The sequence below is a fragment of the Cherax quadricarinatus genome, chromosome 66 (genome assembly GCF_038502225.1).
Source record: "Cherax quadricarinatus isolate ZL_2023a chromosome 66, ASM3850222v1, whole genome shotgun sequence".
Taxonomy (NCBI): Eukaryota; Metazoa; Arthropoda; class Malacostraca; order Decapoda; family Parastacidae; genus Cherax; species Cherax quadricarinatus.
Window position 1 is genome coordinate 13,573,282 of NC_091357.1, and position 72,089 is coordinate 13,645,370.

Below are 72,089 nucleotides of genomic sequence, written 5' to 3' on the forward strand. Positions count from 1 at the left end.
GTAAAAATAAGATATTAAAAGCAAACATAGAAAAGAGCAAGGTGATGAGGTGTAACAAAAAAGGCTAGGCAATGATAGAATAATTATCAGATTGGAAGGAGGAAGTATGGAAGAAGTGGATGTATTTAGATATTTGGGAGTGGTTATTTAAGATCAAATGAACTCTAAAATAGATGAGGGAGGGAAAGGTGTTTGCTGTGTTGAAGTTTCTAAGGAAATAAAGTTTATCTATGAAGGTAAAAAATAGAACATACTGGAAAATGGCACCAGCACTTTTAAATGGGTGTGAAGCATGGATTTTGAATGTTACAGTGAGGAGGAAGGTAAAGGCATGTTTGAGTGCAATGTGTGGTGTGAATATCATGCAGAGAATTCAGAGTATAGAAATTAAAAGGCAATGTGGGATCATTGACTTTCAGAGGTCTGATGACAGGTTGTTGCGGTGGTTTGGTATGGAGAGGGATAGGTTAATGAAGATTGTGTATAAATCTGGGGTGGAAGATAGGAGGGGTAGGATTCATCCCTGGAATGGTTGGAGGGTGGTGGTAAAAATGGCTTGGAGTCTTAGGGGCTTGAGCATCTAGCAGGCTTGTGTGAGTATGTTAGCTAGGATGGAGACAAAGAGTGTTTAATGGACATAAGTCCTGGAGGTAGGGGGGAGGGAATTGCAGGGAGTAATTTGATTGTGATGTCAGCACAGTTTTAGAACAACAGCAGTTGAGTGAATGTTTTTTGTTCTCTGGGTCAACCTGCCTCAGCGTGAGATGGCTGTTGAGTTAAATAATAATAATAACAATATTACTACAGCTATGATTCTTCTATAGTGTCTGCCTAATTTAAGTAAGTCTTGCCACCAAACACTTCTTGTGATATCCTTATATTTTTATTGACTTTCATATTTAGTTTGTCCAGCAGTTCTTAAAGTAATAAAGTGATCTTTGATAGTGATGGCGGTGGTGATAGTAGTGGCCATACCTGGAGGGGGTTTTGGGGGGTCAACACCCCCATAGCCCAGTCTGTGCCAGGCCTCATGGTGGATCAGGGCCTGATCAACAAGGCTGTTAATGCTGGCCGTATGTAAACTGACATACAAGCCACAGCCCGGCTGGTCAGGTACTGACTTTGGGTGCCTGTCCAGCTCCTTGACACACAAGCACAGTCATGAATATAAAAGCGTGCACAAGTATGGATCCTTACAAATATACATACATTCAAACATACCAATACATACATACACATACATATGCCCTAGTATATATATAAATGTAAACATTTACACATGCCCATACATGCTGCAGCACACAGGCGCCTGGTAAATCTAAGTTTAGTTTAATATGTTTATTATGCACCCCATACCCATCCTGTGGGCGGTAGTCAAAAGATTACAGAGGTACATAATGGGTCCAGGGACTGGGCTCCAAAGTTTTGATGGCTGAACTAGGTACAAGGTAATGAACTCACAAGTTACAAAGGTAATGAATCCTGTAAGAATGGTTACTTACGTTTATACATGGCTACAATCATGAACAAATTATAGTGTAATGAGCAATTCACACTTCCACACCCGGTCACAACTGTAGTGAGTTATTGGTGCAAATGTTGATTGTTGAGACACACACACACACACACACACACACACACACACACACACACACACACACACACACACACACACACACACACACACACACACACACACACACATACATACACACACACACACACACACATAAACACACACACACACACACACACACACACACACACACACACACACACACATACACAAACTCATACACACGCACACACACTCATACACACACACACACACACTGGTAAATCTAAGAGCAGCGTTTCAACACATGAATAAGGAGTCATTCAAGACTGTACACGGTATACGTCAGGCTCATATTGGAGTATGTAGCACCGGTATGGAACCCACACCTGGTCAAGCACGTGTCAGCCACGTTCTGTTAGACTGCCCACTTTATCAACGAGCACGCAGAATTTACCTCCGACGCCGTCTTCGCTCCGCTGCTCTCTCTTTATCTTCCCTTCTCGCTGATGGACCCACCTTTCATCCGGACTCTCTCATTGACTTTTTGACAACAACTGACTTACTTCACAAACTCTGATACCTTCAGCCCTTTCTACCTCAATCTCTTGCTACCCTCTACCCCCGTACTATCCCCTGCCCCGCTGTTTTCTGTAACCTACTGATCATCCCTCCTCCCTCTGCCGACCAATACCCTCGGTTCCCTACCCTGCAGCGCTGTATAGCCCTTGTGGCTTAGCGCTTCTTTTTTATTATAATAATAATAATGGTCAAGCACGTCAAGAAATTAGAGAAAGTGCAAAGGTTTGCAACAGGACTAGTCCAGAGCTAAGGGGCATGTCCTACAAGGAGGGGTTAAAAGAACTCAACCTGATGACACTAGAGAACAGAAGGGATAAAGGGGGGGGGGGAGACATGATAACGACATAAAATACTGAGGGAAATTGACAAGGTGGTTAGGGACAGAATGTTTCAGAGATGGAACACGACAACAAGGGGTCACAACTGGAGTTGAAAACTCAGATGAGTCACAGGGATGTTAGGAAGTATTCATACAGTCGTAGAGTTGTCAGGAAGTGGAACAATATGGATAGTGATGTAGTAGAGGCAGGATCCATACATAGCTTTAAGAAGAGATACTATGATTCTCGTGGAGCAGGAAGACTGTACCTAGTAGCAAGCAGCGAAGAGGTAGGGCCAGGAGCTGTGAATCGACCCCCGCAACCCCAAATAGGTGAGTACATATATGCATAAATTCTCTCTCATACACATTATATATACATTACATATATATACATATATATATATATATATATATATATATATATATATATATATATATATATATATATATATATATATATATATATATATATATATCGTGCCGAATAGGCAGAACTTGCGATCTTGGCTTAAATAACAACGCTCATCTTGCCATGTAAGACAAGTGAAAATTTGTGTATGCAATAATTTCGCCAAAATCATTCTGAACCTAACGAAAAAAATATATTTCACTGTGTTTGTTTAGTATTAAATTACTGTAAACAAATCTAAAATATATTTAGTTAAGTTAAGCTAAAATAAATTGTTCTTGTTATAATAAGGTTAGGTAAGTTTTCTAAGATTCTTTTGGTGCAAAATTATAAATTTTTACATCAACATTAATGAAAAAAATATATCTTTAAACGTATAAGAGAAAATTTCAGAAAGGACTTAATTTTAAATGAGTTCTTGCTAATTGACCAGTTTTACATATTCGGCACGACATATATATATATATATATATATATATATATATATATATATATATATATATATATATATATATATATATATATATATATATATACGTAAGTAGAAGTACGTGTACTTATACACACATGCATACATTTGTACACGTACTTGTATGCATGATTATATATCTGTATGTTCATACGCATAAAAATTACATATGTAAATACATAAATAAATGCATATATACACACAAATACACCGGAGCCAGAAGCTGTGACTCAACCCCTGCAACCACATACAGGTATACATACATATATTTTGCCGCGCAGGAATTTTGTGACCACCCTCCACTGTACCCTTTGCATGCACTGCCTCTCAAGGTTCCTTGACGCTGGTGAGGGGCTCTTGATCTAGGGAATTGGATCTGTGCTCTGGTTCCCTGAATTGAGCCTGAATACCTTCCATCCCTCCCCCCCCCCGCATGCGCTGTATAATCCTATGGGTTTAACGCTCCCCCGTGATAATTTCCATGCACTGAGGTAGAGGAGGCTGGGCTTGTGGTGTACCGGGATACCACCTTTATGGAAGTGCCATAACCATGGGCATTCTACATGAAGTATGAAGTGTCATCCATTTCTGTACAATGTATCATGTGGGAATAAAGTCTGAACTAGAGTTTAATGTTTAATACTGGAGGAAGTGTCCCCCTAAAGAGAGGTTCCTTGGCGCTGCTGAGGGGCTCTTGATCTAGGGAATTGGATCTGTGCTCCAATTCCCTGAATTAAGCCTGAATGTCTTCCATCACCCCACAGGCACTGGATAATCCCTACGGGTTTAGCTCTCCCACATAATAAAACTAGAAGTGTGTGGTAAGGCCTGGAGATGGCGCTGAGGTGGAGGCTGCCAGCGCAGACTACGCTGCTCTACACACTTCCACTTCTCTCGTATTTACTCCACTAATATCGCTTCCAGGGGAACATTGCGTAGTCTGGACGGAAAGACACAATTGTAAGGTAATTGTCTAGTTGGTTTGTATATGTCATGAGCTCACCCTTGATGAAATAATTGGTAGAATTGTGGTAGATGTCGGGATTGTCAGTTTCAATCGATATCAGAGTTCTAGGTTGTTACTGTATTATGTGTAGGCTTATGTGTGCTGTGATGTAGGCTGAGTTTTGTCGTGTTAAGAGTACCTTTAGTATTGCAGATGTGTTAGTTTTTACTAGTTTATTTTGCCTTTGATATGGTAATAAAAATCCATAATAATGACAGATGCGCTGTTTATAATTTACGAATTTACCCTCTTAGGTTATTACTGAATCATGAGACATTCCGTGTAAATTAATAATTATCATAAGCAGCTAGACAGTGATGTCAGCCTACAAGTGGTAATACAGACACTAATCACGATTAAACTTTATTGTATGTTTGGCCTAGGGTGGAAAGCCTCGCTTTGTTAGGCACTGGAGAAAGATTTCCCATTGTTTATCACATTTAATGACTCGTTAATTAGCGGCGAACATGTTGGTGATATAATAATGTGCTGTGTATGTCAACTGAACAGTAGAAAATGGTGATCCTCACACTGTGGTCTGACAATTGGCATCCCAAGTGAACCCGTCCAAATCTACGTTCAACTCAGGATACATTCAAAAGGACGCTCTAAATCCGTCGGAGTCATAAAGTGCCTGGGAACTAGGAGGTTAACAGGTTTGATCCAAGGAAGAGGATATTGTGGGTTGGGGTTCGTAACAGGGTGTGATTGGAGAAATACGCAATTGCTCTGCTAGGTGTTTATTAGGTATAAAAGGTCTTGTCGTCTGCCAGCGTATCTTAGCAGCTCTGTGTCCAGCCCAAGACAGTTCAACAAAGACAGCCACCCTGACTTATTTTCATTAATGTCATTTACTAAGTGCATGCTACAACCAGTCGATTAATATTAACCCATATACCTATTTACCGCTAGATGAATAGAGGCAGCAGTGTTAGGATTCTTCTGGCTTGATTCTGGACAAGGCATGACCTATGAACACCATACATCTGCTGGCAGCAGATTAAGCAAGTTTATTTAGGTACAGGTACACATAACTACAGTTACATAAATTATCATACATAGCATATGTGTAGATTACCTAGGATAACCCAAGAAAGTCAGACGAAGTGACTTATTTCCATTGGGGTCCTTGTGAAATGTGATAAATATTATTTGTTTATATGTATAAAGAAATGTTCATATGCAGATTGCCGCCCCTGTTCACTTAATAGTAAATAGGTTCCCAAGTGTTAGACTACTTGCTGATCACAGCATAAAGACCCTAGTGGAAATAAACATTATAGGGCTCTATTAGATTATTCTAGGTTAAAATCTCTTAAGTGTATGAAAGCATACTGCTGCGCAGAAGTATGCTACCCACTAGTAAGAAGGGGCTATAATAGTCTTAACAAAACTGTATACAGCAGCAATGTGCTGTGGCCATATCCTATATAATAGTTGTATAGCGGGAACAAAATCCTGCTATATTTCCATCATACAGGTTGGAATATCATAGTATTGAAATATGTCAGTCTGAGCCGGGAGACGCCATTAGGACAATTAGGATATCGTCAAATATTCCATTACTGTTAGCTACTGTTATCTGGAAAACAATTCTTCACAGGCTCCCACAAGAAGACGTTTAAATGGGTGATATCAGGGAAACCTGGAGATCCATTTAATGGGGTCATCGCGCCCAGTTTATATGACAAGGAAGTTAAGAGACCTAATCATAAATAATCAACTCAACAAGTATCACTTAATAATTACTGAAGACTTTCAACATCAGTCTCATCTAGACAGAAGACCCACAAATATCTAGCTTCCTAAACCGTATGTATAATTGCCTTTGTTGCGCTCGTTAACCAATTTCACTTGAATTACTGGGGCGTCTGCATCTTCTCTTGACCACATTCAGACAAACGTACAGTTCCTCTAAAAGCTGGCATAATCGCTGATAACGCAACTGATCATTACCCAATCTTTCTAGCTACCAGCATAACCAAATCACAGATTGACACTCGAAATATCCCGTAGGCTTCACGATGAAGCTTCAGCGCACTCGGCTCCCACACTGAGTTTCTGTGATTCGATTCCCGGTAAGGGTGGAAACGTTGGTCATGTTTCTTCACACCTGTTGCCCCTGTTCACCTAGCAGTAAATAGGTACCTGAGTGTTAAGACGACTAGCCAGCCTACCCAGAAGAACTGTTAAAGATCTGTTAAACACTAACAACTAAATACTTTTAGTAGTTATAGACTAGCTAGTTATGAGAGTTGTAAAGTGTTGTAAATGACCATCACCATGAAAATCTGTGTAGTCTGCAGAAAGGGTAACAAACAAAGTCATGCCTGGATTGCATGCAATCTCTGTGGTAAATGGTCCAATGGGTCATGCAGGAGTTTACCTGGAGAGGGTTTCGGGGGTCAACGCCCCCGCGGCCCAATCTGAGACCAGGCCTCATGGTGGATCAGGGTCCGATCAACTAGGCTGTTACTGCTGGCCGCACGCAAGCTGACGTACGAACCACAGCCCGCTTGGTCAGGTACTGACTTTAGGTGCCTGTCCAGTGCCTTCCTGAAGACAGCCAGGGGTCTATTGGTAATCCCCCTTATGTATGCTGGGAGGCAGTTGAACAGTCTTGGGCCCCGGACACTTCTTATGTTGTCTCTCAGTGTACTCGTGGCGCCCCTGCTTTTCATCGGGGGAATGTTGCATCTCCTGCCGAGTCTTTTGCTTTCATAGGGAGTGATTTTCGTAAGCAGGTTTGGTACCAATCCCTCCAGGACCTTCCAAGTGTATATTATCATGTGTCTCTCTCGCCTGCGTTCGAAGTAATACAGATCAAGGACCTTCAACCGTTCCCAGTAGTTTAGGTGCCTTATCGTACTTATGTGTGCCGTGAAAGTTCTTTGTACACTCTCCAGGTCTTCAATGTCGCCAGCTTTGAAGGGGGCCGCTAGTGTACAAGAGTATTCAAGCCTAGAGAGCACAGGCGATTTGAAGAGAATCATCATGGGCTTGGCGTCCTTAGTTTTGAACGTTCTCATTATCCATCCTATCATTTTCCTAACGGATGAGGTAGATACATTGTTGTTTGTGCAAGACAGGTATACAATACCGACAAGATGAAAGTTAAGACACTTGTGCAACATCTGGTTATCTTTATTGTAAACGTTTCGCCATCCAGTGGCTTTATCAATACAAATTCTTGGACATAATTAGAAAACAGAAGAACTATATACAGTAAAAGATGAGGTAATCAGTCCCTCAGCCTTGGAGGTGGTGTTTACAACACCGTGGTTGTAGAGATTCTGAAGCACAGGTAAGGAGACTGGCGCTTATATAGGCGTCAGTGAAGAGAGACGTGTAGCAGACGAGGGCATAGTCACTGGTAGGCGGGATTCCCCAGTGGAAGTAGGTCCTTCCCAAATTGATGGGCTAGTTGTAGAAGTTGTACAAGATCTACAAGACCTTCTTCACGACTTCTACAACTAGCCCATCAATTTGGGAAGGACCTACTTCCACTGGGGAATCCCGCCTACCAGTGACTATGCCCTCGTCTGCTACACGTCTCTCTTCACTGACGCCTATATAAGCGCCAGTCTCCTTACCTGTGCTTCAGAATCTCTACAACCACGGTGTTGTAAACACCACCTCCAAGGCTGAGGGACTGATTACCTCATCTTTTACTGTATATAGTTCTTCTGTTTTCTAATTATGTCCAAGAATTTGTATTGATAAAGCCACTGGATGGCGAAACGTTTACAATAAAGATAACCAGATGTTGCACAAGTGCCTTAACTTTCACATTGTTTACCTGGAGAGAGTTCCGGGGGTCAACGCCCCCGCGGCCCGGTCTGTGGCCAGGCCTCCTGGTGGATCAGAGCCTGATCAACCAGGCTATTACTGCTGGCTGCACGCAAACCAACGTACGAGCCACAGCCCGGCTGGTCAGGAACCGACTTTAGGTGCTTGTCCAGTGCCAGCTTGAAGACTGCCAGGGGTCTGTTGGTAATCCCCCTTATGTATGCTGGGAGGCAGTTGAACAGTCTCGGGCCCCTGACACTTATTGTATGGTCTCTTAACGTGCTAGTGACACCCCTGCTTTTCATTGGGGGGATGTTGCATCGTCTGCCAAGTCTTTTGCTTTCGTATTGAGTGATTTTCGTGTGCAAGTTCGGTACTAGTCCCTCTAGGATTTTCCAGGTGTATATAATCATGTATCTCTCCCGCCTGCATTCCAGGGAATACAGGTTCAGGAACCTCAAGCGCTCCCAGTAATTGAGGTGTTTTATCTCCGTTATGCGCGCCGTGAAGGTTCTCTGTACATTTTCTAGGTCAGCAATTTCACCTGCCTTGATTATTATTATAATCAAGGGGGAAGCGCTAAACCCGTAGGATTATACAGCGCCCAGGGGAGGGGGGATGTGGAAGGCATTCAGGCTTAATTCGGGGAACTGGAGCACAGATCCAATTCCCTAAATCAAGAGCCCCTCACCAACATCAAGGAACCTTCCATGAGGGGTCACCTGCCTTGAAAGGTGCTGTTAGTGTGCAGCAATATTCCAGCCTAGATAGAACAAGTGACCTAAAGAGTGTCATCATGGGCTTGGCATCCCTAGTTTTGAAGGTTCTCATCCATCCTGTCATTTTTCTAACAGATGCGATTGATACAATGTTATGGTCCTTGAAGGTGAGATCCTCCGACATGATCACTCCCAGGTCTTTGACGTTGGTGTTTCGCTCTATTTTGTGGCCAGAATTTGTTTTGTACTCTGATGAAGATTTAATTTCCTCTTGTTTACCATATCTGAGTAATTGAAATTTCTCATCGTTGAACTTCATATTGTTTTCTGCAGCCCACTGAAAGATTTGGTTGATGTCCGCCTGGAGCCTTGCAGTGTCTGCAATGGAAGACACTGTCATGCAGATTCGGGTGTCATCTGCAAAGGAAGACACGTGCTGTGGCTGACATCCTTGTCTATGTCAGGCGAGATCCTCTGACATTATCACTCCCAGGTCCTTCACATTACTTTTCCGCTCTATTGTATGGTTAGAATTTGTTGTATACCCTGACACATTTTAATTTATTCAAGTTTCTCATATCTGAGTAGTTGAAATTTCTCCTCGTTGAACTTCATATTGTTTTGAGTGGCCCATTTGAAGATTTGGTTGATGTCCGCTTAGAGTCTCGCGGTGTCTTCATTGGAGGTCACTGTCATGGAAATCCGGGTGTCATCCGCAAAGGAAGACACGGAGCTATGGCTTACATTTCTATGTCAGAAATGAGGATGAGGAATAGAATGGGAGCGAGTACTGTGCCTTGTGGAACACCTTTTTACCGTTTCTGCCTGGGACTTTGCTCTGTTTACTATTACTCTTTGTGTCCTTTATCACGCATTTTGTGTGCTATTACACCATGGTCACATTTGTCGAAAGCTTTTGAAAATGTCTGTGTATACTACATCTGTATTTCGTTTATCCTCTACAGCATCCAGGACCTTGTCATAGTGGTCCAGTAACTGGGACAGGCAGGAGCGACCTGCTCTAAACCCATGTTGCCCTGGGTTGTGTAATTGATGGGTATCTAGGTGGTTGGCTATCTTGCTTCTTAGAACCCTCTCAAAGATTTTTATGATATGGGATGTTAATCTGTAGTTCTTTGCCACCTTTTGTGGAGTGGGGCCTTTAAACCAGCTACAACTTTTTATATAAAGCTAGAGAAATGTTCTTGGGTCTGCCCAAACGAGACACACCTATATGAGGAAATTACAATATATTAAGACAAGAACACCAATAAAATATCCTTAAAAGACATGTCAGCCTGGTACGACAGCTGGGGATATCAGATCTGGTCGAGTTGGCTCATCCCTTGCCCTCACTTGTGTGGCTTCTTTCATGTGTTAGGTCATGAAATTTCCCAATGGAAATCGTGGATAAGTCAGTGTGTTTAGTGGAGGAGCAGCCAGTAGCACATTCGTTGCCTGTCTCTGTTGCTGTTACCTCTGCAGCAGACGCAGCAACAGCATCATTGTGCTTTTGTTGTTTAACAGCAGCAGCTGCTTATTTTACATAATGGGGATTCATTTCTTTCTCTATTATTAGGTGTCACACTCTTGCAATTTTAACACAAATTGGACAAGATTATATTTCTCATTAAGTCGTATTTCTAAATTTTCCCTGATGTTAGGCGGTAGCATGTCACAGCTGGAGACCTGAGCCCAACTCATAATTAATTGTTTTGTGGAGTGAGGTTGGGTGTGCGACTTATCAAATCTTTTTCCTCCCAGGATGAAACCCACAACAGTCGACTAACACTCAGGTATCCACGTATTCATAGGGAAACAGTGGCAGGAACAAGGGAATTTGGTCAACGTTTCACCGGTGCCAGGGAGCTATTACCTGACACTCGTTGTGTGAGCTGAAGCGGTTATCAACTGAGACACAAGCACCGCATTGAGCAGTTTAACTTTCTGGGGTTAGCCTGGGTTACTAACCCTCCAGGTAAATATTTCAAATAGTCTTCTTGTAAAAATATTCTCAAGTAAGGCATGCCCTGTATCTTATTATGTATTATAATTTCCTGGTGTAATATTTAACCAAACTTGGTAAATGAATTATGTTAATCTTTGTGTACCATGTATACACTCAGTGGCCACTTTATTAGTACACCTGCTCGTTAATCAGATATTTAATCAGGCAATCACGTGGCAGCCCCTCAATGCATAAAATCATGCAGACATGGTCAAGAAGTTTAGTTGCTGTTGAGCCCGAACATCAGAATGGGAAAGAAATGTAATCTGAGTGACTCTGACCGTGGAATAATTGTTGGTGCCAGACAGAGTGGTTTTGAGTATCTCAGAAACTGCTGATCTGGGATTTTCACGCATGAGTCGCTAGCATAAATTTACAGAGAATGGTGTGAAAAACACAAAACACCCAGTGAGCGGCAGTTCTGTGGTCGAAAACGCCTTGTTGTGTGAGAGGTCAGAGGAGAATGATGGTCAGACTGGTTCAAGCTGACAAGAAGACGACAGTAACTCGAATAAAAACGCGTTGCAACTTGAAATTGATGGGATATTGCAGCAGAAGACCACACCAGATTCAATTCCTGGACATAGGTTCACCAAAACTGGATCGAGTTACGATCAAGGAATTCAGCATATATCATATAGAAGTGATTGAAAAAACGTCACCTGGTCTGACGAATCGCGATTTCTACTGCGACATGCAGATAGTAGCGTCAGAATTTGGCGTAAACGTTTAGAATGTGGCTGTTCTGGAGTCAAAGGGGAGGCCCTACCCAGTACTAGAAGGGTATAGTTAATAAAGTGGCCGCTGAATGGTATTAGCGATAACATGACATTTATATATAATCATATATTGTTTATAAATTCACCAAAGAGACTCATATTACTTTTTTTTTTCTTGGCTGAGACTATGAGGGCGAGTGTGTTGGTTGTAGTGGTGTGGGTGTGCACGGTGGGGGGCTTGGTAGTGAAAGAGGATGAGATACCCCAGGAAGCTGCTACGCCCCAACCCCTACTCAACACACCCACCACCCACACCCCAACGCCCATGTCCAGCAAGGTCCCACCCCGTGACGCCCGCAGGCTGTACCAGCTCACTACCACCGTCAGTGTGGGTGAGTAACTCGTGTTGCTTTATTCGTCAGGGAAGGGTGCCCTGACATGCGTTTTGGTCATACATCATAGACCATTACAGCTTGAGTGTGCTCCTTTAGAGTTTTAGGGCAACTTCTGAGCTGCTGACGATTACTCGCACACTAAGTTAATTTATACACAAATTACTATATAAGAGTATTGTAAATATTTGAAGTTATGCAAGAACCCTAACTAAACATTTAAACTGATGTTTGCGTCCATCAATCATTGGTGCAGCTGGTAGTGTCGTTGATGGGGACACGACCATAATTCCTGCCAAAAAATTGAGGGCCCTTATAAATAATTGAACTTCAACCCGTCGAATTGAAGGCTTTAATTACCTACTGTTTCTCTGAGCAACTCAGTCATTAGTTTACATTTTATAATGCATAAAACCTGCTGTATGTACTCCACGGAATACTACTTTATTATTTCTGTAAATTGTTATTTTGGGAATAGTAAATTTATTCTAGTTGTTTAGCACGTCTGAGCCAGTCATTGGTTAGTATCATGCGTTTGTTCGAATGTAAAGAAGAAACGCGTCTGGGAATGGGAGGTAATCGTGTATATGTATATATATGTATATGAATATGATTATCAGAGGGAGGTAGAGGTAGGTTCGCCAGGACGGGTCCTGGCCCGGGTCTTTTGTGTGGTGACCCGGCACCTACACGGGAGGGCTAGGATTTTTAACCCCGGAGGGTTAGCCACCCAGGATAACCCAAGAAAGTCAGTGCGTCATCGAGGACTGTCTTATTTCCATTGGGGTCCTTAATCTTGTCCCCCAGGATGCGACCCACACCAGTCGAATAACACCCAGGTACCTATTTACTGCTAGGTGAACAGGACAACAGGTGTAAGGAAACGTGTCGAACTGTTTCCACCCGCCGGGAATCGAACTCGGGCCCTCCGTGTGTGAAGCGGGAGCTTAAGCCACCAGGCCACCAAGTCAACTCCAAGTCTCCAATTACTTGAGTCAAGAGCTCTTTGCTACCATCATGGCAACCCTCACCCCATGAAGGCATATTGCACGTTGCACCTAGATGTGTCTAATCATGGCCCCTTAATGTTAGTGATTCTGTAATTCATAATTGATGCTTGTCAAGATCTTGATCAGAGGAACTGGACCTATCCTCCCCTTCATTGTTTCGAACCTTATTAAAAACGCCTATAATATTTATAACATACTGACATGAGTAAAGCAAAGTTTGTTTTCCATGGTTGAAGTCTTGGACCAGGGTTGTTGTGCCAAGAGCGCACTTGTTTTATTGTTTAACTTACTGTGGACTTCACTAAGTGCCACTCTTATGTAGGAATGTGTGTTTTTATAACTTAATGTACCCGGAAAGAGTCATAATTAATTGATTGTGAGCACTCCCGGAGAATAGCATGGTTGGGCCTCACTGGCATATCATTGAGGGTTTAGTCGATATCAGAACATTACCGCCTTTCCTAGGTTAATGTGATTCTTAAACCCAACAAAAACAATAGATGTATCTGGTATACAGGTTTATTACGCCAGTCATGGTGGCATGTCTCGCTCTGGTCTGAGCACTGGTGACAAATCTCCCCAGTTTTCTCAGCGATGCTTAGTCTGCCCTCTGGGCACATGTTAGTCGCCTCTGTATTCGCTAAATAACCCACTGGTAGGCAAAACGTTTATCTTGATTCCAAGCCTTCTTACATTTGGTGGAGATTCGTGCATGTTCAACAGAGTAATGTCAGTTGTTATCACACAGGTGAACCTGATGATGGCTCCACCAACAAGGACACACCAACGGTTACCTCTACGCCCACCATTAAGAAACCTCAACACCCATCCCGCCCACTGCCCACTCCAGTGCCACCATCTGCACCACCCACACTCCCACCCTTCCCAGTGCCAGTGCTCCCACCTGTAAGTTTTAAATTTATTTAGGATTGTTCTAGCTTAAGTGACAAGTTTTCGCTGATGGAGCAGTGGCACTTGGGATACTTAGTTTTATTTATTTGTTGCCATCCAAATCTTATATAGGAAGAACCTGTAAATTACAGAAAGTGCTACTTACAACTATAATGCTTCAATATCGAAATGTTCAAATTTCATTGTTTCAAATACTCAATTGTACTTCATATTGTAAATTGTTTACTGTAATTTTTAACACTGAACCTTTCATTACTTGTTAATTTTAAGTTAATTTTAAGCCTGCCCATAATGCTCTGCATACAAGGGGCTTTTGGCATGTACACCCAACTAATATAATTCCTTGTACAACTATGTATCATGTCCAAATAAACTAGTATATTAAAAGAGACCAGAAAAATTTCTTCACAGATAGAGCACTAATACTATATTTTTAAGCGCAAAACCCATATGAGTCATACAGGGCTATGAAGTGCAGTAGATAGCTGGACAGAGCTCCAGGAGGTAGTGTGTGCTGTAACCACTACACTTGAAATTCTTTGACAGTAAATATTGAGGATAGAACACAGGTCACATAGCTCTGATCCTGTATCATACAAGGCTAAACAAAAAATATGAGAAATCCAAAATTTGAAAGAATAAAAAATAACAACATAAGGAACCAAATGAAGGGATGGACTCCACATTAGAGAAACAAAATGAGCAGTAAGAACTTTAAAGGTACTGTATTTTAATATCTTGTCAGTTTTTGGGAGGTTCCAGAATTTAGAATGCCAGATTTTTAGTTTTATTATAATTTAGTGAAATACAGAACCGCTTATTCGCTCTTAGCATCCTTAAGGGATGCATTCCACAATAAGTTTGTAAATGATAACTTTGTGGATATGGAAGGAAAAGAGGGAATACAAATGCATAAATTCAAGGATTTTTGGATTAAAATAAGGGTGGGATGCAAAAAGTGGGTCATACTAAGTGTTTATTCACCCAGGGAAGAGAGGAGTATAGAGGAGATAGGGAGAGATTTGGTGAGATATTAGCTGTATTACCCTTATGGGTTTAGCACTTGGTTTTGATTAGATTATGGGGAGTGCTAAACCCGTAGGGATTATACAGTGTCTGTGAGGGGGATGGAAGGCATTCAGGCTCATTCAGGGAATGGGAGCACAGATCCAATTCCCTAGATCAAGGGCCCCTCACCATCATCAAGGAACCTCCCTTGAGAGGTAATATATATACAAGGTGATCTGTTCTTGTTAATTGTGGTTCCAAGAGCCATTCTTGCAGATAGCAGCACATACACCACATGTAAGCTGTGGATTTGTGAATCTAACTGAGAAGGATAAGCAGTGGTGTGAGACTTATTGTCATGTTAGTAAATTCACTGATGAGCAAATGTGTATACTGAGGAATATATTACAGGTACACTGTTGCATTTTGCATCTTTTGTGCAATACAAAAGGGAAAACAGTAAAGAAGGCTATTTTCTGCTAGGTTTCAGTTTGGATAATTGTTTTTTAATGGATATGTAATGTAAATAATTCAGCTGTGCTTATTTGTTAAATCTAAATACAGTACTACATAATTTTATGTTGCTTGTATTTAATATACTTCTCCATTTTCTGTTTCCAGAAATATGATTTAACATTGGAGGTGATTGATGTTCACAATAATGAAACATTCCTTGTATGGGAACGTGAGCGTGATATGCAGGCAACCCACTCCATAACAGCTGAGAAACTTAATGTATCATGCATGTTCAATACACAGACAGCAGAGGGCTACTTAGTAGAGGGTAAGTAGCATGGTGGCTGACATGGGATACTTGGGGAATAGCAGATCAATTACCTTTCTCAAGGATTAGCTAATAATACAATATTGCAAGTTCCAGCATTAGTATGATCATTTCTGATGCAGGTGTGAAGTGTGTTCGTTACAGCGTTCTACCCCAAAGATGTTTCTGTACTTCCCACTTCTGTCGGCCATATGTAGCTGTGGGCACGCTTCTCAATTATCTTCGTACTGAAAATGCAAGTTCCACCCAGGTGAGACGCCAGTGTGTATTTGCAAATTATTTCTTATCAGCCGAATATGTTTATCATTTTCACTGGGGATCTCCTGTTACTTGGAGAGTTCCGGGGTCAACGCCCCTGCTGCCCGGTCTATGACCAGGCCTCATGGTGGATCAGGGCCTGATCAACCAGGCTGTTACTGCTGGCTGCACACAGTCCAATGTACGAACCACAGCCCGGCTGGTCAGGTACTGACTTTAGGTGCCTGTTAAGTGCCTGCTTGAAGATAGCCAGGGGTCTATTGGTAATCCCCCTTATGTATGCTGGGAGGCAGTTGAACAGTCTTGGATCCCTGACACTTATTGTGTTGTCTCTTATCGTGCTAGTGGCACCCCTGCTTTTCATTGGGGGGATGTTGCATCGTCTCCTGAGTCTTTTGCTTTCATATGGAGTGATTTTCATGTGCAAGTTAAAGTTTTGCCTTGACTGGCTCATAAAGACATCATACATATTTTTATATCCTTACATTGAGTGGTAATCATACTTTGCAACATTAGAATACAGTATACCATATTTTCCGGCATATAAGTCGAGTTCCCCCCCCCCCCCCCCCCCCCAAAAAAAAAAAAAGTCTTGGAAAAATCACCCTGCACATTGAACATATAATGTTCAATGTCAGGTCAAGGGTAGGCTCTTGGTTACACTTTAGTAGTTATTTACTAATGTTACATTACAACTACTTTGAAACATAATGCCAGCAAGCAGCTGACACTTGTGCACCTTATATGCTGGAAAATATTTTAATGTGCATAATTATAAGCATGAATAATGTGTAATTCTTATGTACCTCTTGGATAATAAATTTGTTTTTTATTTATGCATTAGAATACTATTTGCTATATAGCACTGCAATATCATTTGTCTAATATATAATGATCATCTGTGGGTAATTATTCAACAGGCATAGCATCAGATAACACACACTAATTTGTTTACCAGCAGGAAAGAGTTGGTGGTGCAGGTGGAGTGGAGGTGGCTGTGTGGCATGCAGGAGATCACGACATGGTTGTAGAAGCAGTCTATACTCGTACTGCTGTCGGTCAACTGACACCTCTCTCCTTCACTGTTAGAGGAGCTGGTAAGAAGGAAGGGCAGTAGTGTAGTTGCTTGCCATTATGTGGAAGGAGGATGACTGATGTATATAGACTGTAATGTTCATTATTAAAAAGCAACATGTGTAATACTTCATTTTTTTAGATTAAGCTTGTTTTATTTTGTTTATAGAATTATTTTTATAACAAAAAATAATTAAAGTACTTGAGAATGTGTAATAATAATACCTTATTTCCAAGAAGTGTTCAGTTTTATGGGAATCTCATAGTATTTACTTAAAATAAGACCTAAACAACTGAATTCTTAAAAAAAATATTGTATACCAGTAGATGCAAAGCTAATTATGTCTTATGAGTAAAGCAAAAGATTGGTAATATACTTTAGGAACATGGTAAAGAATATTGTAATAACCCAGTACTTTTTCACTAGAGCATAGGTAATATGGAAATGCTGAGCTGATGCTTTGGGAATACAATAGACGAGAAAACTACGTAATATAATTTGAGTGTTGTGTGTAAGTATGGCCTTGGGGCTCATGGTATGCATAACATTTAAGTTTTCCAATTTTGATCTCAAAGAGAACAAGACAGTTATAAATATCACAATGAGAGAGAAGTAGTGAAGCTTGCTAAAATTTACTTAATTTATTGTTTTATCACAGAGTAATAGGCAGCAGTTTACCAATGCATTCTTGTGAAAATTTGTCACTCTCTGATGATGACTTTCCTCATAAGGTCGGGTATTCAAGCTACATGGCGGACCATTTTGGTTACAATATCGGGTCAAGTCGTGGGCTTTAGATACCGACTCAGTATATGATCTGGTAGCTACAGCTCCTGGAGTCTTCTGTCCTGGTTATGTGAGGAAGTTCCTCCCAAAGCTTGCTAATCAGTTTTCACTTACAATGGAGACTGTAATAGAGGTAAATACTCTGTTTTTTTCAGTTATTCTGCACTAACATTATTACTATGACTGAAAATGCATGAAGGCTTTAGGCTTATATTAATAAGATGCTTATATTAAAGAATAAGCTGCTCTTTGCATTTTCTTATGAGAATATCACATTTCTTTTTGTGAAAAGCATAACACCATATGTATTAAGAAGCCTCCCATATTCTAAATAAAGGTGCACAACCAGCAGCTTGCAGCCCTTGGGTAGCACACTTGTGGCTCTCAGTGTCACTGGCTTTTCTAAGTTTATAAAATAAACTGCATAGTTTTTTCAGTAATTAATATTTATTAAAAAGGTTATGCATTCCTGTTCTAAATAATAAATAGGTGTCACTGGGACAGTGTAAGTGGCCTTATCTCGTGTATTTTATTCAGTGCCATGTACCAATAATATTTATTTACCACAGCAACCATTTTCCCCCAAGTTAGGGTGATCTAAATTCAAATTCAAATTCAAAGTTTATTCTCTATAAGGATTACAATGCTGAGTTTACAGAATTTGGTTATTGTGTGGTTTACATGTAGTAAAATAATAATTACAGAGTGTACCACTAGAACACCTAGCATGGCTAAGCATTTCGGGCAGACTTAGATTAAATCTTAAGTTTAAAATATTACAAAATTATGAGGTAAGTTGGTATTATGGCTAAGTGACTAAATACTAGTTTGTGAGTTTAGCAATGTCAATGCTTTTATTTTGGCACTATACATAGTTTCAGTATTGGAGTATCACAGTCCAACTTATGACTAGTTAAGATTCATTATTTTGACATTGAGATTGATATTTCTGTTTATGGTCAAATGGGTGAGTGAGTGTAAGTGTGAACCACCAGGTGGTATTCGTATAATTAGTTGACAGGGTGTATCGGGAGATAAGATGTTTTCTGATGGTAGTTTTGAAGGTGATGAATGTGTCTGCAGTTTTAGAATTTTCAGGTAGGGTGTTCCAGATTTTAGGGCCTTTGACATACATTGAATTTTTGTAAAGGTTTAGTTGGACACGGGGAATGTCATAGAGATGTTTGTGTCTGGTGTTGCGCCTGTGGGTTCTGTCACAACCATCAAGAAAGCGTTTTAGGTCAAGGTTAATATTGGAATTTAAGGTCCTGTAGATGTAGATTGCACAGTAGTAAGTGTGGATGTACTGAACAGGGAGTAAGTTTAGATCTATGAAGAGTGGGGGGGTATGTTGCCAGGGATGGGATTTAGTGATTATTCTTACTGCGGCTTTTTATTGGGTTATTATTGGCTTTAGGTGTGTTGCTGCAGTTGAACCCCAAGCACAGATAGCATAGGTGAGGTATGGATATATAAGTGAATGGTATAGTGTGAGAAGGGCATTTTGCAGCACGTAGTAACGTATCTTGGAGATGATCCCAACCGTTTTGGATACTTTTTTGGTTATGTGTTGGCTATGGGTGCTGAAGTTCAGGTTGTCGAGGTATAGGCCTAGGAATTTACCCTCATTATGCCTGGCAATTAGAGTGTTGTTGATCTTAATGTTAATTTGCGCATCTCCTGCTCTGCTACCAAACATAATGTAGTAGGTTTTGTCAGCGTTAAGCGTAAGTTTATTGGCTGTCATCCAAGTCGATATTTTGATCAGCTCCTCATTAACAATGGTGTTGAGGGTGGCAAGATTAGGGTGAGCGATGACATAAGTTGTGTCGTCAGCAAAGAGAATGGGGTTCAGGTGTTGAGATACGTTTGGAAGATCATTGATGTATATGAGGAAGAGCAGGGGACCAAGGACACTTCCCTGCGGAACTCCAGTATCAAGTGGCTGTGTTGTTGATGCTGTGTCTTTAATGGTGACATACTGATACCTATTAGTAAGGTAAGATTTGAAATAAGCAAGCACATGGCCTCTTATACCATAATGGTCAAGTTTGTGGAGTAGGATGTCGTGGTCTACTGTGTCAAAAGCTTTTCTTAGGTCAATAAAAATTCCTAGTGGATATTCCTTATTTTCCAATGCTGTGTAAAGCAGATCTAGCATTTTTATGATTGCATCGTTAGTGCTTTTATTTTTCCTGAATCCAAATTGGCAGGGGTTGAGTATGTTTTGTGCCGTTATAAATGAATATAGTCTCCTGTGCACAAGTTTCTCAAAGATTTTGGATAGCAATGGTAAGTTTGATATTGGCCTATAGTTATTTAAATCTGTAGGGTCACCACCTTTATGTATTGGTGTAACCCTTGCCGTCTTGAGTAGTTTCGGGAAGGTGCTAGTTTCTAGTGACTTGTTAAAAAGTAATGAGATAGTATGCGAGAGGACATGGGCCGCTCTCTTGTACAATAATGGTGGGACATGAGACAGATTCCCTGAGTTATTTTTAAGTGACTTCATAATCTCGGTGACTTCCATGGGCTCAGTTGGAGCAAGATAGAAGGAATTTGGGAAATTCCCATCTAGGTAGTCCCCGGCATGGGCATTGGTACGTGGGATTTTATTGGCGAGATTAGAACCTATGGTTGAGAAGAAGTCGTTTATCTTGTTAGCTGTGTCAGTGGGTTGCAGTGGTGTTTCATTAGGTTTAGTTAGGACAATATTCTTGTTTTTTTTCAGTTTGTGGGTCCCTAGAATCTGAGAGAGTGTTTTCCAGGTCTTTTTTATATCTCCTCTTGTGTCAGTGAATCTACTGTAGTAGTATAGTTGTTTGGCTTTCTTTATTACTTTGGTGAGGACTGATGAATAGTGTTTAAGAATATCTTTGTGTATTAAGCCCTGTCTATATTGCTTTTCATATTGGTGTTTCTTATCAATGGATTTCAGAATGGTGCTGGTTAGTCATGGGCAACCAAGCCGTTTGTTTGTGATCTGTTTCGTTTTTATAGGACAATGTTTGTTGTATAGTCTAAGTAGTTTGTTAAGAAAAATGTCTGTCCAGTCATCAATACCATTGGCCTTGGAAGAAGAAAGTATTCACTATGTACCAAAAACCACACTTTTTACATACTCATTGAAGATATGTACATACTACTTTTAAACTTCATTTTTTATCTGCATAACCTTCCTGCTTGCATCAGCTTTTTGCCAAATCATAAGATATATAATTTAATTAATCTTTTGTGATGCATTCCATAAAATAATTAATTGTGCTCATTTTTTATATTTTGTCATACTGTATTGCCTTTGTCTTTTAGAATTTGGGAACCATCGCCTATGAGTCACAGCACTATGAGTCAGAGGAGAAGCTGGTATCGTTCACCTACCTGCCACATTTGCATGCTGATGGCATGTTCCTCCTCAGTATTCCAGGGCTCACAGATATGGCTATTGAGACTTACAGGGTTATCCACGACTTCAAGACTGGTCAGTTGATAATGCCGGATGTAGCTTTGTTCTGCTTAAGAATAAGGGAGATGAGAATGATTGGAGATATTGAAATTAATCTTGTTATGCTCAGGGAAAGTGTTAAATCTGCAAGGGTCATAACAGTGCATGGGAATGGGAGGAAATCAGATATGATCTAAGGAAAAAAAAAACCAAACCATACCACGGGCGGGGATAGAACCCGCAATCAGAGAGTCTCAAAACTCCAGACCGTCGCGTTAGCCACTGGTATGGTTTGTTTGCAATCGTGTTATTACGATTTCGTGAGTCATGATCTAAGGAAAGGGGGAATCGTTTAAATTTTTTGGATCAAGTTCTTCATTAGTATCAAGGGACATACAGTGGACCCCCGGTTAACGATATTTTTTCACTCCAGAAGTATGTTCAGGTGCCAGTACTGACCGAATTTGTTCCCATAAGAAATATTGTGAAGTAGATTAGTCCATTTCAGACCCCCAAACATACACGTACAAACGCATTTACATAAATACACTTACATAATTGGTCGCATTCGGAGGTAATCGTTATGCGGGGGTCCACTGTATATGATCTTCCTTGTGGCTTAACATTTAAACAAATGAAAAAAGTTTTAGACAAAAAATCAAAACAGGTAAAAGAACTCTGTAAAGTATATTTTTACTGCAGTCAGACTTCATCAGACCAAAACCAAAATATACAGACCTCTCTGTGCTTGCTTTTTTGTCCGAGTAGTTTTTTCACTTTTCATTGATCCTTGTTTATGATGCTTTACCCTTCCATAAGAAGCAATGCTCCCCTTCCTTGGATCAAGCCTGATTACTTTTTATCCCCTGGACACTGACTCCTAGGGATTTACACATTTCTACATGAATCTTATAGAAGTAATTATGACACTTTAATCTAGACATGTAAAAATATCTAACAACATTTTTTTTTGGCTGTTTGCTGGTGGTACTTTAGGTATACAATATATGATCAATGAGAAGACAAGTAACTGCACCATCCAGGGCATCCCAGTGTCTGCCTTGGATGCTGCCCCAACAGACAACCAGCACATTCGCCTCCGTCATGCCTCCGAGCTCATCTTTATGGATCCCAACGCATTTATTTATAAAGGCACAGTTAGTTTCTATTTTATTGCTGTCTTCTCAACTTTGATATAGTTTGTTGACTATATTTTGTAACTTTTTTATATCTGTGAAATTTTCATGTGTCAGTAAATGTGCATTTACTGGGCATAAGTCATAAAAATAATCTTCCTCCATTCACATAAACTAAGACACTCACATGTTCCTGTTGGATGTTCAAATTCCTAACACTAAACCATCTTAACCTCCTCCCTACAACCCTTCCTGGGATGGGTTAGCTAATTTCAAGCCATACTTTATTAATTTCAGAAGAGTCATTGTAGTATGTACCTAATTAAATATACAACAATTAAAACTGACATTAATTTGAAATTTAAATTCTCAGTGACACTGGTGGTCCTGCCTGTCTGCTACCCAGTGATAAGCATCTTGCAGCCCAGTTATGACCATCTCTTTGAGGAACCTGGTTTATAGAAATTAATTTCATGGTAAAGAATGTGTGAAAATATACTAAAAAGGATAGAGATGTGTCATTATTTTTTCAGAAATTTCCTTTAATGTTAGCTTTCAATAAGCAAGTTTTTGTTCTTTGCTGTACAACACAGTCAATGAATATGTCTATCTCATCGTATTTACAGAGGCGAGTAAGGGGAATTCTGTGTGATGTGTGGGTGTTGGAACGAGGAATCAGAAAAGGCCAGTATTCTACTGTGGAGATCTACTTTTCCCATGAGAACTGGACTGTAGAAGTGGAAGTCTTCAACAAGGTTCGCCAAGTGCCTATTGGCATCTCCTCCTATATTGCTGATAATGTAAGTTTACAAGATGTCTGTAGTTTTTTCTTAGCTGAATTTATTTCTTTAATATCAGTCATTTTTCATCAAGGCATGGTAGAACAAAGAAGAAAGATCATTCACCACCATTGCCTCCCTAGCCATCATTTTTAGATGGACACATACATCACATTTGTAGGTAGTAGGCTGGTAGACAGCAACTGCCCAGGGAGGTACTTGCGTCCTTCCAAGTGAGTGTAAAACGGAAACCTGTAATTGTTTTACATGATGGTAGGATTGCTGGTGTCCTGTTTTCTGTCTCATAAACATGCAAGATTTCAGGTACGTCTTGCTACTTCTACTTACACTTGAGTCACACTACGCATACATGTACAAGCATATATATACACACCCTTCTGGGTTTTCTGCTATTTTCTTTCTAGTTCTTGTTCATTTCGTCTTATCTCCACGGGGAAGTGGAACAGAATTCTTCCTCCGTAAGCCATGCGTGTTGTAAGAGGCGACTAAAATGCCGGAGGCAAGGGGCTAGTAACCCCTTCTCTTGTATAAATTACTAAATTTAAAAAGAGAAGCTTTCGTTTTTCTTTTTGGGCCACCCTGCCTTGGTGGGATACGGCCGATTTGTTGAAAAAAGAAAAATACATCACATTGCAGTGGGTACTCGTGGCTCAGATGATAGCATCCTCAGCTCACACACTGAGGGACCAGGATCAGTTCCAGTATGGGTGAAACATTTGACATACTTCTGTACACCTGCTGTCCTTGTTCACCTAGAATTAAGTTGGTACCTGGGTGTTAGTTGACTGCTATGGGTCACATCCTAGGAAAGGAAATTAAAGGACCCCAGTGGAAATATGAACGACAGTCCTCGGTGATGAACGAATTTTGAGTTATCCTATATGGCTAGCCTTCCAGATTAAAAATCATAATAAAATCTTATCTGAACTGCAACAACCAATTCAACACTTTCAATATTTCATTTTAATCTTAAAATCATTGTTGCACTTCCCACTTTCATCCACATAATTGCATCATCTTTCATACTCATTTTTGACTCTTCCTTCATTCTTATAAATATCATTCTTCATAAGAAATTTCTGCCTTTTATTCATCATATATATATTTAACATACAAGGGGAAGCATTGAACCTGTAATCATATACCTCATACATCATTGATCAGCCTCTGTAATCCTGTGCATTATGTATACTACTTAGTACTTATGCATAATCAAGAGATTTGCTTTTTTTTTTTTTTTTTTTTTTTTTCCTCAGGATAACCCAAGCCTTTGGACATCTGTGGTTCACACTTTCTTCTATGAGTACAGAGATGGTCACCCTTCATGGCGTCAGTTTGACATTTCTCCCTGCCTTAACCGCATCAACCGTCTCTTCCTGAAATTTACCCTAGAAGTATCCTACTCTGAGCTCATACACTACAATTTGGAAGGTGCTAAGAACTCCATTAGAAGATGTGTGGCTGGCATTGCAGGTGTCTCACCTCTGAGGATCACTGATCTCTTTGTAAGTAAATTGCATATGAGTAAGTAAACCATATTTTAGTTTAGCATTTTTGAATGTGTTAGGCTTAGTAATCTTTCCATATTTACAGAAGATGCATTTCCAGAAAATACAGAAACTACAAATACTGATGACATTTTTATGCATCGTGGAATACTATGCATTAAAGTGAACCTTTAATGTACAGTACATGTTATATGCTGCATGTATAATACTTACACTTGATGTGTATGACAATTTAATGAAAATTATATGATGCTGATGTTGGGGGGGAAAATAATCATGACTTCTTTGTGGGATTATCCAAGGATACCTTCGGAGATCATGTCTGTAATGACAAGCTGTAGTGATTAGTAGTGTCTGTGTTGGCTCTGATTTATATAAAAAAAAGTTATGATTGGGCTGCTGTATGCTGAAGGTGTCAGTGGAGTTCTTATCTATCAGTTAATCCTCCACAATAAATGTATTCAGAAAGTCTGCTAGATTCTGCCTTACAATTGGAAAAAGAAGTTCAGATTTAATCATTTAACTCAATTATCCTCATTTTCACTGTCATTTGATGTTATCATTATTTATATTTTTTTTTACTCAGCTATCTCCTGCCAAGACATGGTGACCCAAAGAAGAAAGCATGTTCACCATTGTTTATCCAAATGCTGTCTTTCCAGAAGTGTGCCGACATCACAATCATATTACCCTCCTTACTTCCCCAGAGAGTATTCACTGTCCTTCTTACCTCCAGGACTCGAGTCCAGCTAACTGGTTTTCCTTGAATTCCTTCGTAAAAGTTACCTTGCTCACGCTGCAACAGCATATCCATTAAAAACCACTTGTCTCCTGTCACTCCTAGCTAACATGCTCATACAAGCCTGCCGGATGCTCAGGCTCCTAACCCTCTTGTAGTGCCTCCCTCTAACCGTTCCTGTGATAACCCTCCCCCCTCTACTCCTAGATTTATATACTACCATAAGATAAGAGATAAGATTTCGTTCGGATTTTTAACCCCGGAAGGTTAGCCACCCAGGATAACCCAAGAAAGTCAGTGCATCATCGAGGACTGTCTAACTCATTTCCATTGGAGTCCTCAATCTTGTCCCCCAGGATGCAACCCACACCAGTCGACTAACACCCAGGTACCTATTTGCGGCTAGGTGAACAGGACGACAGGTGTAAGGAAATGTTTCCACCCGCCGGGAATCGAACCCGGGCCCTCCGAGTGTGAAGTGGGAGCTTTAGCCACCGGGCCACCCACCCACCATCTTCATCAGTCTGTCTCTCTCCATGTCCAAAACACCTCAACAACTCCACAACCCTCTGAATTACACCTTCAGTGATCCCACAGAAATGCTAAAAGCAAGTGAAGATATAGTGTTGAAGTGGTTGATGTCTTTTTTTAATACAATGGAACCTCGGTATGCGACCTTAATTCATTCCAGAAGGCTGTTCGAGTGCTGCTCCATTTGAGTGCTGAATAAGTTCTTCCCAACCAATTTTCTGTTATCACTAATCTTTGTAGGCCCCATGGTGACTTATTTATACAAATAATACAAAAAACATCAAAAAATGCGAAGAAACACAAAATAGTTTGCAGTGAAGTTCTGGCAGGTTATACTTGTTTTGTCGAATGCGGAGCTTTGTTCGAGTAGGGAGCTGGTCGTATACTGAGGTTCTGCTGTATATGCATGAAAGAAGGGAAGGCACCAAAAGATTGACAAAGAGCATGAAAAGGTCCCTTGTTTAAGGGTGAAGGGGACAGGAGAGAATGTGTGTTCTTTTAACATGGCTGTTTCCCACCAAGGTAGGGTGACCCAAAAAGAAAGAAAAAAACTTTCATCATTCAACATCACTCATACATAATCACTGTCTTTGCAGAGAGAATGTATTATACAGTACTCAAAAGGTACTAAACTCAAATGGGCAATACAAAGTATTTTATGTCATCACAGGGTTTTTTGTAAATGTGATTCAAAAAGTACATCCAAAATTGAATAGTGCATGAAAAGACCTTTAATAATAATCATAATACTGCCAGTTGCATTGTCACACTGGCACTGAATGTAGATGACTTTTATTTTTAAGACCAGTAACATTTAATATCATTACATTGTGTGACATTCTTAACAGCTGAGCAGTCGTCAGGCCAGAGGGGAAGTTGATACCTGGTTTGTGTTGCTTGAGAAACCTGATGTGACTGGCCCTGTATTGACTCCCCGTCCACAACTCATGATGGCTGATGCTTACAAGATTCTACACAACATCATCCAGAAGAATAATATGACAGTAAAATTGGATCTTTCACCCAAGAAGAAACTTGTAAGTATCAGTAGTCTTGTTAGTGACTTTTTATTTAAATTTTTTACCACTGGCCATTTTTCACTAAGGTAGGATGACCCAAAGGATATACAGTCACAATCACTGTTTTACTCTACACCCCTTGGAAGTGCACAGACATCACAATTCAAATGACTGTCCAACCTCATCATTCCCACTAATCCTTTAGAGTGCATGCAAAAGTACTGGGGCAAGACTAAGGAACAGAGGCCACCGACAAATACAGTATGTCATCCATGCAACAGAGAAAGAGATAAAGAAGCTTTTGATGTACCTGGGTACATCATTAGTAATGGGACCTGACAACATGGCTTCTGTGAGAGGGTGCAGCTTTGATCTACAATAAGTCAATGGATACAGGACAGTTACCAGAGATCTAGAAGATGGCAAATGTAGTCCCTATAATTAAGACAGATGGACAGGTGGTATTAAATAACAGACCAGTTCCTAAGACATTCATACTTTGCAAGATAATGGGAGAAACATATCAGAGAGAGTAGTAGTTTCATAAACATTAACTGACCAAAATCACCTCTGTTTAATTAATATGTCTTCCATTCTATTGTTGCCAAGAAACGGTCAATAAAATCATAAAAACCACTTTATATTAAAACAAAAACACAGGGTAAGAGGTTTGCATTTCCCATCATGCCCTGCATGGAGCAGAATATTTTTTTTTTCTACTATGCACTCATTGCATAGACCTATTCATGTCTAGACTAAAATTTACCACATACAATATGTTTGAGGGAGCTGTGCTTAAAACATAGATCTACACGGGTGAAACTGGTCAGTGACATAAATCTACATGAGAGTGTTAAAGGGTTAGCCCTGCAACATTTACTCTCCAACCTAGGGGGCCCAGTCTGAGATTATGCTACGAGGAAGATTAACCTCCAGAACCACTAACCGATGACATATGAGTGGTTAAAAAACATGCATTGTTGATTTATGCACTTATTGGTGATATGTAGACATCTGTCTGAGTATCAGTGATACTTTTCCCATTCTCTCCCATGTCCTCATATTCTACCTGCTCTGCTCATTTGTCAGGGCATCATTCATTCATAACCTTCAGTTTTACAACTGTGGGGGGGTTGGGTAAGCTTGGCATTGACTAGGGTAGAGCACTTAAGTCATTATTATTATAATCAAAAGAAGTGCTAAACCTTGCGCTTAGTCATTGGTAGGATGTGGGCATCTGTATCTGCTCAGGTTTGGGTTTGAAGTCCACTTTACCTAACTGAGAACACTTTTTTTTTTTTTGCGAGTTTCCGTGGGGAACTTGTTTCTTTCTACCATAATTGCTGTTCTGGTTGGGGTAATAGTTTTTGCTTGGGATAAATTCCTGTCAATTTAATTTCAAGTTCAAAAGAACCCCAACTGATATGATGCAAATACTAGACAATCTGTGCATCACTTGAAAATATGAAGATCTCTGTTCTCTTAATGATATGTGCAGTTTACTAAGAGGTTTCTTCTAGCGATTACACAAGTTGTATGTTGTCACTCTTGTTTGTTCCAGGATATATGCTGTCACTACTGGGCATTTGCTCAAGTCTTGTATAAAAAAAAAATATTCTTTTGAAAACTCACCTATGTATCGGTAACCCCTTTCTTCACTATAAACTAGTCAATTTATAGTTCTTCTATGATGTCTATGATATTATAACTTTTGGAAATGACAATTTTGCTAAATATGACTTTAGGGGAAGAAAAACACATTTTGTATAGTACAATACACTGTAATGACAGCACAATGTTTAAACATAAAAGATCTTTGCCCACTTTGTTAGAGGCACATTTACTATACAAAGCAATTTGCGATACCTATATATAACATTCACCCATTCTCCTGTTTTTCAGTTTGTGAATATTAAGCGTGGCTCACTTGAGACAACAACAGAGGCATTGCACCCTCACATGAGGCACAAGTCTATGCGGTACCTGAAGGCTGGTTATACTGCAGGCAGCATGGCAGGTTTAGGTTTCTCTATGGCCATCCTGGGAACCTGCGTAGGGATATTTGTTGGATTCCTACTTTGGAAGCGTCATTCATCTGTGCCCTATCAAGTGACAGACTGACGGCGAGGATACGTCGACCTAGATGGGCCCAGCATCCTTACATGAATGGTTGACAGCAGAACATAGTGACAGCAAAGTGAGTAATATATTCAATTTTAATCAAGCTTTGGTTGAAAGCTAAATGCACAAAAACAAGTACCATCTCTGCTCATGGCAAAAGTACTTTAAGATGAGTTTCATTTCTTTAGTGATGGCAAAACTCTGAAGTACTGGATGCATGCTTTAAGATGAGTACTATCTATTTCGTGATAATGTGACTCTCAAATCCCAGGTACTGTGTATACCTTAAGGTGATGGCATCTCTCTCAGGTACCAGATGCATATCTTAAGGTGAGTGCCATCTTTGTGCTGATGGTGTATCTCATGTACTAGGCAATACCTTAGGATGAGTGCCATCTCTTTGTTGATGACTTATCAAGTATCTTGTTACTACTATATTCAGGGGAAGCACTAAACCCAAAGGGGTCATTCAGTGCCTGGGGAATGAGACAGTCACATTCGATCCAAGGAAGGGGAGACTGGTCCAATTCCTTGGATCAAGGAATCTCCTTTGAGAGGTGGGTATGTACCCTAAGATAGCTCAAGTGAGTGGTGTAATAACTGGTTTCCCCTGGTCCTCAACATATAGATTATAAGTTTGATACAGTGAGTAGATGGTTTTAGGATCATTTCATCACTTAGAAGTGTTTTCCTCTACATATATTATTATTCAGATATCTTGATTTTATGTCTAGTAAGGACAAACTAAAGTATGCGAAAATACCCTCCAGAAATGGGAAAATGGTTGGCAAAGGTAGTGAGAATCACCAAGGATTCATCATACGTATCAGTAAATAAATGATATATGTATATCAGTAGGTAGGTGAGCAAGAAACTTGCAACAGTTGTGAAGTTTCAGCAGGGATACCCCTGTTTAGCAAGATTTAGTTCTTCAGTCAAATACAGAAGTGACAAATATTGGAGACATCAGGAGCAGTGGAGAGGTGATAAGTTTCTCACCCTTGAACACCTCCAAATTACTTTACTGCAAGGCTGAGGAATTTATTTTTCTCATAGTTACCTCTCCAACACTTTTGCCGTCTCTAATATTTAAGTCACAAGAAGCCTGCTGCACAGTCAGAACTTTTCGAAAATAGTTGCCCAAATGTTAGACATGTCTTGCCTGATCTATCAAGCCAGAAAGAAATATAAAACAATGAAAATTGTTTTGCAAAACGATTTGTTTATTCTGGCCTGATGATGGACCTGTAACTATTCTGGAAAGTATTGCCCATTTAACCATTTCTGGAGGGTGTATCTACATTAAATTTTCAATTTTTTTTTTTAAACTATAGTATATGTAATGCATATTGGTTTACCAATATATCATATTGATATTAATCATCCTCAGATAAATTGTAGCTTAAGTTTCTTTAGATGAGCATTTGACTTAAAAGAATTCCAATATTACTTGTCCCCATATTTTATTTGTTTTGCAGTTGTACTTCAGTAGTATTGTCTTGTATAATAATGCTGACACTTCTAGAAATTTATTTTTATGGTAATAGCCACATTTCACATTAATCTGCCATCTGTAGGAAACATTCTGTATTCTTTTAAAAGATGAAGAATCTCTTTGTATATATTTTTTTTGTAATAAATTAGGCCCCTTTCTCAAGGCATTTCATACAAGACTTCTGTTAACAATGGATCTATAAAAACAAGTCAACAGTATGAGACTAATGCAAATGTTTTTAATCTAGCTAAAGACCCTCTTTGCCTTGAGGATTTCTTATCTTGACCAAAAATATTTATTATTCTCACAGATTTCCCCTAGGGTCAGTGTATATATAGTTCCTTCAGTAATATGCATATACAATAAGGTTTAATGCTCCATAGTGCTCAATAATATTCCAATATAGTAAAATATATTTAAGGGGAAGCATTAAACCCATAGGGGTCATACAGCACCTGGGAAATGGGAGATAGTCAGGCTTTATCCAAGGGAAGGACATGTTCAATTCCTTGAATCAAGAGCCCCTCACCAGCATCAATTATTATGGTCTAAGTACACTCAGCCTGTATAGGTCACAAAAGGCCAAAGAGCTGAGAGAATAAGTGCAACAGATGAAGAATCAGTAAGGAAAGCTAGAGTTGGTAAAATAAGTGTCAATGAAAACAAAATCAGTGTCTACTGAATGTAGGGGTTTCCAAAAGAGCAGGCAATGTGAGTACCCAGGTGCTTAAAAATTGAATCCTACAGGTTCCTTGGTAAATGGAACAATTAAGCAAAAGATGTTCAGCTGTTAGTGAAACTTGACAAGTTACATAGAGAGAGGTGCCTCTCTTATCTCCCTTGTGGGGTCCAACATATTAAAGCTTAAGAGCATCATGGGGCTAACCACTGCTCACGGATTGAGTTAAATTTGTTACATGAGTCACTGCTTGGAAAGTAGAGATTATAATATTCATTAGGTAATAAGTTAGTTGCATTGTTAAATATATGCCAATATGCACATAGACCACCAATGTCATTTTTCTGTCCAGTTGGTCAAAGGTTATACACACATTTTTATATTGTGTTCATATTTTACTACTCATTTATGTTATTAGTGTCTCAGTAGGAATTTAATTTAATGTAATGCATTTTAATTACAGTGATCCTAGGCCATATTAATTAAGTCAGCTTTCATGATAATTTTTTGACAAGATACTTAGCCAGTGTAGTATTGTAAAAGTAATAGTTCAAATATGATTGATTGGTGTAAATAAGATGGACAGTGCAGGTTGTGGAATTTTATTTTGAAGATGTTTCAGCCACCAGGGACTATCTATTCAAACAGAAAAAGAAATGTGTATTTGTAGGTCCTGAGGTCAAAGAATGAAGTCGCACGCCAATAGCCCGTTGAGTGAGGTTAGGCGATTACAGTATCAGATATGTTGGAAAAATAAGCTTCGCTAAAACCTGTCAGTGATCCTGAGTTTTGATTAATATGGGTTACAGCCAGTTCTAACTCTTTACCTGTATGATGTATACCTGGAGTGTGTTTTGGGGGTCAACGCCTCCCCTTCCCCAGCAGCCTGATGGTGGATCAGGGCCTGTTCAACCAGGCCACACGTAATCCATTGTACGAACCACAACCCGGCTGGTCAGGTAACTGTCCAGTTCCTGCTCGAGAACAGCCAGGGGTCTATTGGTAATCCCCCTGATGTACGCTGGGAGGCAGTTGAACAGTCTTGGGACCCCTGACACGTTTTGTGTTGTCTCTTAGGCTCTATTATTTGTCCTGCTCCTCCTGACATTTTAGACAGAACACCACCGTAAGTTTCTCTGGCGCAGGATACTCGTGCGTTGTTCCAACCATGGTAATTTTGACTTCTTAAGTCTATTTCTGTATGTAGAAAAAAATAAAATTGTATGAAAACCTACTGATTTTATGGAGTTAATCAGTGAAAAAATTGCTCAAAGTGGTATTAATATTTTCTCATTCATTTGTACAATACTTATTATAATCAAAGAGGTGCTAAGCCTACAAGGGTCATATAGCATATGCAGTATTATAATTTTACTAATTTTTTTTGTTTTCTATGACTATGTAAGTCAAAGGCAGGGCTGTCTGGAAGATAAGTACAATCGCTTTGGTATACGAACTTTGACACAGCCCTTTCTTGTAATCCCCTCTCCACCTAACTGTTTACAGCCCCAGCAGCGCTGCACGACTTGTTAGTTTAGCACTTTCTTTGATTATAATATGACTGTGTACATTAGTTTCATATTAATGCTTTTCAAGGTTAGTACTCAAATTATGGAGATATAAAATTTTTAATAAAAATGAAGTGCTAAACCTACAAGGGTCATACAGTGGGGGTAGATACAAAGCCTGACATATCCCCATACAAAATAAATATAAATTGGTAAAAGTACAATTATTTCTTATGTCTTTGAGTACTTTTGTTAAATACTATACATAATTGTAATACATGTACATATAAGATTTCTCTGAGTCATGTGATATCCCTAGAAACTTGGAAGTTATAATATGACTTGTTTTATCCTGGGTCAAAAATATACTGGTACATACTTTGTAATGTATTTTTTATGCACCCATAATATGTCTCCCTCAAGACTATATAAAGAAATTTTATATTACAACTTATCCGTTTCCAAGATATCACATCCTGAATAAGTCATTGTTTAACTTTCCTGAGTAAAATATTATGCATACTTTTTATGTAGTCATACCGTGTGCTTTCAAGACCCTTGTAAAAAATAGTGTGTTCTATGTCCACAACCCTAAATAAAAATTTGCACTAATGCAGAGTGGCATATGACATGTCTTTCTGAGTCATTATTACCCACAATGCATTATGTGGATCCACTTAGTTCTACAATTTCTTTTTTAAGGCCTGACTAAATGGTAGGGCACTCAAGCTGAGGTATAAAATGTTGGCTGGCATCAAATTTGAAGGCATAAATTTATGGGAGACAGTTGAAGGACTAAACATTATTTTGCAGCAGTCACATACCTTGATGTATGACTGCTGCAGCAGATTATTTACAATACACACTTTTTTTTTTCCACAGCACTTTTTCTCTGGGTTTTCCACAGTAATGGCCACATTATTATTACATTCATGGGAGGAATGCAAAGTTCATAAGGGGTCATAGAGTGCCTGGGGAATGGAAGGCAGTCCGGCTTAATTCAAGGAATTGGGAGCATAGGTCCTATTCCTTGGATTAGGAGTCCCTCACCAGCATCAAGGAATCTACCAATACAATTAATCAAAACTCAGAATCATTCACAATCTCCAGAGTTTTAGCAAAGCTTATTCTCTCGAGACCTGATACTGCAATCGCCTAACTTTACTTCATCGGTTGACTACCTGTATGAGACTTCATTTTTTGCTTTTATCTGAGGACCTCTCTCCAACCCCTGTAAATACCCATCTTATTCTCTGAAGTTCCTGGTGGACAAAACTTCACAATAAAATGCCATAACCTGCACTGTGTCTCATTTACATACTGTTGGTATACTCTACCGCTGTATTACCATAGTTGATTCTTTAAGAACTAGAAGTTTGATACAATCGAGGTATGAAGTGAATGCACATGAAGGCAGAACTGACAAAAGGGCAGAGTTGAATTTTTCTCTTCTGCATTTATGAAAACTTATCAGCCATATGACATGCAGAGACCAATTAGCATTTAATACATTACCATAACACTTTTATGATAAACATGCCATTCTTAGAAATGTAGTTTAATTTCATTTGAGCAACCATTTTACAGTCAGTACATCATACGTATATAGTGTTAGCCATGGAGATTCTGTGTACTTTAAGACACAAACTAAAATGAATTTCCTGGGACTTCAGTGCAAATTTTTTTGGGCAGTATTAATAATAGCTTGTTTAGAAAGCCTGCTTAAAGAGCAGTGTCATTCTGCACTTGTATTGTACCATCCAACAATCTACCCTGGGACCACAATAATCTGAGCAGGAATTTTTTGTGCATTGGGTTGATATTATATGGATGAACTTGAAAACTCAAATCCTATCATCTATTCACCATCTTAGTTTATCAAAAACATTACAATTATCAAAATTCATGCAAAGGAAATGCCCATTGCAGCACCAGCTTTGAGACATTTTCCTTTAGGTAGAGCTTTATCAAGAGTAAAACAACAAAAGCTTGTCTTGCAATGTTTATCTTTTTTTCACTTGTCAATAGTTTGCCATCTGAATCCATCAAAAATTCACATTATTGTTTCCCCCATGTTAATTTCATTTGTAAATTGCAGAGTGCCTGCACTCTGAAGGAGGGGCGGGGATGTTGCAGTTCAGAGTCATTTTAAATGTGATGTCTGTGCACTTCTGGCAAGACAGCTATTGAATGAATGATGGTGAGTGTATTCTTTCTTTCAGGTCACCCTGCCTCGGTGGGAGACAAGCACTATGTTAAAATTGTTGGTCATTTTCTTTTGGAGTTAAAAAGCTGTAGCCAAGAGATATGTTTGTTGAGTCAGTGTAGCTTATAATGGCTCCTTTATAAATAAAAATACAGGCTTATCTGTTATAGGTTTCATTTATATAGTGTAGATTACAGTTTCAAGGCTTATGCACCCTTTTTTCATTTATATATAGTACATATATGTACTTCATAAATGACCCTCCTCTTGCAAAGTTTTACAGTCATTTTTTTTATTAATGGTATCCATTTTCTTGTTACTCTTCAGTTACGTGTCTTGCTTTCTCTGTGATTTAAAAGCAACTTAGCCTACGGCCAGGATACAAGGGAAAAACCATTGAGTGAGCACACTATCATTTTGTCACTGCAATTTTTCAACCAGTAATTTAAAGCTTAATTTTTTTACTTTTGGGAAGCCACCTAATCACTGACTTGTATTAAATTAATTTTCCAAAGCTTTTTCAGTTTACATTGTAATACTTTGGCAGACTGCACATTCTTCTAAAGCTATTCATTCAGTACATCTTTAATGTGTAAACTAAATTCCTTTTATTGTTATACTATAATTTCATTTAGGTAAAAAGCAATGCATGTTATTTTTTTTAACCATTATAATATTGTTAAATTTGCTTACTGAAATTGTGTGTTGCAATTAATTAATGATTCAACAAATTTTCATGTATGACAGTCCAAGGAAAAAATATCCATAAGTGGACAATTAATCAACACTATACACTATATAGAACTCTGTTACAGTACTAATAATTGACATGTGTTATATAGTATATTCCTCCATTATTGGTTCTGTCTAGTAAGAATCTGTAACAATTTGATTTTTAATATTTGTAAACTTATTTTTTATGCTATCCCAAAAGATATTAACATGTAATATTTCCTGCCTCGGTGGGAGACGGCCGACTTGTTGAAAAAAAAAAAAAATACATAAATTGGTAAAACAGCTCAAAGGATTAAACAAGATAATGTTACATTGTAGTTTCAAACTTTTAAATACTATTAATCTTTAGTGGAGTCTGGCACATGTGCAGTATGTGTGTGTTTAGGTTCTGATGAACCATGTAGGAAAGTAAAATATGAAAAAAATTGAATGCTGTACCTTTTATTTCATTAGTTTAAGGGTCTCCTTACTGCTTCTCACTCAGCTTGCCTCTTTGTCATCCAGTGAGGTTACTTTTTGAGATACTAGGTTTAGAGTGGTCTGGGATACCAGGTCAGACAAGGCTGAAAAAGATGAACATTCTTATAAGATAAAGGACGATAGAAAGGAGGAGAATAGAGTAAGAATGTGGTTGGGAGGTCCTTGTACTGCTAAGAAAGTAGGTAATCAGACAGGTTGTATTCTGCTACTCTATAAAGAAGTTTATCATGCCTCAAAGCATGGAAAGTAACTTATATACTAGTATAAGAACTTTTATACCAGATAAAAGTACTTTTTTATACTAAATACTTGTGAAATAAATTCTTCCATCTTTAGATAAGTACAAATTTCATGCAGCTGTAAATTCAATAGAGATCATAGCTTCAAATCATCTTTGCATTGGTATACCGTACTCAAATTTCAACCTAAGCAAGAAATAGAAAGAGCAGAAATTTACATTTTGCAGTGTGCATTACTTACAGGATACAGGATTTTCTGATGAATACAGGTTCCTATAAAAATATTTCATACTGCAAATTTTCAATATGAAATATTTTTTGCACATTGTGCAGCAACCTATGGCCTAAGCCAACAGAGCCATAGCTCAAATGATGTTAAATACTACATGTCAAAGTGTAGTATGTATTATTATTAACTATAGTGATAGGTGTGGCAATTATTATTATTATAATCAAGGGGGAAGCGCTAAACCCGGAGGATTATACAGCGCCTGGGGGGGGGATGTGAAAGGCCTTCAGGCTTAATTCGGGGAACTGGAGCACAGATCCAATTCCCTAAATCAAGAGCCCCTCACCAACATCAAGGAACCTTCATAGGTGTGGCAAGCCATCCGCTCGCAGACATGGGCTCAGGCCCCTAGGCAGAACAAGGTTATTATAATCAAGGAGGAGAGCTAAACCCGTAGGATTATGCAGCATAGAACAAGGTTGCCAACCCCTGGTGTAGCAGAACTTTTAGGAATATATGAGAAGCACAGATTCTGTTTTGAATTTGGTATTGTATAATAATAACTACAGTAATTTTATTATTTATATCCAGCTTTGTTTTTCTTGTAGTTGTGTATTAGCAAATTTTCTACGATATTTTGTAACTGCATATACTGTGTATGTATGACAATTTATGTAAATAACAAAAAATGAATACTGTACATAAAAAAAAATTTAAAAATAAGATATGGCCACGTACCATCAGTCATTCAGTTGCTTAGGTGCACGAGGTGTGCCGACATTACAATTGGTTTACCACAGCTGCAGCATCTCTCTTCTACCCCATCCCCCTTTTTACAATAGGAACAGAACTTGCGATGTGAGGATATTTTAGAACTTTGCAAGAATTTTTTTCTTAAATTAAATGATAAAACTATTTCATCATAAAACACACATGAACATTCCCACTAGTTTAAGTATTCTTTTACCTGCAGCTTAAAAGACATGCAGGATTTCTGGATGTTTTGGTCCCTGGAATGCATTTTTTTTTTTTGGCATATAAGCAGTGTAGAAAATCACAAATTATATACAGTAGACGATCACCTTTTGTGCCTCCACGCACTGCAGTCCTGTCTGTTTGCGATTCATTTTTTGTACATTTCCTTTCGAGTGAGAGGTTTCCCGCATTTCGCGGCAGCTCTACCCATTTCCACCTTGTACTTCAGCTTGGCCAGCCATTGCAGCAGTGCAAGTGGCCCAATTTCCCTCCTACTTCCTCAAGCTTCTTTTGTTTCATGGTAGACCTAACTTTGTTTGCATGTACTTCCCTCTCCATTCACCCATGCCACCACCAGCTGCCTCATAGATGCATATCATAAGATTACTCTCCTGCATTATCATTCTATTTCCAATCATTTTATTGTCCCTTGTCATTTGTGGATGTTAATTATTGTATGAAAAAGGAAATCAGGTGTAGGCGAAGGTGCCAAGTAGTTTAACCCTTAAACTGTCCAAATGTAGATCTATGTTCACTCGCGCAGCGCTCCAGATATTTTGAAAAAAAAAAAAAATATAGATGGCAATTTTGTGTGTGTTATAAGACATAAAAAAAAATTTAGGCCCAGTACTTACTGAGACATAAGACCGCGGAGTTGGGGCTGGATGCTTGCCTAACGGCAACTTGGAGTCCTGCTGCTTGCAGAAGTGTTGCCGTTATACCTTTTTTTCTCGTTTTTATTTTAATTTATATGTTCTGATAATTACAACTTATAATAGTTCTTGTGATTTCATAGCCAATCTTTGTTCTGACACTAATATTAGGTACTCAAATAATCACAATCACACCGACAGGTGAATATTTTCACCTGTCTTGGTCATTACTATTGTCTAGAAATATATACAAAGTACTTGTAGGTCTCAGCAATGTTTTAGACATGCTGGACTATACAGTGGACCCTGGACATTCGATACTAATCCGTTCCTGAGAGCTATCGAAAGTCGAATTAATTTTCCCCATAAGAAATAATGGAAATCAAATTAATTCATGCAAGACACCCAAAAATATGAAAAAAAACAAAAATTTTACCACATGAAATATTAAGATTAATGCAATAGAATAATTGACACTTACCTTTAATGAAGATCTGGTGATGATTGATGGGATGGGAGGAGGGGAGGTAGCAAGGTAGCAAGAGGTAGCAAGTCCTTTTCTGGGGTTACTTCCCTTCTTTTAATGCCACTAGGACCAGCTTGAGAGTCACTGGACCTCTGTCGCCGTTCCTTTAACCCTTTGACTGTTTCAGGGCCCTCTCTGAAACTGTCATTCTATGTCGCCAAATATTCGAAAAAAAAAAAATTATTTTTTCTTATGAAAATGTTAGGAATATTTTTACTAGTGTTTTAAGCCTAAAAAATTTTTTTTGCCATCAGTACTTACCGAGATATAGAGCCGCAAAGTTTGCAGAAATTGACGTGCGTACGGCAACAGCGGCGACTGCCGCCCACCCGGTATTCTTTTATTTACTCTAATTCAAAGGTTTCTTGCATTTTTCAATATTTTTCTTTTCCAGGTAACTTATGTGGCCTGTGAGACCAATGTAAGGTGCATTGTTCAAATATACACTCATTATTTACAACACAATAACAGAACAAACTTTATCACTATTAGTTTGTGTATACACTTTGTTTACACAAACAAACAATACAAAACAATGTTTATTACTAGTGTTCCATAATATATATACATATGTACAGTCACTAACCACGTTCCTAGAACTGCTGCAGCTTGTGGAACTCTTTGAAACATGGGTATATGCAGAGGGGCACTTCACACTCCTCACACATAAAACGAGTGTCTCTGCGTGTTTGTGGGCGTTTTGTGGTATGCATACATACATAACACCTCTTCTGAGCATTTTTCTTGGCAGTAGTAGGAGGCAGTTGTATGGGGTAGTGATCACCAGGCCTCAAACGAGATGACGTCTGTGGGCGCTGGTCTATTGCAGGAGTTGCTCCTTTGTACTTTGCAATTATTTGTCTGATTACTGACAGGCAAAATTCACCATATTTTGGTGTTTTGTTGGTCTTCAACTTGTATATGTTATAAGCATTTAGCATAGAGATATCAACAAGATGGAAAAAAAGTTTGATATACCACTTATAACTCTTGCGTACACAGTCTGCAAACCCAATCTGCATGTCACATTTGTCCACTAAGCGCATATTGAGGTTGTAGTCCATGACAGCTGCAGGCTTTAGAATGGGTTCATTGGTCTCTCTATTGTCCCTGCCACTGGGTACCATTTCGTTTGTGTGAACTGATGTCAACAATGTGACATCACGTTTGTCATGCCACCGAAATGCCATGATGTCATTGGCAGCAAAGGCTTGCACCTCACCTCTGCGAGTGCCAGCGTCGAACCTTGGCATATGTTTGCGATTACCACGCACTGTGCCACACACGTCTGTCAAGTTCACTCGCAAGAAATCACTGAGTAAGGGGCTTGTGTACCAGTTATCAGTAAATAACATATGCCCCTTACCAAGATATGGTTCCATCATTGTTCGAACCACATCACCAGAGATACCCAATAACTTCATGGTATCTCTCAAAGTATTACTGCCAGTGTACACAATAATATCTAAAACAAGACCACTTCTGCAATCACACAGTACAAATAGCTTTATACCAAAGCGTTTCCTCTTGCTTGGTATATATTGCTTGAATGAGAGTCTTCCTTTGAATAAAATCAAGGACTCATTAATAACAAGCTTCCTGAAGGGATAAAAATACATGCAGCACTTTTGTTTCAGGTACATAAACACATTTCTTATCTTATATAACCTGTCGCTTCTGTCAGGCCTGGTTTTGTCTGAAAAGTGTAACATACGCAACAGTATCAGGAAACGATTGACACCTATAATGTCACTAAAACCTGGAGTTGAAATCAGGCGATCTGTTGTCCAGTATGTGGTGACAGTGTGCTTATACACATGTGGCATAAGCATTATTGTGGCAAAAAACAGGTACATCTCTGCCACAGTTGTCTCCTTCCACTTGTGTAGCCGTGATTTTGGTGAGAGAATTGTATTTGCCATGGTGTATTCACAGTATGTGTTGGTTTCCCTGACAATGATGTCCATCAGGGGTTCATCGAAGAATAACTCAAAGCAGTCCAGTTCACTGGCATTGTTCCCAAGTGGACAAGATGGCTTTATTCCACTTTGTGTTTCATCAAAGTCATGGGGACTGGGAACAAACTCGTCACCGTCCTGCCAATCCCAGATGCGGTCTGCTGGTGGGGTCTGGATATTGTACCGTGGTTGTGGCTGTGCAGGTTGTGGTGGTGCAGGTTGTGGCAGTGTGGGGTAGGGTGAGGCTGGTTGTTCTGCTGAGTCAGCCGCGTGGCCCGGTGATGGTGCCACATGGGCCGTGCCACCCTCACTATCACCACCACTGCCTCCTCCCTCACTGTCACCATTCATACCCATCGTTACAATATCGTCATCTTCACTATCAGGTCGTGGTGTTGGGCCACGGGATGTGCTCCCAGAGTTTCTCCTTCCCCTTGGAACAACATATGAAACACTACCAGACCGCATGCTACGTCGTACATACTGGCGCTTCACTGGGGAATATTCACTCACTGTCACTAGAACTGCTTTCAATGACCTTGAAATCACTATCACTATCACTATCACTGCTATCATCAGGGTGTTGTACACGACCAAATAGTTTCCTCTTTCGTCCTGGTACAGGCGAAGGTGAATGTGAACAAGCCGGCACAGCACCAGAGGTCGAAGGTTGTGGGTCATCTGGGTTTTCGTCACTATTTACGTTATCCTGGGCACTTTTTTCGGTAACACTCACTTGAAAACCCTTGAATTCACTGTCACTGACATTTTCATCGCTGTTAGAGCTATCACTTGGGAACAAAAGACCTCCAATCCGCCGAGGAGTGAGGAACTTTTTACCGAGAGGCATGGTGAAAATGGACTGACAACATGGCGTTCCCACAATGCACCGCTAGGTCCCAGATTTTTTTCACAGGGTGCACACCGACCACTGAGACCCATTCTCTCCCGTGTAGGCCTACCAGGCCTTTGGCGCGCGATTTGAAGCCGCTAGAATTTGTGCGTATAAATACGTCAGAAACATTGGCTCGTAAGACGTATTTATACGTCGGAAACAGTCAAAGGGTTAAGATTTGTCTAAAATGGGCCATAACATTGTCATTGTAATAGTCACCAGCACGGCTTGCAATAGCTGTGTTAGGGTGATTTTCATCCATAAAGGTTTGCAGTTCAACCCACTTTGCACACATTTCCTTAATTTTTGAAGTAGGCACAATGGAGTCCACAACTGGCATAGGCTTCTCAGGGTTAGCCCCAAACCCTTCAAAATCTTTCTTAATTTCCATACTAATTCTCACCCTTTTTACCGTAGGGTTGGCACTAGAAGCTTTCTTGGGGCCCATGGTGACTTATTTTGCAGAAACAAGCACCAAAAACAATGATAATATGGAATGTATCCTTAGATGCACGCGCACTGGCTGGCTTGTAAACACTGGCACACATGGGGCAGTTCAGGCCACACGTGGACACGTCTCGTACGAATCACATTGAACGTCGGGTTATCCATCGAATGTCATGGCAAAATTTTTGCGTTAAAATGCATCGAATGTCAGATTTATCGAATGTCGATGCCATCGAATGTCGGGGGTCCACTGTATATGAAACTTCTTGAAGCATGGTGTTTGATGAGTCATTAAACTACTGATAGGGTAAGCAGTCGAGTACACTTAATGATAAAGCACTGCTGCAGGGAACCCTGGCTTTATTTGTTTTCACTGTTACACAAACATGTATGTCTGTCTGGCTCTGCTTATCTGTCTTTCTGTCTGCCTGTGTGTCTCTCTCTTTCCGTCTGCTTGTCTCTCAGTCTCAGAGAGCGGCTCGTAAACCAAGAGGTATTACACACAGTGCAGAAATGACAATGCGTATTACTTGCCAGTCATGCTTATATCGTATCTACAAGCACTGTATAGCACTTTGTCTGGAAATTTTGGGTTATCCTATGTATAATAACTGTACTTATGTGTACATGTGAGACAGATACAGAGACAGTCAAAGCCAGCCAGTCGAACACGTATTAAACATGTTCCAGAAGTTTCTCTTTACTTAGGGCAGAGGTTTGTAGGACATTCTGGCAGGATGACACTACCAGTGGTATAAAAAATGAAAAGATGTTACACATGGGTTATTATCGAGGTTTTTGATATTTCCTCGACCACTTGTGGCAACATTCATCACTTTCCTCTTCAAAGGGGAGTGTTAATACGACATGACATCAGTGAATCCCTGGTATTTGCCACGCTATTTGCTCTAGCTGGTGCTCCCACAAGGTACTAAGTGGTCCCAGATTTTTTTAATACTGCACACACCAAGTGTTAAGACCCATTCTGTACTGACCAGGCATCTCAGGGCAATCATGCCAAATTTGGAGGCAGGAAAATAAAACGTAGATCTATGTTCGGAGCGCTACACGAGTGAGCGTAGATCTACATTTGGATAGTTTAAGGGTTAAGAAAAGAGAGAATACATATGCCAAAAGGTAGTGCATGTGTGGTTATGCAGCCAAAGCCTATGGTTTGAGGGAATTACCAATTCATTCATTTCAAGACAGTAAGAAGATAAGAGCCTGTGTGATGAGTAACCCAAATTGTGACCTGTTGAAGACATGGGAAAGTGGTCAATTCAGCTAAATAAAACTGAACAAATGTTGAATAACTGGATGCTGGATTAAACAAAAATGTGCATCACTAAATTTCCTTGTGATCTGTGAGGCCTTATACTTCTTCAAGCATCATTTTATTCTATATGTTGTTTTATCTGCTCAGCAAGGACCTCACATTCAAGATTCCTGACTCTTGATAATTCCCATGCTCATCCTCAACTGTTGCAGGATTTGAACCCAAATAGTTTTTTTTTTAACCACTAAATATGACATCACTGACTCAAAGTGTAATTAAGTCATTTAAGTGTATCAGCACATGCAGTGGTGCAGAAACTTGGAGTGCCCAAGTACTGGCATAAATTCAGCATTGTAGATGCATTACCCTACATCAAAGCTGCATGGTATATGCCCAAATCAACAATAAATACAGGCTGTGGAAAACTATGGCCTAGTGATGAATTTCATTTTTTTTTTTTTCCCCTCATTTGAGTAGAGTCCAGGAATTGTTCAGCTGACAAGGAGATTGCCAGGTAAGGGGGTTTGAAGACATGCAGACAGGTGTCAATAAATTCTTAGATAACAACGAGGAAGAAAAAGTCCTGAGGAAATGTTGATGGAACTCAATTTCCAGATAGAAGGGACTCAGACAATAGACGAGGATAAGAAAGAAGAACCTGAAGAGAAATAGATAACATTACAACAGTTATGTGAGCAGTTCCATGTTGCTGCCCCTCAAGGAAGGTTCCTTGATGTTGGTGAGGGGCTCTTGATTTAGGGAATTGGATCTGTGCTCCAGTTCCCCGAATTAAGCCTGAATGCCTTCCACATCCCCCCCCAGGCGCTGTATAATCCTCCGGGTTTAGCGCTTCCCCATTGATTATAATAATAATAATCCATGTTGCTGCAAAACTTGCAGAATTTTTCACTGAAGAGGACCCTGACAATTCTAGAAGTACTGCTCTGAAGCAGATGCTGAGGCAAGCAATCATGCATTACCATTAGCTGTATAAAGGACTGCAAAGTAATACACAGCACACACACACGACAATACTCGAGGGCTCCTGTAACAGTTCTAGGTCAACCTTAGCCATCCACCAACCTTCACCACTGGGGTCAAGCCAGTTAAACAGCAGCAGCCAGAATTTAAAGTGCTTGACTATTAGGTTATGCTAGGTTAAATCATCCTGTATCATACTGAACTATTATGCTTTAATGTGCCCATAACATCTGCATGCTTTCAAAATTATTTTTCAATATTTAGTTTATTATTTTCGGTAAATTGTGTATTTAAAAGTACTACTTTGACGTTTTTGTTTGGAGATGGCATGGAATAAATTTAATTTTTCCCCATAAGCTGTTCATTCTACCCATCACATTTTCACATACAGTATATGTTGCTGTTTTTTCTGGAATGTAACTCACACGAAAGGTGGTTGTCTACTGTAGTGACAAGCTGTAATACCATAATATTGTATATATCTTACAGTAATTATATAATAGTAGAAGATATAATGATATAAGCAATGATAGTTACTTGCTATATTAACAATATACAGTGGACCCCCGACTTACGATATTAATTCACTCCAGAAGGCTGTTCGGGTGCCATTACCGAACGAATTTGCTCCCATAAGGAATATTGTAAATTAGATTAGTCTGTTTCAGACCCCCAAAAATACACTTAAATAATTGTTCGAGTTGGGAGCTGATCGTAAGTCGGGGGTCCACTGTATGCTATACCTTGGCTAGTACATAATGACGAACATATTACATACGTATATGAGAAAGTTACTCGGTCGTCCAATAGTCGTCCACTAGTTTTAAGGAACATTAAAAAATTTAATAGAATATTCTGGAATATATTTATAATGGAGATATTCTGCATATGTAGCTACAATATATATTCATATATTTTAAACAGATCTTCAAATTTTAGTGTAATACCAAGTGGATGAAATGTTAAAGGTCATTATGTTTGAAAATATATGATATACTAGTTAATATGCTTGAATGTGATGAAATATGTTACTAGAATATACTATATTATTAACTGACTAGTACTATATAGTATCATCTTTAAGACAAACTTTGCTGTCTGCTTCAGAATATTTTGAAAGGTTTCAATACCAACCTTATATCACAAGACAGAAAGAAAGTTTTAACATGCCTTTTTGACAATGGCTTTCATTGTTTTAGTATATATGTACTCATATAATAGAAACATTAAGATAAATTTATTTCAGGATTCTGTGCTCATTCTAATTCTATTACTTACTGTGATAGAAAAAATATATAGTACAGTATTTCAATTCACATTCTTTACACTCGGGTAATAATGAGTTATGTTAACAATACCATATACGTACTGAACATTAACAAATACAGCAGTAACTCTGGGAACACACATCAAATATAATGAGTCTTAGTTAAATATACAAAATATGGATTTAGTCACTGCCATACGTGTAAGTTAAGCCACAGCTTTTGAACTTCAGTACCAAGCTATACCATAAGCATTCATAATGGAAATAAATCACATTGCATGACTTCACTGGTTTATTCTAAGTTACATCTGCATAATTTGCCACCAATGCAGCAATTATTTATTGCAACCACTGAATAAGTTTATAAAACTGCAAAATTTTATGGCAATTACCTGAATGAAACTTATCCTAATTCTTAAGTTGACAGTTGTATGAGTAAGAGTAATGACTTATTTGGCTGTTGTGCAATTTGGCATATCTCTTGTAAGTATGAAAGTTCGTGCAAGTCAGGAAATAAGCTTATCATACCAGTATTGTGATTGTTTTTTTAAGACCAGGAGAAGTAAAACCTTAACAATGGCAAATAAATTAAAGATTAGCAGCAAGTGCAGTAACTTGGTACAGTACTAATGAACAAAAATTATTTTGGAACACAACATACATTTACCATAGCTCAATTTGAAAAGACAAGTTGCAGAACAAGCTTTCATTGAAACATTTTGATCCGTGTCTATCAAGACAGCAAATGTGTTCCAATAAAAACTTGCTCTACAACATGAGTATTTTCTTAACTATTGTTGGCAGTATTCCATTTGGAACCATAGCTCAATTTGTTTATGGTATGACAGTGTGATAACTAAAATGATACATAAGCAGATTCTTTTCCTTTAACTTCTTTGTGGCCACGGTTGAGTTCTTCACTATTACTAGGCAATACATCTGATGGTGTTATCACTGATAGTACCCACGTGATATATAGTATTATGCAGTTAAATGATTTGTAGTGGAAAGTAACCGGGAATGGATTATGGTGAATCACAGCAAATTGGATTTTTCTAATTAAACTGTGATATACATGCAAACTGTAGTACAGTAAACCAAAGCCCCCTTCTAAATTGCTTCTTACAATGAGTTTGAGCCATAATGCATTTGAAATCATATACTATGTGAGCACCAAACCCATGTGGGTTAGTTGGTATTATTGTCGTCATACATTAATACAATTATGACTAGAACCAGGATGATTTGCATGTTATTTTGTATCCTGATCTGGCAAAGCATTATATTATTTCCTGAATATTAACTCGTGTATCATTTGATATTAATATATGTTTGTCTGACTGGACTTGTATACGCTATTATCCATTAATTGTTACAGTATATATTCATGGAGAGAATGGTATAATCACTATGTTGTCTGATTACAGCTGATGCCATACAATCCTTTACTCATGATGTATAGTACTGCATTTATAGAGAGCCACATGGTACTGTACAAACAACAGCAGCAGCATTATGCTAAAAAAAATTATGGTTCTAATACTGCAGTACAGTATTTACAAAAACAATATATGGTTATGTTAAGCTGTAACTTAAGCTTTGTGATAATATGCCAAAGATTTATAATTTATAGTACAGTTCTAAATTGTACTAATGTTAAAACCAAAGTATGTTGAAAGGTGTAATGCATGACATGTTCTCAAGGCATTTATACCTAGAATTTGAAACAATTGTACTAAGTATAGAACAAGTTTACTGACTTTGTCAGTGTACGTATTTGTAAAGAATTTTGTTAATATATATACAGTGCATTTTCAATAACAATACATGTTTAATTTAGTGAAACAGTGTTTTATTACCACTCGTATTGCTATTTTTCTTCTCATCCTAGTTTGTATGCAGATAATTTTACTTATTGTGGAAGTCCTCATTTATTAAAATACTTAAGTAAAGACAGTAATTGTATGTTAAATGTTTTGAATATTCCTGTGAAAGTTTTAATTGTTCAGTACTATAAGTTTAATATTAGTACTGTACTCTCAGATACAAATAAATAATCTTAAAAAACTTATAATAGATACAAATGGTTGCAACAAAATAACTGGCATTGATCTGAAGCTTAATGGAAAGTCCCTGATTATACAGACTGACAACTACTTTACAATGAACAGTAAAAGTATGTTTGCATAAATGGTAAGTTTAATACATATTAATATGGAGTGAGTAATCTAAACTGAACCAACAATTTTAATTAATTAAATTAATAATCAGCAGATTAGGAACATGTTGCAGCTTCATGCAGCAAGTTCCATATATTAGGGTCTTATCTGTATGAAGATTGTAAACAGGTTAAGTAAACATAGGAACACAAAGGCGGAGCACTGCAGCATGTGGTATATACGGTATATACAGTATATTATTATTATTATTATTATTATTATAATCAAAAAGAAGCGCTAAGCCACAAGGGCTATACAGTGCTGCAGGGTAGGGAAGGAAGCGAGGGTATTGGATGGCAGAAGGGAGGAGGGATGATCAGTAGGTTACAGAAAACAGCGGGGCAGGGGATAGTGCGGGGGTAGAGGGTAGCAAGAGATTGAAGTAGAAAGGGCTGAAGGTATCAGAATTTGTGAAGTAAGTCAGCTGTTGTCAAAAAGTCAATGAGAAAGTCTGGATGAAAGGTGGGTCCATCAGCGAGAAGGGAAGGTAAAGAGAGAGCAGCAGAGCGAAGACGACGACGGAGGTAAATTCTGCGTGCTCGTTGATAAAGTGGGCAGTCCAACAGAATGTGGCTGACTGATAATGGAACTTGGCAATTCTCACAGAGAGGAGCAGGGCGCCTCTCCATGAGATATCCATGAGTAAGACGAGTATGGCCAATGCGAAGACGGGAGAGAGTAGTCTCCCATCCTCGACACTGGTGATAAGAAGACGGCCAGTAACCTATACTCGGTTTAATAGATTGAAGTTTGTTGCCGAGCATAGTAGGCCAACGTTGTTGCCAACGGGTGTGAAGTTGGGAAGATATTGCAGCAAAATAGTCCGTAAATGGAATACCTCTACATGAAACTGGTAGGTCATGTACTGCTGACCGCGCAGCAGTGTCTGCCTGTTCACTGCCCTGTACGTCAACATGACCAGGGACCCAACAAAAAACAATATCTTTATGCTTGGTAAAGATGCGGCGTAGCCAAAGTTGGATACGGAGGACTAAGGGGTGAGGTGTATCAAATTTCTGTATAGCCTGTAAAGCACTAAGGGAGTCTGAGACAACCACAAATGATGACACAGGCATAGATGCAATACGGATAAGTGCTGTAAGGATGGCATACAATTCAGCAGTAAAAATACTAGCCGAAGATAGTAAATGCCCTTGTACGACGCTGTCTGGAAACACTGCTGCGAATCCTATGCCGTCAGAAGACTTAGAGCCATCTGTGTACACAGCAATGGCATGAGAAGGAGAGTGAAAGTGGTCAAGAAAAAGAGAGCGGGAAGCGACCGTAGACAGTTGGGCTTTCGAGCAAGGGAGAGAGAAAGAACAGACTCGAACAGCTGGAACTTCCCAGGGGGGTAGGGAAAAGTGAGATGCTACATGTACATAGAAAGGTGGTAATTGAAGAGAAGACAAGAGCGAATGAAGGCGAAGAGAGAAGGGACGGAGTAAACAGGGGCGGCGAACAAATAAAGAATGTCTACTAATATCAGTGACCATTCTATAAATGGAAGGATTGCGGAGATCATAAGAGCGTACATAGTAGCGAAGGCAATGGGCATCACGGCGATCGGATAAGGATGGAACGTTCGCTTCTGCATAGAGGCTCTCGACAGGGGAAGAGCGAAAAGCACCAAGGCATAAACGTAATCCTTGGTGATGAATGGGGTTAAGGCTAGAGAGAGTAGCAGGAGATGCCGCTGAATAGATCTGGTCACCATAATCAAGTTTCGGTAATATAAGGGTGGAATGTAGGCGAAGGAGGGTTCGACGATCAGCTCCCCATGAAAGATGAGCAAGGGTTTTAAGAAGGTTCAGCCGGCTGTGACAAGTTGCCTTCAGAGAGGTAATGTGAGGTTTCCAGGATAACCTACGATCAAAGAGGAGGCCCAGAAACTTGACTGTATCACGTTCAAGGATACGGGAGCCATAGAGGTACAAAGGATGATCAGAGATGACAGAGCGTCTAGTGAAAGTAATTTGGTGGGTTTTAGTGCTAGAAAATTTAAACCCACGTGTGGTGGCCCAATTGGAAACACGGTCGACTGCATGCTGGAGAGAAACTGTAATAAGGTGACAGTCAGCGCCTGCACAGGCAATAGCGAAGTCATCAACATAGAGTGATGACCAAATATTTGATGGAAGACTAGAGGCCAAATCATTAATAGCAAGGAGAAAAAGTGTTGTGCTCAGAACACATCCCTGGGGGACACCTTCAGCTTGGATAAAGTCCGGGGAGAGCACATTATTAACCCAAACACGGAAATGCCTGTCAGTTAAAAAGTTCTTAAGGAAGGATGGTAGATTGCCTCGAAGGCCTAAGGAGTGGGCTTGGGCTAAAATATTATACCTCCAAGTTGTGTCATATGCCTTCTCAAGGCCAAAAAATATGGCAATAACTGAGTGATTATTCGCAAAGGCATTACGAACATACGTATCCAAGCATAGTAAGGGGTCTATGGTAGAACGTCCCTTACGAAAGCCATATTGACGAGTGGAGAGACTGTTGTGTGTCTCTAAATACCACACTAAACGTCTATTTACTAGGCGTTCCATCACTTTGCAAACTGCACTGGTAAGAGCAATGGGACGATAGTGGGAGGTTTCATGTCCCGTAGTGCCTGGTTTGCAGAAAGGGAGAACAACGGCGGATTTCCACAGCTGTGGAAGAACTCCTTGTGACCAAATAAGATTGTAAAGGCGTAATAGGACTGCAAGGGCTGACTGATGTAAATGTTGTAGCATACGAATATGAATGTCGTCGGGCCCAGCTGCCGATGATCGGCAAGCTGAGAGTGTTGCCTCCAGTTCTTGAAGTGTAAAAGGCACATTATACTGTTCTTCTCTGAGAGAAGAAAAGTCCAAGGGTGCTAACTCTCTGGCAGACTTTGAGGAAAGAAATGAGGGGCATAGACACCGGCAACCCGCAGAACAGGAGCCGGGTCAGGAGAATATTTACCACTCAGTTTTCGTACTTTTTTCCAGACTGCACTCAGAGGAAGCAGAGGTGATGGTGGAGACATAATCTCGCCAGCAAGTGCGTTTAGCGTCATGGATGACACGGCGAGCGATCGCACGCTTCTGCTTAAAATCACGAAGTCTCTCTGTGGTTCTATTGTACCGGTACCTGCCCCATGCAGCGCGTTTCAAACGTACTGCACGAGCACAAAAGAGGAGACCACCAAGGCACGCATTTCTGAGAACGCCTGCCCGAACTTTGGGGTATAGAATGAGAAGCTGCGGTTAAAACGGATGACGAGAAGAGGTGTAAAAGCTCATCGATGGAGGACGAAGAAGGAACCTCTCTAAAAACAGTTAGGTGTGAGTAAAGGTTCCAATTTGCCTGATCAAATTGCCAGCGTGGGATGCGAAGAGGTGGTGAATATGAAGGGGAAGTAAGAATGATTGGGAAATGATCGCTGTCATGTAAGTCCGGAAGAACAGACCAAGTGAAGTCTAATGCGGCGGAGGAAGAGCAGATCGAGAGATCGATGCAAGAGAGTGTGTGAGTCCGAGGATCAAAATGGGTGTGAGTACCTGTATTTAAAACATGGAGGGGGTGGGTGGCAAGAAAAGCCTCTAACTGAATGCCACGGGAATCACAGTGAGACCCCCCTCAGAGGAAATGGTGGGCATTAAAATCACCAAGTAACAGAATCGGTGGTGGTAATGACGAAACAAGAAAGGCAATATCCAGAATAGATAATGCCCGAGAAGGAGAGAGATATAAAGAACAGAACGTATACCACCTATGCAAGTGGATACGGGCTGCTGTGTAATGCAGCGAAGTACGAACAAATAGCTGATGGTACGGAATATCAGTGCGTAGAAGAAGGGCACTTTCATTAAAGGTCCCATCAGGAAAAGGATCTGAAGAATACAATAAATTATAGCCTGAGATGGGAGAGATAACAGCAGAGTGTAATTTTGGTTCCTGTAAGCAAACACCAACAGGGAAAAACTGGGAGAGTAACATCTGAAGCTCACCCCGATTACCCCTGAGGCCGCGTATATTCCACTGTAAATAGGCCATGATTGGCAATGATAAAGATACCTGAAATCCGCAGGTAAGGGTTCCTACAGACTAGAGGGGTTAGAAAAGTCCACATGCGGAGGCAGTGGAAAACGTTCAAGCAGCGAAGGAACGGTGCGCTGTGAAGAAAGGAGTTGCACAGATGGAGTAGAGGAGAGAGAAGGAGCGGAGGGTGGATCAGTGTCCATTGATGGTTTGGTCTCTGCAATATATTCACAGATTGCTTCAAGTGTTTCAGAATTCAGAGATGTCGTATGGGAGACAATATTGGAAATGGTAGGGGGAGGATGAGTAAAGATTGGAACTGTAATGGACTGTACCAAGGTAGGGGGGGGGCGAAAGGGTGGAGGGAACTGGACAAGCGTGGAAAGGGACAGAAGAGGCAGAAACCTGGGAGGTGGCAGAAGAGGAAGAAACTTGGGAGGGAACAGGGGAGGAAGGTACAGTACGAGGAGGAGGGTGAACCTCTACACTTGTAACAGAGCCAGTGAGAGGGAGAGAACCAGGTACAGAGACAGGGAAGGGAAAATGAGGAGGTGGAAGATGGGTAGGTGTTAACGGACCTTTTTTTGACTTTTGAGAAGTAGAGGGACGATTGGGAGGAGGTGTCATACGAGATCTCGTCGCTACTGAGGTTTGTGAGAGAGAACACGAAGAAGCAAGATCAGACTGAGACGCTGAAGTAGGGACGTCTGAGCCGAGGACAGCAAAAGAATTAGCTACAGGAGTGACTATGGGAGAGGTAACCACAGAGGTGGGTGCAGAAGATGGGATACCAGAAGTGGGGGGGACGTTTTGAAACACGGGAATAAGAAACACGAGGTAGTCTCCCTTGGAGGCGGAGATGAGAAACTGCCATGGCATAAGGGAGACCTTCTGCCTCTTTGAGGTAACGGATTTCCCGCTCATTTAAGTAGACTTGACAACGGCGAGAGTACGAAGGGTGAGCCTCATGACAATTAAGGCAAGAGGGAGGTCGATTGCAAGACGTATTAGAATGGTCATCGGCACCACAGACTGGGCATTCGGCGATAGATCTGCAATATTTCGCTGGATGGCCAAATCGCCAGCAATTTCTACACTGTTGCGGTGTAGGGATCACCTTTCGAACTTGTAACCGATGTCCTGCTACATAAACTGAGGATGGGAGTTCACGGCTGTCAAAAGTTAAACGAGCCACATTGCTAGGGTATCGTCTCCACCCGCAGGCAGGAAGAACGTAAGTGTCTACCTTGAGGATTGGGAGATCTTGGAGTTCCAGCTGTTCAAGAAAGTCAGTGCCACATGTCTGGAAATTTTGTTGAACTATGGTATGGGGCAGAATGACGGTACCACTACAAGAATTGAGGGAATGATGCTTTTCAATAGTTACAGGAACAGTATCGATATGGGAAAGACGAGAAAGCTCATGAGCCTGGGTGGCATTCTGTACGGTGACAATGCGCGTACCGCTCTTTAAGAGCATGAAAAGAAATATCTTTACCAACATGGCGTAGGAGTGCCTTGCCAATACTGTGGTCAGAAAGATAGGCAGTAGAGGAAGTCGGTCGTAAAGTAGAGAATTTAGTCCATTGTGCAGTCTGAAACTGAGCGTGGAAAGGTAGTGAAGGACGTGTCGATCTTTTCTGAGAATAACGAGAAGGTGGAGAAGTATCATCAGCAGGTAATTGTCGTTGTCGTTTAGGCGTGGGACCAGAGTTGGTCTGACGTGGAACGGGCCGGCGATTTGAAAATTGCCGCACCATAGAGGGAGAGGCCGGAAGCATAGTCAGAGGAGAGCGAAGGTCAGATAAATCGAAGGAGTCAGTTGAGGCCTCAGTACCTGAAGCAGGTGAGGAAACAGCACCGGCAAGAGGTACAGAGGCATGAGGAGTGTCCGAAGAGTGGTCCAAAGACGAGGCGGGGTCAGAACGGGGTGCAGTATCAAGAAAGGGCCGGGGGGTAGCAGGTTCATGGACTAGGACTGCCATGGTTAGGTTACTTCTTTCTTTTTGTTTTTAAGAAAAAAAAGAAAGAAAAGAAAATAAAAATAAAAAAAAGAATAAAAAAAGGGGGGACCGGGGAGGGATAGTTCCTAGGAGGAATGAAAGGGCCAGAAATCTTCCTCTGCGCTCAAGAGGACCTCAGCACCGCAAGTAGCACAGATGCAGCATGGAACCCGTGCCATACCCTACCCATCATGCCAGTAAATCGGCAATCCGGGATAGCAACCTCACATCTGCCGAGCTACCTCGGTGGACAAAAGAGAGGGCGGCCGGGAATCCGCCACAAAGCATACCTCCTTCGGCCACTACCCCCAGAATCCAAAAGGTGGCTTCCAGAGATACACCCATCGCCCGAGACACACCCAAAGCCACCCTCCGGGATACCGGAGAGGGATCAGGACATCCCCAGGCAATCCAGATTCCACGGCAAACTATGCCACCGCCAAGAACCTCAACGGAATGGGATGGACCCCAGTACTCTTTCCCCTACCCAGGAACTAGCGTGCCTGTGGGGGGAAAAAAAAAAAAAAAACTAAAGGCCAAAAAGGAAAGGAAAAAGGGGAGGATGGGATAGGGAATGGGGGATTGGGGGGTAATTAGGTTTGGTCTGAGGAAGTAGACCGACAGGTCTAATTCCTCAGACCAAGAGCCTCTTCACCACGCCAAGGAGCCCCACTTGAAGAGGTATATACAGTATAGACTTGTTCCTTGTATTATATTCACCTACATGTGATTGCAAAGGCTCTTGTTCTTACCTATCAATTTGCTACTTGCCGAGTTTACTTCCTCCCAGTCTTGTGGGTCCTATCATACTTTATCTTAAAATTATGTATAGAGCCTGCTTTCACCACTTCATCAAAATCATTCCACTTCTTGATCACCCTGAGACTGAAGAAATGCCTTCTCCTGACATCCCTGTGGCTCATCTGTTTAAACCTTTCACTGTTGCTTATGTAGATCTATGAGAGTGGGGCCAGTAATGCTTGCGTAGATCTACGCACAAATCATAGTGCCTTCACATATCTTGTGAATGGCAAATTTTGCCTTAGATATACAAGATAATGAATCTGTGCATTAAGTGTGTACAGTATAAAAAAAATCCTCCATGCAGTGCATGATGGGAACCTCTAACCTCTGACATTGTGTTTGGGTTCAAATAACAAATTTGGGGAGCTTTCTGAAGTGGTTTTCAAGGTTTTATTGGAAGACACAAGTGAAATAGATAAGATTTTGGTCAGATTTAGACTGGAAGTAGCCTGAAATAGGTCTCTGAAAACTGGCAATATTTAACAATACAACTATCAACACTAGTCAACAATATAATAAAATTACTGTTTGAAACTAGTAAAAGCTCTCTCAGGTTCCATGATGAGGCACGAGTGAATAATTTTATCATAGCTATCAGCAACATTGGCTGGCAGAGGGAATTTAAAAATGAACAAGACATCAATTCATGCATTCATGTCTTTCTACAAACAACTCAAAGCCTCTATAGACATGCCCAATAAGTCATGACAAAGACAAATAGCCCATGTCTAAGCAGTAGCATCCTCAAGCCCATACAAAAAGCTACTATGAGAAACAATATAGATTGCGATTAATTCCCAAATAAGTAGCAAAGAGTTATGCTATTACACTCGCTAAACTTAAAAAAGAAATCAAAATAACTGCATTATGCCAAAAGGTTCAATGAAACACAAGGACATACAAAAAGCCTGGAAAACAGTAAAATGTGGAGCATAATTCAATTTACCAAGTCTAGAAAAATTGTTCTAGCTAAACCAAATGAACCTCCCCTCCAAATCACTGAAACAATAACTAAAATTAATAAGTTTAAAGAGCCTTTTGTCTTCTTTTTTTAAACATTGGCATAATATTTGCCCTCTTCCATTTGTCAGCCAATTTTCCTTCTTGAATTGAAATCTTAATTCGACTCAAGAAATCGTAATGACACGATTGCAAACAAACCATATCCCCGGCTGGGATTGAACCCGCGGTCATAGAGACTCTATGACCGCGGGTTCAATCCCAGCCAGGGGTATGGTTTGAAATCTTAACTTTGCAAAGTTGACAGCTTAGTCCTGCACATTCTTTTTAAACCCATGTTGCTATCTTATCTGGTCCTATTACATTTTTTTGGTCAAGAAAAAGTAATCATTTATTTTGCTACTTTGGTTCTCTCAATATCTTCTAACTCAATTATCAGTTTGGGTTTTATATCTGCTACACATTTACAGATACTGAATCAATACAAGTTTGCTTTGTTTACATGCAAGAAATTTAAAAACTTTCACTAAATACTTCATATTATCCTGTGGGAGATTTAAAGCATTTTTAATTTTCTTTTTTCATTATTAACACAGCCATTTCCCACCATGGTAGGGTGGCCCAAAAAAGAAAAACTTTCATCATTATTCACCCCATCACTGTCTTGCTAGAGACATGCTTACAATACAGTTATAAAACTGCAACATTAACAACCCTCATTCAGAGTGCTGGCACTGTACTTCCCATCTCCAGGAATCAAGTCTGGCCTGCTGGTTTCCCTGAATCCCTTCATAAATGTTACCTTGCTTACACTACAACAGCACGTCAAGTCCTAAAAACCATTTGTCTCCATTCGCTCCTATCTAACACGCTCACGCACACTTGCTGGAAATCCAAGCCCCTCGTACACAAAACCTCCTTTACCCCTTCCTCCAACCTTTCTTAGGTCAACCCCTACTCTGCCTTCCCTCCACTACATATTTATACACTCAGTCATTTTATTTCGTTCCATCCTCTCTACATGTCCAAGCCATCTCGGCAACCCCTCCTCAGCCCTCTGGATAATACATGTAGTTATGGTAATCCCACACCTCCTCCTGATCTCCAAACTACAGATTCTCTGCATTATATTCACACCACACATTGCCCTCAGACATGACATCTCCACTGCCTCCAGCCTTCTCCTTGTTGCAACAATCACAACCCATGCCTCACACCCATACAAGAGCATTGGTATAACCATACTCTCATACATTCCCTGCTTTGCTTTCATGGATAAAGTTCTTTGTCTCCACAGACTCCTCAGTGCACCACTCACCTTTTTCCCCTTGTCAATTCTATGATTCACCTCATCCTTCATAACCCCATCTGCTGACACATCCACTCCCAAATATCTGAACACATTCACCTCCTCCATACTCTCTCCCTCCAATCTTCTGTTACCTAATTTTTTTATCTTCATCACCTTACTCTTTCCTATATTCACTTTTAATTTCCTTCTTTTACAAACCCTACCAAACTCATCAACTAACCTCTGCAACTTCTCTTCAGAATCTCCCAAAAGCACAATGTCATCAGCAGAGCGCAACTGTAACAACTCCCACTTTGTGTTAGATTCTTTATCTTTTAACCCTCACTTCTTGCCAACACCTGAGCAATCACTTCTCTTACAACTCCATCTATAAATATATTGAACAACCATGGTGACATCACACATCCCTGTCTAAGGCCTACTTTTACTGGGAAATAATCTCCCTCTTGCCTACATACTCTAACCTGAGCCTCACTATCCTCGTAAAAACTCTTCACCGCTTTCAATAACCTACCTCCTATTCCATACATTTGCAACATCTGCCAAACTGCCCCCTATCCACCCTATCATATGCCTTTTCCAAATCCATAAATGCCACAAATACCTCTTTACCTTTATCTAAATACTGTTCACCTATATGTTTCACTGCAAACACTTGGTTTACACACCCCTTACCCTTCATCTGCTATCCTGCTCTCCAACTCTTAATTTTTTCAATAATAACTACCATACACTTTACCAGGTATACTCAACAGACTTATTCCTCTATAATTTTTACACTCTTTAGTCCCCTTCGCCTTTACACAAAGGAACTATGCATGCTCTCTGCCAATCCCTAGGTACCTTACCCTCTTCCAAGCTATATCCCCACCTGCTCGTAACATTTCTGTCTTTATCTCATCAATCCCAGCTGCTTTACCCCCTTTCATTCTACTCACTGCTCCACACACTTCCCATACACTCACAATTGGTTCTTCCTCACTCCTATAATATGTTATTCTTCCTTGCTCTATACACGAAATCACAGCCTCCCCATCTTCATCAACATTTAACAATTCCTCAAAATATTCCCTCCATTTTCCCAATACCTCTAACTCTCCATTAAATAACTCTCATCTCCTGTTTTTAACCCGTAAACAGTCCAAGCAGATCTACATTCACATGCGTAGTGCTCCAAAAGTAGATCTACTTTTTTTTACATATTTTCAAATATATAAAAAAAAAAACGTAGATCTAAGTTTTTTTACACGTTTTCAAAAAAAAAAAAAAAAAATGATGATCTACTTTTTTTACATACTATCAAATGTTGAAAAAACGTATATATACGTTTGGACCATTTACGGGTTAACTAACAAATCCATTGTTTCCCTAGGCTTTCTCAACTTATTAATCTCACTCCAAAACTTTTCCCTATTTTCAACAAAATTTGTTGATAACATCTCACCCCACCCTCTCATTTGCTCTCTTTTTACATTGCTTTACCACTCTCTTAACCTCTCTTTTTCTCTCCATGTACTCCTCCCGCCTTGCATCACTTCTACTTTGTAAAAACCTCTCACATGTAAGCAAATCTTCCACATCCTTCCACCAGTAAAAATTTTTTAATACTAGATCAAGTTGGTGCCCAAGAAGCCTTTCCAGTGGGCCCTGGATGTAAGTGCTGTTCAGCAAACCAGTCAGTAACTTTGGCCAAGGAGATGCTGATCTAACATTGGCTATCCAGCAACCACTGCATGAACTTCTAGAAGCAACAGCTTATTGGTGGGTCTAACTCAACACCGTTTATCCTCACCTTAACTATCCTTAATCATCCTAGTTTATCTAGGTGACTCAAAACTGCTCAATCAAGTTTGCCCTAGACATTTTACTGTAATATGAGATCTCCTGGGGTTCAGTGTCAGCACTCAGTTTTCCCTTAAAGTGGCTAAGTAATCATCATGCCATACTTAATTCCATCTCTCTAGTACCTTCATCAAGGCTGCAATAGTCAGGTCTTCAGTGCTGTAGGAAAAGGTTTGATCCTCAGAAAAATCATATGGTTAGGACTGAGAGCTAACTTATCTAGTTCAGTCTGTACAGAAATTAGTGACCTGTTGCTTACTCTTGCCATGATATTGGCTAGAACGTCCTATGCAGCACCTTCCATAGACATCATTACTAGATGTGACAAAAAAAAAAAAAATTAGGACCAGATGAGATAGCACCATGGGTTTGAAAAGAACGTGTAGAAAAAGTGAGGTATGGACTGGAAAATTTTTAAGGTTTCACTTTATGAAGAAAACTGACAAGACAAATGGAAAATGGGACACATTGTGCCATTATGTATTTAAAAATGGTGACAGAAGATACTTTAAACTATAGGCAAGTTTCACTGAAATGTGTTATAAAAAATATTGGAAAAAGCCATTAAAAAAAAGGTAGATAAAACATTTAAAGAACCTACATATTAAGAAAATAAAGCAGCTTTCAGTCTGGAAATTCCTGTAAACCAAATCTATTAATGGATCCTTGGTGTAGTTATGTAGACTTTAAGACAGCTTTTGAAAAGAATTCCCCACGAGACAAATATAGAAATAAGACACAGGAGCAAGCAATAAAAAATAACTTATTAAAATGGACGAGACAGAAAAACACAGCCATAAAAGAAAAATCCTTCTGGAGAGATGTCAAGTGGGGTGCCACAAGAATCTGTACTTTGCCCAAGTTGTAGTGGACCCAAACGGTTGTGCCAAGGTTAAAAATATTGGCAGGTGGCATACTCGAAGGCATGAAAAATTGTATACAGTGGACCCCCGCCTTACGAACGCATCGCGTTACGTTAAATCCGCCATCTGAAGCATTTGAATGCAAAAATTTTGCCTCGCCTCATGATAAAAAAGCTCGCCTCACGTGATTCATCTGGGACACGTCCCGCGTGGCCTCAGCTGCCCTGTACTCACCTAGTTGTACTCACCTAGTTGAGGTTGCAGGGGTCGAGTCCAAGCTCCTGGCCCCGCCTCTTCACTGGTCGCTACTAGGTCACTCTCCCTGAACCATGAGCTTTATCGTACCTCTGCTTAACCCGGGTCAACTGCTTGGAAGGCAGCTATGCTCACCACTATACCACCTGTGCGTGCCAGTGTTTACAAGCCAGCCAGTGCGGTCGCATCTAAGCATACATTCAGTACATTTCATATTATCAGTGATTTTAGTGCTTGTAGCTGCAAAATAAATCACCATGGGCCCCAAGAAAGCTTCTAGTGCCAACCCTGTGGTAAAAAGGGTGAAAATTACTATTGAAATGAACAGATAATAGCTAAGTACGAAAGTGGAGTGCGTGTCTCGGAGCTGGCCAGGTTGTATACCAAACCCCAATCAACCATCGCTAATATCTTGGCCAACAAAACGGCAATCAAGGAAGCTGTTCTTGCAAAAGGTGCAAATTTGTTTTCGAAACAGAGATCGCAAGTACTCAAAGATGTTGAGAGACTGTTATTGGTGTGGATAAACGAAAAACAGATAGCATATGTGAAAAGGCTAGGAAGTTGCATGACGATTTAATTAGAAAAATGCCTCCAACTAGTGGTGATGTGAGTGAATTTAAGGCCAGCAAAGGTTGGTTTGAGAGATTTAAGAATCATAGTGGCATACATAGTGTGATAAGGCATGATGAGGCTGCCAGTTCGGACCAAAAAGCGGCTGAAAAATATGTGAAGGAATTCAAGGAGTGCATTAACAGTGAAGAACTGAAACCTGAACAAGTGTTTAATAGCGATGAAACAGGCCTGTTTTGGAAGAAATTGCCAAGCAGGACCTACAATACTCAGGAGGAAAAGGCACTCCCAGGACATAAGCCTATGAAAGACAGGCTTACTCTTCTGATGTGTGCTAATGCTAGTGGTGATTGCAAAGTAAAGCCTTTATTGGTGTATCACTCTGAAACTCCAAGAGCGTTCCGGCAAAACAATGTCGTCAAGGCTAATTTGTGTGTGCTGTGGAGGGCAAACAGTAAGGTATGGGTCACTAGGGACTTTTTCTGACTGGTTACACTATGTATTTGCCCCCACTGTGAAAAATTACCTAATGGAAAAGAAACTGGACCTTAAGTGCCTCCTGGTATTAGACAATGCTCCTCGTCATCCTTCAGACTTGGCAGAGTGACTTTCTAGGGACATGAGCTTCATTAAGGTCAAGTTTTTGCCTCCTAATACCACTCCTCTCCTGCAGCCCATGGACCAGCAGGTCATTTCAAACTTCAAAAAACTCTACACAAAAGCTGTGTTTTAAAAGTGCTTTGAAGTGACCTCAGACACTCGACTGACTCGAAGAGAGTTTTGGAAAGATCACTTTAGCATCCTCAGTTGTGTAAACCTTATAGGTAAGGCTTGGGAGGGTGACTAAGAGGACCTTGAACTCTGCTTGGAAGAAACTGTGGCCAGAATGTGTAGAAGAAAGGGATTTTGAAGGGTTTGGGGCTAACCCTGAGAAGCATATGCCAGTTGTGGAATCCATTGTGCTGTGGAAAATATTTAATTTTCCGAAGCTATAGTGCCTAATAGATGTTTAATGTGTTGATGTGGGTCAAAAAATGTATTTGAAAATGGAATAGAACCAACAGGGAAGCTCTGCGCCTGCACTGATGGGCAGGGGGGAGGTCAAGACAGGGCATCAGGAGGCGGGAGTGTTTTTGAATGGAGTTAAGAGGCTGGGAAAGCATGGGACCAGGAAATTGGCATTCACAGTGGCCTAAGGATTAATATAGGCCTCACTTCATAATAGGAAGTGTCGTAACTGTTCCTGGTGAAGAGTAAGGGAACATGATTTATGGGACTGCTGTAATAAAGTGGCAAAATTAGTGAATACAGTAATGGTAAATGCCATGGAGTGTGTTCAGGGGAAAATACCCATGATTTAATCATCACTCATCAGTCTCAAATCTTAATAGAGCGACCTCTAACGTGTATACTAGTTATGAGACGTTAAACCGTATGGTGGGCTGTGAAGTAATCAGTGATAATAACACTAAGTTAAGGAATCGTTGAAGTGATATGAGCTGCCATTCCCAGAGTGAGTGAGCACATGTTAACCTCGTCGTTCCTGTCCCGAGGATAGTGAAGTTTTTATGGAGTCACGACTTCTAAACTGGGACAAACCAACGGATACCTCGTCCTGCTGGAATAAGAACCGTATCGGTGTAGCAGGACACTGAAATGAGATGTTGCAGTGTCTGACAGGTTGTACAACCTGTCCGACACTGCAACATCATGGAATCTTGATTCTGAGGACATGTACATAACCTTCACGACTACAACAACTACTACTACAACTAACCCATCTCTTTGGGTAGGACCTACTTCCACTGGGGAATCCCGCCTACCAGTGACTATGCCCTCGTCTGCTACCAGTCCCATTTCCACCTGATGTTACTATATAAGCGTCAGGCGCCTTGCTTCTGCTTCAGAATCTCCACGACTACGGTGCTCTTCGCACCTACTGCTAGGCTGAGGGACTGATTACCTCATCTTCTGTACATAGTTCTCGTCTTCAAGTTATGTCCTGGAATTTGTATTGATAAAGCCACTGGATGGCGAAACGTCTACAATAAAGATACCCAGATGTTGCACATGTGTCTCAATTTCATCTTGTCGGTATTGTATACCATTCTTGTTTACCTGGAGTTTACCTGGAGAGAGTTCCGGGGGTCAACGCCCCCGCGGCCCGGTCTGTGACCAGGCCTCCTGGTGGATCAGAGCCTGATCAACCAGGCTGTTGCTGCTGGCTGCACGCAAACCAACGTACGAGCCACAGCCCGGCTGATCCGGAACTGACTTTAGGTGCTTGTCCAGTGCCAGCTTGAAGACTGCCAGGGGTCTGTTGGTAATCCCCCTTATGTGTGCTGGGAGGCAGTTGAACAGTCTCGGGCCCCTGACACTTATTGTATGGTCTCTTAACGTGCTAGTGACACCCCTGCTTTTCATTGGGGGGATGGTGCATCGTCTGCCAAGTCTTTTGCTTTCGTAGTGAGTGATTTTCGTGTGCAAGTTCGGTACTAGTCCCTCTAGGATTTTCCAGGTGTATATAATCATGTATCTCTCCCTCCTGCGTTCCAGGGAATACAGGTTTAGGAACCTCAAGCGCTCCCAATAATTGAGGTGTTTTATCTCCGTTATGCGCGCCGTGAAAGTTATCTGTATATATTCTGTATATATTCTCTTGTATATAACTGGAAGATCAAAAAGGAAATTGTGAGAAACGGGTATGGCATTATGCCATGCAATAGCAGTGGGAGAGTGAAATCTGGCCACTTGAGGAATACAGACTGATAATATTAAGTCAGAGAAAGGGATCCAAGTCATTATTAAAAAAAACTGTTACCAGAACACAAAAACTGTGCAAAACACACATACTACCTTGGTGAATTATAAAAACTTTTAAATATATGGATGGACAAATGCTCAAAAAAAAAAGTTTATAACAGTGGTGTAGTGACCACCTAAATTGTAGGTGGATAATTTAAAAAAGGTACAAAAAAGATACAAAATGTCTAGTTAAAAAATATAACAAATACCCACATACATGTACAGATATGAAAGGTTAACAAGGACTGCTTCATACCTGCATCAGGGATGAGAGGTCACAGTTGTAAATTGAGGAAAATTTGGAGCCAAAGTGATGCCAGAAAAATTATCTTTGCAAATAATGGTAGACCAACATGGACAGTGAAGCTCCACCATGTGATTCAGACCCAGCCATGTGGTTTCCTGTGTCCTTTTGGTCAACTGCCACCATATAGGTAGATAATGAAAGCGTGACACCGAAGATATAAATAAATACACATCGGTATTATTATGTAGTGTAGATGGAATATATTACAAACTGAAAATTATAGTCTGTCATTCTTAGTCAATAAAATTGAGGAAAAATAAATCAGACGTCTTCGAAACCTAATTTTTTTTTCGAAAGCTGCTACTTATCATTTAGTTCATTTCTTATTTGTAATTCAAATTAATTTCCATGTTGAAGGCCCCCTTCCCCCCAAACCTAAAGTGCCCCGGGCCCCCACTAGGTCTAAATCCGGCCCTGATCAAAACTAAGCACTAAACCCACAAGAGATGTCAAAATACCTAAGCCCAACATCAAGGAGACGGTTTTCAACAAGAGTCCATGGACATTGTTCATTAGAATTACGAATATGTGACAAACGAGTGTCTTTGGGTTAGTGTCCAGGGCGTTTAAAATATCAAGCTTCAAGCCACTTTAACATAGTAACAAGACTGTGTTAGTCTCTTAGTAATTACCAAATGACAAACATACCCCCTACCCCCCTCCCCATCACCCTCCCACCAGTAACAACTAACTACTCACTCCCAAACCCCTCCACCAGCAGCCAACCCCCGACCCTTCCCTTTCCCCACAAAACTACTGACGTCATCACCCCCCTCCTCCAGGTCAACGGCGCCATTTAGCCATGGAGGTCAAGAATAGTGGCGCCACTAATCATTCCTCTGCCATCCACCACACTATCAACACCTCCAGCTTTTCCAGTTCCATCACCTTTGGTAATTTACAAAACTTGGATTACTCCAATGTCATGGTAATTTTTGATTGATCAGCTTTGAAAATATTTTAGTAATTTTTCTTTCTACAAAATATTGAAGGAAGCATTCTAAATACATAGTAAGAATTCAAACTATTACTTACTGCAGTTCATGAATAATTAGTAATGTCCATATTTTTATCTTTGCAGACATTGTTTCGGGGTGTTGCTGCTGGTGATCTCTCTGAAGACTTGCCGCTGCCCACAGCGTGGACTTCACCACACAGCCGCTGCCCACAGCGTGGACTTCACCACACAGCCGCTGCCCACAGCGTGGACTTCACCACACAGCCGCTGCCCACAGCGTGGACTTCACCACACAGCCGCTGCCCACAGCGTGGACTTCACCACACAGCCGCTGCCCACAGCGTGGACTTCACCACACAGCCGCTGCCCACAGCGTGGACTTCACCACACAGCCGCTGCCCACAGCGTGGACTTCACCACACAGCCGCTGCCCACAGCGTGGACTTCACCACACAGCCGCTGCCCACAGCGTGGGCAATATCGTTAACCTACAAGATTCGATAAACTTGTTAATTAAAATGTAATAGATAAATTATCTTTATCACAGCAAAGAAATGTTCAAGGAACACACGCACAAAAGGTGTTCAAGGAACACAAAAGGAAATTAACTGAGACAAGCCTCAACTGCTGTATTTGTCAGTAGGAGGACAACATTCACACAATTCGGGAGCTTAAAGCTCGAAAAAAAAAATATACACCTACCCCAACCCTACTAGCAGTAGTAATGAGGCAGATAGCCTCAATACTGCCATTAGTAGTAGTTTGAGGTAATATATTTTTGAAATTTCATGACCTTTTGACTATAAAACACGTTGTACAACAACAGGTGCGGCAGTGGACAATCTTCACTGTTTATGATCATCTCTGGTCTCCAGTGTTCTCTTGAATTGTCGCAGAATCCACCAAACAAAACTCTGTGAACATACAGGACAACCTAGCCCAACCTACTACTGATATCCCTTAGTCCAGTTAAACAGACGCCTAATTTTTTTTTTTCATCAAACCTGACTGTCATCGACCTGTCCCGAGTTTACCCTCCCACCCCATTCAAACTATTATTTGGGTAAATGTGCACGTATGTATAAAATTCCCCAAAACTAGATATTATCAATAGGGATTATACACAGTTTAGGGTTAAGGAAGGGGAGGGTACATAAAAGTTGCATCACGATACCTTCACTAGTACAAAGACACCCCTTGAAAGGCATCCAAATTTAACATAGGATCATTGACATTTTATTTCCCCTACACTGCCCTCATCTAGTGTACTATAACCCAGTGTTGGTTGTTAGCCTAACCAGTTGAAGGCCTGCCGTATATCAGTTTCCTAACATTACTATGCTAGCCTGAATTCATAACCTACCTTACCTGCCAGTTATGGTTGGCATCCTAGGTACAACCTGAGGAACACTACATTCAAGCCCCTACTTTCTCTCCACTTTTTCCGGGTTTCTAACCCATCAGGGCTAATAATCCTATTCTCACTAATACCAATCTAAATCACCCCCTCCCCTAACTATACTCGTCAGCATCAATGTTAGTGAATCAATTTTTGCCGACTAACACTTAACGATGAAAATAACTTCAGATCACAGAGGTTTTCATTATGGTCTGCAGCCAGAAACGTTAAACTTCACTACTTACAAACTCTCAAACCAACTGCAATTCTGAACGTTAATGCTTTTATATTTATAAGAACCTGAACGCAGCTTAAATTTTCCAAAATAATTTAAGTGTGTAAACTCAATGAATCAATATTTAACTTTGCACAGTTTGGCCAAAGGCATAAAATACGTAGAACACCCACCACAACCACTACCCAAAGCCCGAAACCCACCAACATCCCCACAGAAACCACGTGCAATAACAGATTCCATACAGCTTCTGAAGGTCGTTGGTGGGTTCCAAGGCCCACAGTTCTACGTAACTTATGCCTTCGGGGGAGATTACTCTCCCCTGCTATATGCATTCATAATGCATATAGCAGATTCTCCAGTTCTACTCGTAACCTAACTAAATCTACTTACAATACACTTATGGAAGCCAACAATGGAGAAGCAATTCGAGACGAACTTTTGTTTTTTCTTGGACGAGTATCAAGTCAAGCCAAAGGTCAAAAAGTATAATAGACCACAGACAGGTCACAATAACCATAGAAAGGGGAGGTGAAATTACAAAGGACGTCAGGTGACCAAGTTTTAAAAAACAGTTGCAGTGATACAGCCTACAGACAGTAGCAGTAAAAGCAGTAGTAATAACAATAGTAGTACAGGTAGCACTGACAAGTTCTGCGGTAATACCAATGGTGGTAGTGATAATGCTAATGGTGGTAGCATTGTTATTAGTACTAACAGAAGTGCTGGCAGTAAGTCCTGGTAGTAGTGAAGGCAGTAGTAACATTAATAGCAGTAATAGTAACTATTCGTAGCTGAAATAGTGTCAGTACAAAAACAGTGGGGAAATTGCGACAAGTTAAGGAAGGTTAATAGGTTCATCAGGAGCTTACAACAGACATGAAAAGAAACTCCAATATTCCTGTTCGCCAATGCTAGGTAAGAAATTAGAAGTAAATAAAAAGTCTGACTAAGAGATTGGCCATCTTTTATCAAGGTTGGAGGGTAGAGTTCAAAATTGACTCTCCAATTTAATCTCTAAGACTGTTGTCTCCTCTATGATCGACAGATAAGGCCTACTCCCCAAGCGAAATATTTTATGAATAATGATACCTATCAATCACAATGTCTCTTACCAACCTGGGATTGTACACCATTTATAATGTGAAAACATAATATTAAAGTTATAGAAATCTGGTCCAGGAAAAAAGGTATCAAAACAGGCCAGGTGCAGTCGAAAGTGGTCTCAAAACAACCCAAGTTATACCGAAACGTCTAAAGTTTCCTCCCCAAGTGTCAGTTTTGTGAACTTGGTAAACAAATGAACATTAGACTTGCCAAAGGCATAAAATACGTAGAACACCCACCGCAACCACTACCCGAAGCCCGAAACCCACCAACATCCCCACAGAAACCACGTACAATAACAGATTCCACACAGCTTCTGAAGGTCGTTGGTGGGTTCCAAGGCCCACAGTTCTACGTAACTTATGCCTTCGGGGGAGATTACTCTCCCCTGCTATATGCATTCATAATGCATATAGCAGATTCTCCAGTTCTATATCTTACCTATCCTACTTACCACTAAATTATAGAAGTCATTTTGATAGCAGAAACTAAATAATTGTAGACCTACAGTGTTATATATGTACAGCACAACTATGCAGAATACTCCAGGTATAGGCCTTACTAATTTGCAGAGCTGTAGCGGCACAAGGAGGAGGGAGGTAAAGGTAAGATCAAGGGGTTCTAGGTTAAGTGAGATCAAGGGGGTCTAGGTAAAATCAAGGGCGTCTAGGTAAGATCAAGGGCGTCTAGGTAAGATCAAGGGCGTCTAGGCAAGATCAAGGGGGTCTACAAAGTCTGTAAATATATACCGTATAACCCAATTTCATATATGCTCCCCCCCCCCCAATACGCTCTAATACTCTGGAGTCGTTAAGCGCTAAACCCACATGGCTATACTGAAAATATTTGAGACTTCAAAGCATAAAATTACTTGTGCAGGCCCTCTACAACCCTGATGAACATCAAAATGGTATACAATACCGACAGGTTGGCAACTTTATTCCGAAACGTTTCGCCTACACAGTAGGCTTCTTCAGTCGAATACAGAAAGTAGGCAGGAACAGTAGAGATGTGAAGACGATGTAATCAGTCCATTACCCTTGGAGTCGTAGAATTTGAGGTTGTCAGTCCCTCAGCCTGGAGAAGTTCAGTTCCATGGTCAGGAACTATCTGCAGATCAAGTGACAGTGCGGAGACTTAAATACTGTCCGAAGGAGAGGTGCAGAGTAGTGGTAGTATGACTATGGAACTGAACTTCTCCAGGTTGAGGGACTGACAACCTCAAATTCTACGACTTCAAGGGTGATGGACTGATTACATCGTCTTCACATCTCTATTGTTCCTACCTACTTTCTGTATTCGACTGAAGAAGCCTACTGTGTAGGCGAAACGTTTCGGAATCAAGTTGCCTAACTGTTGCCTATGTGTCTTGGTGGAAATAAATGGTATAAAATACTGACACAATGGAAATATAAACACACATGCAGTATAATGTGATCCTTTATTGACGACGTTTCGCCCACACAGTGGGCTTTTTCAAGTCACAAACAGATCTAGATCTGTTAGGTAAGACACATGCAACAGTTTGGTATCTTTGTTTCGAAACGTTTCGCATACACAGTAGGCTTCTTCAGTCGAGTACAGAAAAGTTGATAGAAGCAGAAGAGACTTGAAGACGATGTAATCAGTCCATCACCCTTAAAGTTTTGAGGTGGTCAGTCCCTCAGTCTGGAGAAGAGCATTGTTCCATAGTCTGAAACAATATGGAGTTGAAGTGACAGGATGGAGCCTTATATAGCGCCAGGAGGTGAGACGTAGGTCACTAGTAGAACGCAGATGTTGGGAGGTCAGGTCCCATGGGCCAGTAGGCCTTCTGCAGTGTTCCTTCGTTCTTATGTTCTTATGTTCTTATGTTCTCTCAAATCCAGCCGTTCTCACTAGTAGAGGTTGTCGAAGTTGATTTCAGGTCTGTACCAAGATACCCTTGTGTTGCAGTGTCTGACAGATTGAACATTAAAATGGTGAGAACGGCTGGATTTGAGAGGGACCTGACCTCCCAACATCTGCGTTCTACTAGTGACCTACGTCTCACCTCCTGGCGCTATATAAGGCTCCATCCTGTCACTTCAACTCCATATTGTTTCAGACTATGGAACAATGCTCTTCTCCAGACTGAGGGACTGACCACCTCAAAACTTTAAGGGTGATGGACTGATTACATCGTCTTCAAGTCTCTTCTGCTTCTATCAACTTTTCTGTACTCGACTGAAGAAGCCTACTGTGTTTACCTGGAGAGAGTTCCGGGGGTCAACGCCCCCGCGGCCCGGTCTGAGACCAGGCCTCCTGGTGGATCAGAGCCTGATCAACCAGGCTGTTGCTGCTGGCTGCACGCAAACCAACATACGAGCCACAGCCCGGCTGATCCGGAACTGACTTTAGGTGCTTGTCCAGTGCCAGCTTGAAGACTGCCAGGGGTCTGTTGGTAATCCCCCTTATGTGTGCTGGGAGGCAGTTGAACAGTCTCGGGCCCCTGACACTTATTGTATGGTCTCTTAACGTGCTAGTGACACCCCTGCTTTTCATTGGGGGGATGGTGCATCGTCTGCCAAGTCTTTTGCTTTCGTAGTGGGTGATTTTCGTGTGCAAGTTCGGTACTAGTCCCTCTAGGATTTTCCAGGTGTATATAATCATGTATCTCTCCCTCCTGCGTTCCAGGGAATACAGGTTTAGGAACCTCAAGCGCTCCCAATAATTGAGGTGTTTTATCTCCGTTATGCGCGCCGTGAAAGTTCTCTGTACATTTTCTAGGTCGGCAATTTCACCTGCCTTGAAAGGTGCTGTTAGTGTGCAGCAATATTCCAGCCTAGATAGAACAAGTGACCTGAAGAGTGTCATCATGGGCTTGGCCTCCCTAGTTTTGAAGGTTCTCATTATCCATCCTGTCATTTTTCTAGCAGATGCGATTGATACAATGTTATGGTCCTTGAAGGTGAGATCCTCCGACATGATCACTCCCAGGTCTTTGACGTTGGTGTTTCGCTCTATTTTGTGGCCAGAATTTGTTTCTGGCGAAACGTTTCGAAATAAAGATACCTAATTGTTGCATATGTTTGTAGATGAATGGTTCAGAGAACCGACATGTTGATAAATTAGACACATGTGCAACTCTTGGGTATGTGATGAATGGTTTGAAAAACCACAACTGTCAGACACTGCAGCATCATGGGATCTTGTTACAAAGATTTCTTCAACACTTGTTCAACCTTTGGACGAAGACCTACTTCGACTAGTGGATGGTACCACTATGACCCCACCTCCTCCTGCTTCACCTCACCTCACTACAGTATATAAGCCACGTCTACGGCCCTATGCTGTACATTCTACAAGATTGATGGACTGAACGCATCGACTCCAGGCTGAGGGACTGATTACCTCAAACTCCTCCTCTCCTTACGCCTTTCTCCTTTGTATTGGACTGATGAAGCCACTGTGTGGCGAAACGTTTCCTGAATAAAGATTCCCATATGTTGCATAAGTGTCTCAATCTTCAACTCTTGGGTATCTTTATTGAGGAAACGTTTCGCCACACAGTGGCTTCATCAGTCCATACGTAGGAGAAACTTGAAGAACAGGAGGAGAATGAGGTAATCAGTCCCTCAACCTTGAGTCGATGTGTTCAGTCCATCAATCTTGAATAGAATACGGCATATGAGCGGAGAAGCAGCTTATAAACCGTATGGCAGGAGAGGTGCAGCAGTCATAGGTGGTGTCACATTTGTTCAATGTGGAAGTAGGTCGTGCCCAAGAATTAGGCAAGCGAAGAATTCCTAAGTATTAAGATCCCAAGAAGTTGCAGTGTCTGACAGGTTTGTAGATGAATGGTTCAGAGAACCGACATGTTGATAAATTAGACATGTGCAACTCTTGGGTATCTTTACCTAACAACCTGTCGGTATTTTATACCATTTTAATGTTCAATCTGTTAGACACTGCAACACAAGGGTATCTTGGTACAGACCTGAAATCAACTTCGACAACCTCTACTAGTGAGAACGGCCAGATCTAGATCTGTTTGTGACTTGAAAAAGCCCACTGTGTGGGCGAAACGTTGTCAATAAAGGATCACATTATACTGCATGTGTTTATATCGCCTGTGTGTCTTACCTACCAACCTCTACAACCCAACTCAAAATAGGAAGATGTGGTTAATTCCACATTTCTGAGTAACTGTTATTGATTTTTCCGGCTATAATATATCCTGTAAGGAAAATTTATCCCGTCACGTGAAGCTAAAACTTTGGCTGTGTAGTTTTAAAAATAGTTTAGACAAACGAGTGGTTGAGAGCTGGACCTGCCTAACATGGGCCTAGACCTCTGCCATTACCCTCACCACACTAAACTATCTCAGTATAATTATTAACCCGGTAGATTAACACAATTACACAATCAAGTCAGGATGACATCTATGACATTTTCATTAGGGTATTTATACGCCCCCCCCCAGGATGAGACCCCTACCAGTAGGCCTGCTGCAGTGTTCCTCCTTTATGTGAACAGTGCCAATGGATATAAGGGAACATGCCCACTTGTGCCCGGGATCGAATCTCCGTTCTTCAGTTGACGCCACCACCAACTGAGCCATGATATATCACTTACACATTTCATCTCTGCTTCCTACAATCCTAAAATCTAACCAGTTTTCAATTCTAAGCTTTACAACCCATTTCTCCAAATTTTATTTTCACCCCCATTCAAGGTAACTTATAAATACATTCCTCATTATTTCCTGGACAGAGATTTCATCTCTGGTCGGGAGATAAGCTAATACTTCCTACTAAGCTACTT

At 40.5% G+C, this 72,089-nt stretch overlaps 1 protein-coding gene across 7 annotated transcripts; it reads left to right on the top strand.

The window, feature by feature from the left end:
- Positions 1-4,146: 4,146 nt before the first annotated feature.
- On the top strand, positions 4,147-47,493 carry LOC128704088 (uncharacterized). 7 transcript variants are annotated; one of them, XR_008409409.2, is made up of 16 exons: positions 4,147-4,302; positions 10,616-10,829; positions 11,763-11,970; positions 13,729-13,886; positions 15,522-15,684; positions 15,807-15,934; positions 16,901-17,039; positions 17,749-17,936; positions 21,113-21,281; positions 22,242-22,402; positions 23,008-23,181; positions 24,438-24,686; positions 26,808-26,996; positions 28,881-29,175; positions 34,880-34,981; positions 35,315-47,493. XR_008409409.2 is itself a non-coding variant. In XM_053799110.2 (14 exons), exons 3-14 carry the CDS (start codon positions 11,766-11,768, stop codon positions 29,097-29,099), a joined length of 2,142 nt encoding a protein of 713 aa, XP_053655085.1. In that variant the 5' UTR covers positions 4,147-4,302; positions 10,616-10,829; positions 11,763-11,765; the 3' UTR covers positions 29,100-47,493. The 7 variants fall into 7 exon arrangements, 2 of the variants coding, with proteins under 2 accessions (XP_053655085.1, XP_053655086.1); XR_008409408.2 differs by having other exon boundaries at positions 28,881-34,981; XR_008409407.2 differs by having other exon boundaries at positions 34,880-47,493.
- The last annotated feature ends 24,596 nt before the right edge of the window (positions 47,494-72,089 follow it).

Coding starts and splice junctions, on each gene's coding strand:
- LOC128704088 (XM_053799110.2), top strand. CDS start 11,766: ATGAGGGCGAGTGTGTTGGTTGTAGTGGTGTGGGTGTGCACGGTGGGG. Junction 13,887..15,521: donor CAGTGCCAGTGCTCCCACCT/GTAAGTTTTAAA, acceptor TTCTGTTTCCAG/AAATATGATTTAACATTGGA. Junction 17,040..17,748: donor CTTCACTGTTAGAGGAGCTG/GTAAGAAGGAAG, acceptor TTTCCTCATAAG/GTCGGGTATTCAAGCTACAT.